The 72,089-nt window shown below is 34.9% G+C and overlaps 3 protein-coding genes and 2 long non-coding RNA genes across 6 annotated transcripts in view; 2 read left to right on the forward strand and 3 right to left on the reverse strand.

Annotated features, from left to right (window-relative positions):
- The first annotated feature begins 41,681 nt into the window (after positions 1 to 41,681).
- Positions 41,682 to 44,946, forward strand: LOC113335010 (protein S-acyltransferase 18-like). 2 transcript variants are annotated; one of them, XM_026581233.1, is made up of 8 exons: positions 41,682 to 41,965; positions 42,685 to 42,798; positions 42,898 to 43,224; positions 43,369 to 43,437; positions 43,521 to 43,592; positions 43,677 to 43,805; positions 43,988 to 44,020; positions 44,203 to 44,946. In XM_026581233.1, the coding sequence occupies exons 1-8, from the start codon at positions 41,882 to 41,884 to the stop codon at positions 44,890 to 44,892; spliced, it is 1,518 nt and encodes a 505-aa protein (XP_026437018.1). In that variant the 5' UTR covers positions 41,682 to 41,881; the 3' UTR covers positions 44,893 to 44,946. The 2 variants fall into 2 exon arrangements, with proteins under 2 accessions (XP_026437018.1, XP_026437019.1); XM_026581234.1 differs by having other exon boundaries at positions 43,677 to 43,803; positions 43,938 to 44,020.
- Positions 44,947 to 45,417: 471 nt separating this feature from the next.
- LOC113335039 (60S ribosomal protein L7a-like) lies at positions 45,418 to 46,796 on the forward strand. Its single transcript, XM_026581255.1, has 5 exons — positions 45,418 to 45,612; positions 45,727 to 45,780; positions 45,873 to 46,065; positions 46,171 to 46,338; positions 46,420 to 46,796. The coding sequence occupies exons 1-5, from the start codon at positions 45,527 to 45,529 to the stop codon at positions 46,507 to 46,509; spliced, it is 591 nt and encodes a 196-aa protein (XP_026437040.1). The 5' UTR covers positions 45,418 to 45,526; the 3' UTR covers positions 46,510 to 46,796.
- A 2,494-nt stretch (positions 46,797 to 49,290) lies between these two features.
- Positions 49,291 to 51,012, reverse strand: LOC113335019. Its single transcript, XR_003353120.1, has 2 exons — positions 50,677 to 51,012; positions 49,291 to 49,881 (listed from the first exon to the last, which is right to left on the reverse strand). It is a non-coding gene; the product is annotated as an uncharacterized LOC113335019 (long non-coding RNA).
- Positions 51,013 to 65,271: 14,259 nt separating this feature from the next.
- LOC113334733 (proline--tRNA ligase, cytoplasmic-like) lies at positions 65,272 to 69,377 on the reverse strand. Its single transcript, XM_026580945.1, has 14 exons — positions 69,223 to 69,377; positions 69,032 to 69,090; positions 68,851 to 68,921; positions 68,652 to 68,767; positions 68,467 to 68,559; positions 68,206 to 68,322; positions 67,686 to 67,873; positions 67,395 to 67,461; positions 67,069 to 67,191; positions 66,813 to 66,965; positions 66,292 to 66,576; positions 65,992 to 66,210; positions 65,723 to 65,816; positions 65,272 to 65,577 (listed from the first exon to the last, which is right to left on the reverse strand). The coding sequence occupies exons 2-14, from the start codon at positions 69,049 to 69,051 to the stop codon at positions 65,513 to 65,515; spliced, it is 1,611 nt and encodes a 536-aa protein (XP_026436730.1). The 5' UTR covers positions 69,052 to 69,090; positions 69,223 to 69,377; the 3' UTR covers positions 65,272 to 65,512.
- Positions 69,378 to 70,943: 1,566 nt separating this feature from the next.
- LOC113334734 overlaps positions 70,944 to 72,089 on the reverse strand; it is a 14,206-nt gene continuing 13,060 nt past the window's right edge. The window contains exon 2 of the long non-coding RNA XR_003352921.1: positions 70,944 to 72,089. This exon is cut by the window's right edge and continues 42 nt beyond it. This is a non-coding gene — a long non-coding RNA (uncharacterized LOC113334734).

Consider the following 72,089-nt stretch of genomic DNA (forward strand, 5'->3'; position numbering starts at 1 on the left):
TTGTCAAGTTTAGTTGCCAAAACTATAAGTCTTGATTTCTAGTCTACTTATAGATAAGTCTCGGATTAGGATAGAAAGAGTAGTTGAGCATTATACTTCACGGCATTCATCAATTGAAGACAATGAACTACTAAGGGGAGCTTGTGGAACTTCATCAACAAAAGGTATGTGGAGACTTGAACTCATCTATCACTCAAAAGTCTATCTAATATATCTCCTATTTGAGACAAAAGTCGTATAGCTATATAGACCTCGATTATATACATTTGGTATTTCGAGCTGAGTTTAACTCGCTTACATATTTCTCTAAATATGTGTTGGTAATCTTTCGCTTTAACCAAGTTCATATTATATTCTTGACGAAAGTCAAAAGATGATCATGTGAAAATCGCTTTGTAACATCTTACATGATTTCTGTGAGACAGTCATTTGATGTAGACTCGGAATGTTTCGTATTGATCATTCGATCACTTGAAAATTGCTTTGAAGCTAGTAGTTTGTGTGAGACAGCTATTGTCGTCTTCTAAGAATGTTTCAATGATTGAAATGGGAGTTTAGAACACTTAACCATAATTGGATTATGAGCACTGTATGCGTAGTTGCATATGTGTTGATCCAAGACCGGAATGTAGTATGCATACTCGTATGCGTACTGGCGAAGTCAGTTGAAGTCCGGGTACTATAGTATGCGTACCAGTGCACGTACTGGCGAAGTCAGGTAAAGTCCGGGAGCTAGAGTATGCGTACATGTATGGGTACTGGCGAAGTTAATTGAAGTCCGGGTACTATAGTATGCGTACCAGTACATGTACTGGATTCAACTGAAACTTGGAAGTGTACGACAGTATACGTACCATTTGCATACTGGTGTTGATGGTGGTTTTTAGCTTAGGGTCAAAATCGTAAAACTGTACATCTGACATAACATCACTATGACCATTAGCACATTTATTGAATCAATCAGCATGCCTACGTAAGAATTACCGGGGTACCCTTTTTTTTTTACATGGGTCATGTTCCACGGCAGAACCCTTAACACTGACTGACATCATCTATGCCAAACCCTAATTCTCATGCTACCGCGCCATGGCATGCCAACCATGCCAGCCGCACCACTACGCCAATGGCATGCCATGCCAGCCGCACCTCCGAGCCAAGGCATGCCAACCATGCCAGCCGCACCAATGCGCCAATGGCATGCCATGCAAGCCGCACCTCCGCGCCAAGGCATGCCAACCACCTTGATGCGTCATACCATGTCGGTCTTCCCTATGCGGCTACCAAAACGAAGGCGTGCGATGATCAACGACCACCCTTCCATCTTATATGCAAATCTTAGCCGTCCAAGATCGCCAAATAACGCATGGTAACCTTTGGCCCAAACCCTAGTTTTGGCCACGCCAAACCACGCCAAGGCATGCCATGCCACATGTGCCAATGGCATGCCAACCACCTTTCCGCGCCATACCATGTCGTCCTTCCTTATGATGCTACCAAAACGAAGGCGTGCGATGATCAACGGCCACCCTTCCATCTTAGATGCAAATCTTAGCCGTCCAAGGTCGCCAAACAACGCATGGTAACCTTTGGCCCAACGTCAAAACCCTAATTTGGTCGCGCCTAAATCACGCCAAGGCATGCCGACCATGCCACATGTGCCAATGGCATGCCGCGCCATCCACCTTGCCGCGCCTAAGCCATGCCATGCCGACCTTCCCTTCACGGCTGCCAAAACGAAGGCGTGCGACAATCAACAGCCACCCTTCCATCTTAGATGCAAATCTCAGCCGTCCAAGGTCACCAACCAACGCATGGTAACCTTTGGCCCAACGCCAAAAACCTAGTTTGGCCGCGCCTAAACTACGCCAAGGGCATGCCGACCATGCCACATGTGCCAATGGCATGTCGCGCCATCCACCTTGCCGCGCCTAAGCCATGCAATGCCGGCCTTCCATTCACGGCGGCCAAAATGAAGGCGTGCGACAATCAACGGCCATCCTTCCATCTTAGATGCAAATCTCATCCGTCTAAGGTCACCAACCAACGCATGGTAACCTTTGGCACAATGCCAAAACCCTAGTTTGGTCGCACCTAAACCACGACAGGGTATGCCGACCATGCCACTGGCTACCAAACGAAGGGTTGCAATAATCAACGGCTACCCTTCCTCTCAAGATGCAAAATCTCGACCGTCGAAGGTCACCACCGAGCCGGAAAGTCTCCCAATCTCAACTTGCCGAACAACAACATGCTACATGTTTTCCACGAAAACACTCGAGATATCAACACATGTCACAAACTAGGGGATGCTCATTGGGTATTGGTTTGCGGTTTACAGCGTGCGACGTACACTACGCCCGTTATAAGACAGTGTCATAAGGATGAGGCGGTTAGTAAATACAGAGAGTAATGGTGAAATGCTTTCTTTTATGGAACATCAATTTCAGGCGTTACCGGTTACCACCTCCTCCCATTTACTCATCCGTTTTCCATTTTTTACGAGACCAGAGTACGTTTCACTTCGACTTGTATAAATAGGTCTTACCTATTTCCACCGAATAACAAGTTCATGTCAAGAGGATACAACACTCAGAAAATATTTTCTAGCTTTCCATCTGTTAGCTTCCCACTTTCTGATACAAGTTGTGAAACAACTACTCTTCCAGAATCAACTATTCTGGTCTCAACACTCTCTTCGCTTCCATCCCCAGATCCAACCCTTCTCCTTCACTTTGTGACCGAAGCAAGTCTGTAAAGGCCATTTCTTGGTTTAGGCCGGATTTGTACAGATTGATCTCTCGGATCTAAAGTACTCCCTTGCAGTACATTGTTTACGGTTTAAACTCGTTTCTCACCCACACTCCCGAAATTACCAAAATTAGCAGAAATCGTTTTCACCCTCAAACAACTGGAAAACACAGTTCAAGTCCGGCTACTTAGGTATGTGTACTCGTTTGCATACTTGAGTGGGTTATGTTCTAAAATCGGTTTGTTCATGAAATAATACATTTATATATTAAGGAATACAATCTTTTGCAAACCGTGGCTATAATGCTCATGAATTGATTCGAGTGAATCAAAATCGATTTTGCTTCAATTGTGTCTTGTATACTTCTATGAGAATATAAAAAATTTAACAACTCTAGAACTAGTTTCATTTGAGTCATTTGAACTAGTTATGGTTAAGATGAATAAGGTTGATATGAAAGTGTTCATATGCTAACTTCGGTTAACCATTGTTGATCCAACAAAGATGCAAACGTTTAGGTACGGTTACTCATATCTATATGAAGTCACTTTTCATTTGTGTGTGACAAGCTAAGTTCGATCTAACGATTGAAAGATATTATCTTGAGTCTAATCAGGTTTTCATCTAACGGTGAATATTGAATGCTTTGTTAACAAGGTAACATTGATTGCAAACCCTGATTTGAAGACTATATAAGGGAGAACTCTAGTAACTGAGAAACCTAATCCACACCTCCTGTGTGATACTAGTTGCGACTAGAGTCGATTCTCCTTTAACTTTAGGTTTTTCTAAAACCCAGTAGGTTAACACTTGAAGACTTCATTCGGAATTGTGAAACCAGACCCAACTATTTTCTCTGTAGTTGCGTGTTCTGATCTTGTTGTCTTCTATCGTGATTGAGTATTATCTTCTCTAAGATTTGCTTGAGATTTAATCTCTGATAGGCAAGATAAAAAGTAGTCATAAACATCTTCATGTCATCGTCTGTGATTCCACAATATCTTGTTTCGCTACCATACGATTAATACTATTGTGAGGTGATTGATATTACTAGGCTGTTCTTCGGGAATATAAGTCCGGTATATCAATTGGTTCCTGTTCACCTTGATTTATCAAAAGATGGAACAAAACTCATAGGTATATCTGTGTGAGACATATTTATCTATTCAATAGACTTTTCTATGTGAGACAGATTGGTTTATCAAGTCTTCGACTTTGGGTCGTAGCAACTCTTTGTTGTGGGTGAGATCAGCTAAGGGAATCAAGTGCGCAAAATCTGGCATGGTTCTAAAGGCGTAAGGAACGCAACTGTATCTTGATCAGTGTGAGATTTGTTAGGGCTCAACTACATTTCAGTCCGAAGTTAACTTGGAGTAGGCTAGTGTCGGTGGCGTCTTAATAAAGTGTGGTGTTCAAATATGGACTAGGTCCCGGGGTTTTCTGTATTTGTTGTTTCCTCGTTAACAAAATTTCTGGTGTTTGTGTTTTTTATTTTCCGTATTATATTTTCTATATAATTGAAATATCACAGGTTGTGCATAAGTTCAATCAATTGTAAATCCAACCTTTGGTTGTTGATTGAATTGATTGACACTTGGATATTGGTTTTTGATACCGTCCAGGTTGTTTCTTATATTAATCAGGCTCACGAATTTCTATCTGTTTGATTTGCTGATTACATTAAGAAACTGAGATATAACTCTTGGATATATTTTTCTTAAGATTGAGTTTGACTGTCTAGTTGATTCTCTTGAAAGTATATTGGAGTTAGTCCATACAGATTGCTAAGAAAAATATTGGTTGAGGTTGTTAGACCCCCGCTTTTTCAATTGGTATCAGAGCAGACAAACACGTTTAAGACCTGATAAGTCTGTGTTTGTAGCAATCTGAATCTGTGGACTGAAGTTTATCTTTTGTTTTTATGCATACTAAAATGTCTTCCAAAGATTTTAATTATGCCAAATGTCTTGGGCTTACCTCAAAGGATAACTCCTTAAATGATTCTTCCGAATCCCGAGGTAGAAATTTTGTTATATCAAATGTTGGTAACATTCCCTCAAATGAGACAACTGACACTATATCAGACGCTGAAATGGAAATCACCAGAACTTCAAAAAAATCTACTGAGACTATTTATTTTCAAAATCATGCTCAACTCTTTGATGAACTTGAAAAGTCTCTTGGTCGAGAACGGGAACTCTATAGTATCATTGAGTCCTTCTCTAACAATATCGAAAAAATAATTCAAGAAACTACCCTACAGCTTGAAAAGATTAGTGTTCTTGAGGATATTTTTAAAGAAGATTCAATTAGAGAAAAACTTTTGATTGGGACACATTCATATGATTTGAACAACCTTCATATTGAAAAAAAAAAGAAACTGGTTGCATCCCTTCTTCTAGCCCAGGTACAATGCAAATCCTTGAACATGAAACTCTGTTTTAATGAGAAAATCTTCTGTGTCAATCACTAATTCTCAGACAGAATTACAGTACATGAAGAAAAGTTCTCCAAAAAGGGTTCCTACTAAGAAGTGTTTACATAACTTGCAGTCTTTTAATTGGGATATGAACTTAAAACAGGTTCCTTCCAATGTTTGTCTTCCACGAACCCGTTCTTTTCATGGGAAAAAGAATCACTATATTCAACATTGTTTTGCTAGAAAGAAACAGATTTCTGCTCTTCAAAATCTTCTTATTTTTACTGTCAACGGAGTAAAGTGTCTGATAACATCTACAATGGATTTTATTCCTGCAGAAAGCCAGATCTCTCATAAAAGAGACTTCAATGGTCACTCGTCTCGAAATCTCTGCATGGATCGTGTTTCTTCTCATGATGCAAACCCTTACAACACAAATATATACATTTCCAGTGTTTATGAGAATAAGTCTGGTAGATCTAAGTCTAGAAGGTGGAGACCTCTCTCTTCTAATCCTCTGGAACCAGTTTCTAGAGGTCCTAGACTTAATCCTCAGAAAAGTTCCTCTGATGGATTTTCTAAAACGGCTATGTCAAATTCTTCTGGAATAAGAAATAGCCGAAGGAAGGTAGGAAATACTCAGTTTAAACTCTCAAATGGTATTCACCACTCATCTCTCAATACTCTTTGTGGGATTATATCTCACTTTGCTACCTAGTTCTAGGTAATTTCTGTTAGAGCACTACTCGGTCAAACTCGCAAGCATTGTTATCTCAAGATTGTTTGGAAAGTTCAGTTGTCAAAACTATAATTCTTGGTTTCTAGTCTACTTGTAGCTAAGTCTCGGATTAGGATATAAAGTGTAGTTGAGCATTATACTTCAAGGCGTTCATCGATTGAAAACGATGAACTATTAAGAGGAGCTTGTGGAACTTCATCAGCAAAAGGTATGTGGAGACCTGAACTCATCTATCACTCAAAATTATATCTACTCTATCTCCTATTTGAGACAAAAATCGTATAGCTATATAGACTTCAATTATGCACATTTGATATTTCGACCTGAGTTTAACTCGCTTACATATTTCTCAAAATATGTGTTGGTAAGCTTTCGCTTTAACCAAGTTCATCTTATCTTCTTGATGAAAGACAAAAGAAGATCATGTGAAAATCGCCTGATAACATCTTACATAATTTGTGTGAGACAATCATTTGATGTAGACTCGGAATGTTTCGTATTGATCACTCGATCACTTGAAAATTGCTTTGAAGCTAATAATTTCTGTGAGACAGCTATTGTCGTCTTCCAAGAATGTTTTAATGATTGAAATAAGAGTTTAGAACACTTAACCATGATTGGATTATAAGAACAGTATGCGTACTTGCATATGTGTAATCCAAGTCCGGGAACCATAGTATGCATACCCGTATACGTACTCGTTGGTTAATGAAAGTCTGGAACTATAGTATGCATGCCGGTATATGTACTGGCGTAAGGTCAAGTTCCGGAATTTTCTGTTGAGTTTGGATTATATTTAGTGGTATGCGTACATGTTCACATACTGGCGAACCCAAACTTAGTCCGACTACTTAGGTATGCGTACCCGTATGTATATTTGAGTAAGTTAAGTTCTAAAATCGGTTTGTTTGTGAAATAATACATTTATATAATAAGGAATGCAATCTTTTTCAAACAGTGGCTATAATGTTCATGACTTGATTCGAGTGAATCAAAAACGATTTTGCTTCAATTGTGTCTTGTGTACTTCTACGAGAATATAAACAATTGAACAACTTTAGAACTAGTTTCATTTGAGTCATTTGAACTAGTTATGGTTAAGATGAATGAGGTTGATATGAAAGTGTTCATATGGCTAACTTCGTTTAACTATTGTTGAGCCAACAAAAGTGTACACGTTTAGGTACGGTTACTCATATCTAAATGAAGTCACTTTTCAGTTGTGTGTAACAAGCTAAGTTCGATCTAACGGTTGAAAGATATTAGCTTGAGTCTAATCAGGTTTTCATTTAACGATGAATATTGCAAGCTTTGTTACCAAGGTAACATTGATTGTAAACCCTGATTTGAAGACTATATAAAAGAGAGCTCTAGCAACTGGGAAACCTAATCCCCACACATCTTGTGTGATACTAGTTGCGACTAGAGTTGATTCTCCTTTAACCTTAGGTTTTTCCAAAACTCTGTAGGTTAACGACTTGAAGACTTCATTAGGATTGTGAAGCCAGACCCAACTATTTTCTCTGTAGTTGCATGTTTTGATCTTGTTGTTTTCTATCGTGATAGAGTACTATCTTCTCTAAGATTTGCTCGAGATGTAATCTCCGATAGGCAAGATAAAAAGTAGTCACAAACATATTCATCTCATCGTTTGTGATTCCACAATATCTTGTTTCGCTACCATATGATTAATATTATTGTGACTGATTGATATTTCTAAGCAGTTCTTCTGGAATATAAGTCTTGTAAATCAATTGGTTCCTGTTCACTTTGATTTATCAAAAGACGGAACAAAACTCAAAGGTTTATCTGTAGGAGACAAATTTATCTATTCAATAGACTTTTATGTGTGAGACAGATTGGTTTAACAAGTCTTCGAATTTGGGTCGTAGCAACTCATAGTTGTGGGTGAGATTAGGGAATCAAGTGCATAGAATCCTGCTGGGATTCAGAGAAATAAAGAGCGCAATTGTACCTTGATCAATGTGAGATTGGTTAGGTCTCAACTACATTCCAGTCCGAAGTTAACTTGGAGTAGGCTAGTGTCTGCAGCGACTTAATACAGTGTAGTGTTCAAATCTGGATTATTCCCGGGGTTTTTCTACATTTGCGGTTTCCTTGTTAACAAAACTTCTGGTGTCCGTGTTATTTCTTTTTCGCATTATATTTGTTTATATAATTGAAATATCATAGGTTGTGCGCAAGTTCAATAAATTGTGAATCCAACCTTTGGTTGTTGATTAAATTGATTGACACTTGGATATTGGCTTTTGATACCATCCAAGTTATTTCTTGTATTTAATCGGGTTCGCAAATTCCTATTTGTTTGATTGCAGATTGAATTGAGAAATTGAGATATAACTCTTTGATATACTTTTCTTAAGATTGAGTCTGACTGTCTAGTTGATTCTCTTGAAAGTATATTGGAGTTAGTTGAAAATGCGGGGGTCTAACAACCACACCCTACAATTCGTTTGGCAATATGAGAGGACTTACTCCAATACACTTTCTAGAGAATTAACTAGACAATTAAACTCAATCTAGAATAAAGTATATCAAATAGTTTAATATCTCCAACTCTTAATTCAATTCGCAATCAGCAAATAGAAATCTGCGAGCCCGATTTAATATAAGAAGAATTACTTGAATGGTACCAAAGACCAAATGTAAATCAATAACCAAAGATTGGATATTCTAATCGATTGATCTTAACGCACAACCTGTGATATTTCAATTATATAACAAAATATAATGCGGAAAAGAAATAATACAGACACCAAAATTTTGTTAATGAGGAAAACGCAAATGCAGAAAAACCCCGGGACCTAGTCCAGATTGAATACCACACTGTAGTAAGCCGCTACAGACACTAGCCTACTACCAATTAACTTCAGACTAGACTGTAGTTGAACCATAATCAATCTCACATTGATTCAAGGTACAGTTGTACTCCTTACGTCACTGATCCCAGCAGGATACTACTCACTTGATTCCCTTAGTTGATCTCACCCATAACTAAGAGTTGCTAAGACCCAAAGTCGAAGACTTGATAAACAAATCTGTATCACACAGAAAGTCTGTAGGATTGACTAAATCTGTCTCCCACAGAAATACGCAAGAGTTTTTGTTCCTTCTTTTGATAAATCAAGGTGAACATGAACCAATTGGTAAACCAGACTTATATTCCCGAAGAACAACCTAGTATTATCAATCACCTCACAATAAACTTAATCGACTATGGAAACAAGTTATTGTGGAATCACAAACGATGAGACGAAGGTGTTTGTGATTACTTTTCTATCTTTCCTATCGGAGATATAAATCTCAAGCCAATTTTACAATTGCACTTAATCACGATATAAACAGCAAGATCAGATCACACAACTACAAAGAGAATAGTTGGGTCTGGCTTCATAATACCAATGAAGTCTTCAACTCGTTAACCTATAGGGTCTCGAGAAGAAACCTAAGGTTAAAGGAGAATCGACTCTAGTTATGCAACTAGTAACATACATGAGACGTGGGGATTAGGTTTCCCAGTTGCTAGAGTTCTCCTTTATATAGTTTTCAAATCAGGGTTTGCAATCCAAGTTACCTTGGAAACAAAGCATTCAATAATCACCGTTAGATGAAAAACCTAATTCAACCAAGCTAATATCTTTCAACCGTTAGATCGAACTTAGCTTATTACTCTCATATCAACCTTATTCATCTGAACCATAACTAGTTCAAATGACCCAAATGAAACTAGTTAAAGAGTTGTTCAATTGTTATATTCTCATGGATTTATACAAGAACACAATTGAAGAAAAATTTGTTTGATTCACTCGAATCGATACATGAAAATTATAGCCACGGTTTGCGAATTGCATTCCTTATTGATAAATGTTTTAGGTTCATGTACAACCGATCTTAGAAAGTAACCACTTAAGTATGCGTATGGGTATGCGTACTTAAGTAACCGTATTTGAGTTTGTTTTAGTTTTCAAACTCAGCAGAAATTCACGGACGTGAACTTTCCTCCAGTATGCGTATGGGTACGCGTACTTTAGGTAACCGGATGAGTTTGGTTTTGGTTTTCAAACTCAGCAGAAATTCACGGACGTGAACTTCCGCCAGTATGCGTACGGGTATGCATACTTACTCAGTCTCCTACAACCTTTTTGTATACACACAAGTATGCATACTTTAGGCTCCCGGTTTTGGACTTGTACACTAATGTGCAAACACACTATGCTTATATCCAAAGATGGTTACAAGATTCTAAACTCTTTATTTCAATCATTGAAACATTCTTCTATAATGACAATAATCGTTTTCACACACTATTAGCATCAAAGCAATTTTCAAGATATTGAAATAATCATTATCGAAACATTCCAAGTCTTACACCAAATGATTGTATCACACAAACCATGTAAGATGTTACTCGGAAATTTTCTCATGATATAAGATGAACTTGGTCGAAGCGAAAGCTTACTAACACATATTTCGAGAAATATGTAAGCGAGATATACTCAGCTCGAAATCTCAAATGTGTATAGAGAAAAACTATATCGTAACACGACTTATGTCTCAATATAGGAGATAGAGCAGAAATATACTTTCCAAGTGATAGATGAGTTTAAGTCTCCACATACCTTTTGTTGATGAAGTTCCACAAGATCTCCTTAGTAGTTCTTCGTCTTCAAGTGATAAGCGCCGTGAAGTCTAAGCTCAACTACACAAACTATGTCCTAGTCCGAGACATCTATAAATAGGCTAGAAATCAAGACTTATAGTTTTGATCACTAACATTGAGAAACATGCTTGATATAGCAACGCATGCGAGTTCGACCGAGCAGTGCTCTAACATTAGTCCATACAGATTGCTAAGTGAAATATTGGGTGTGGTTGTTAGACCCCCGCTTTTTCAATTGGTATCAGAGCAGGCAAACACGTTTAAGACCTTATAAGTCTGTGTTTGTAACGATCTGACTCTATGGACAGTAGTGTTATCTCAATAAATGCACCACCAGATTTCTGGGATTTCAGAATTCTCTTCCATGACTGATTTAGTAAAATATGTAGAAGAAATTCTATCTAAACCTCCACCAGGTATAATATCTCTAGAAGTGTTTTCAGGGATTCAAAAAATACTTGAGAGCTTGTCTCTTGATGTTGAGTAATATCTCCAGAAAGAGCAAGAATATCTTGATAAGCTGAATCAAGTTATGATGAATAATCTCCATGTTGAGGTTGATATTGATCTTCTTGTCAGTAAGGGTATTCCCTCTGTCGCCTGTGTCTCTGACAATTTGGATATCATAAAAGAAGTATCTAAACCTCATCTATCATTACGGGTGTTCATGGTCGGTTTCGGATCGGTTTCTAACCAAACCAAAACCGAAACCATTAGTGTCGGTTTCTAATTTTTGGAACCAAAAAACCGTGCCATTAACCAACGGTTTCGGTTTTAATTTTACCATCCGGTTTCGGTTTTATCCACTTGGTTCCGAATAACAGATAAATGTGTCAGTTTTAGGTAACTGACTGTTCAAAAAAATAATTTACACAGAAACGTAGGGCCGGGAGCCTGCAATAAATCCCTCCGGCCGGATATGACACTAGGAAAAAACTCACAAAGAATTTTTCCTAATCCAGCAATAACATCAAAAACGAATTTACATATATGATTCTCTTATCTATGAAATTGGATTGAAAAGTTGGTTATGTTACACAACCCAATGACTGGATCCAAATTTAAATACACAAACACCAAAATTACAGAATAAGTATGAAACCAATTAAACATCAAACAAAAACACTAATCGATGTTGAAACTAACATACAAACATTCAATTAAAAGATGTAATTTCAGATAATTGAAAAGGGAAACACAAATGTAAAACATCCACCACAATCTCCACCACCACTGCATACAAATAACCACCAAATTCAGTAACCATCACCACCACCTCTTCTCCGTCTGAAAACAAGAAAAAAAAAACAAAAAACCCAATTAAAACTAATAGTCAGTATACTAGATCTACAATCATAGACTTAAAATAAACAATTTAAAAAACCCAAAATCAAATCATATTACACAAAGCTCTATCCGTATGGTATGTGTGATTCTTTTGTTTTTCTGAAGCTTTACCATGTTCTTCTTAGGATTTACTTTATTCTTCTTCTTGCAACAACATGAGAAACATATGAGAAAGAAAAAAGAAACAGGAAAAAGAAGATGAGGCTGCTGCGGAGGAGAAGAAAGAAAATGGGAGAAAAAAAGTGAGATTTAGTTTTTAGGGTTTTTATTTTTATAATTTATTCAATGGTTAGGATTTAATATCTAAATCTATGGTGAAAAGCATATAACCAGTTAACCATTGGTTATCCGTTCGGTTTCTCTATCATACCAAAACCAAACCATTAGTCTCGGTTTTTATCTTTTCTAAACCAAAACCAAACATTAGTAAATGGTTTGGTTCGGTTTTCCCCTAATCGGTTTGGTTTGGTTCGGTTTCTCGGTTTACCAATTACCATGAACAGCCCTATCTATCATTTAGTTCCATCTCTGAACTTAACTATGTTCATCAGTCAAACCCTGATGCACCTTCTCAAGATAATGATATTGCCTTCTCTTATGAGAAATTCAGGATGTCTCTTTTTATCAAAAGAGTTTCCCTGTTCAGTACCGAACATTATCTGCAGAGACCGTGTGTTATAAGTTGGAAACGAAGAAATCAGGAACACAAATTATCTTGTGCAATTTTTAAATTCTTTGAAAAACTTGTAAAAACAGTTCCTTGGGTTTCTCTCAATACTGGAAGTTGTAAGGGTTGTTGGAAAGAAACTCTCTCTTAGTGTCATGACGTGCAAGACATATTTTGTACTGGGTCATCTTGACCATACAAAAATTGCTCAAGAAAAATAATTGTTTAGCTGCTGCTCCATTTTTTTGTGTGTGTGTTTACTTGTTTAAACCAAACGATCCCTTACTTGCACACGTATGGTTCACATACCTTGAACCCGGAACCTTGACATAGACGAATCTCGTTCCAAAACGTGTTCAACTGGTTCTTATTCCACCGATTGACACATAAAAAGAGGGAGAATCACTTTGTTATATTCACCCTATCTTTCTATTCTCCCCAATTCGTGTACGAAAGAGAATCCCAACAATTCATGTACCAATTCCTCTTCCCTCTCTCGTTTCTTAACCAATTCTTGTTTGGATTACACCATTGAATTCAGGAGAAGTTTGTGCATATTGGGTCAAGAACTTTTTTTGTTCTGATCATCGTTTTGGAATTCCACCATTAACGTCAGTTCGTGTACCAAGTAATTTTTTCAACTCTTCTTTGTGTATTAGTTCTCCACTATGAGTTCTAGGAAGAGGCTTTCGTGGTGAAATTTCGGGTAAATTGATACAATAGATACCTCTGAGAAAATTCCCTTGCATAAAAGAAGTTATACGACCGATGTTAGTTTGGAGTTTACGAGCGTTAGCAAATATCTTGGAAAGACTAGATTAGTGTAGATCGTTGTTTTTCCGGGTACTTAAAATCGTGAAGATACATTTCATGACCCAAGCCTGAGAATTAGGTTCGTTGACACTAAGGATCGTGATTACTATGTGGAATATAGTACAAAGAAACCTATTATTGAAAGGATTTATAAACCCTCTGAACTTAGAGTAGATGGTCTTCTTATGTTCTTTGAGAATCATGAATGGGGAATTTTTCACCGTCCCATGGGAACAACATATATTGAGTTGACAACCCAATTTTATGCAAACCTGCATGAGCCTGATACTGTGAAGTGCACCTTCAAAACTATTGTTGGAGGAAGAATTCTTCTTGTAAATCGACAAGTCATTGCTGAACTGCTGAACTTGTCTCGTGATGGTGATTTTCTAATACCACCCCCTGAGCATTTGAGACCTTCTCCAAATATGCTCTCAAACTTCCTTCTTGCAAAGGACGTATGTTGGTATTAAGGTAAGATTGATGCTCTATTGTTCCTCAAAGTTGTTGGAAAGCTACTGGTGTCCAACTTGATTCCCAGCACAATTGACAGAAAATTATGGACCAAACCTCTCGCATAACTGGTTTATTACGTTGTTGAATGGAGGAAGATTGACTTTTGTGGCCTTATTATTCATCAGATGATAAGTGTCAGACAGATTTCAAAGCAGACTCCTGGCTTTCCTTGTCTCATCTCAAGGATTTGTAGTCAATTTGGTATTGTTGCTGTTGGAACAAATCTTGGAGGACCAAAGGTCATGACCATGAAAAGCATTGGAAAAATGTCCAGAACTCCTGCAGCATCCAACTCTGAACTCATTTGTCTCCAGCAATAAGTTGAGGTTTTGAAAGAGCAGGTGGATTATGCCGAGACGGCTCATCCTGAACTGAGAGAGAAGTTTTATTAAATTGCTAGGGATTATTATGAGATGAGTGATTAATCTCTGTACTTGCAATACTTATTCTTGATTTGTCTGTTGAACTTCTTATGTTGATGTATTAAAACTGTTATGGTTGTAATAACTTTTATGGTATTTTAGCTTTGAGTGATTTCATCCTTCAATTAAGTTGCTAAATGTGATAAATCCATAAGAAGTACAGATGAAGATGTCAAAACTTAAGTCTATCATATGTCCTTATGCAAATACTGATAAAAGATAGAATGAACTTTTGACAACAAAAGTTAAGCCTATTTTGTCATTATGCAAATATTGATGGAAGATATGATGAACTTTTGTCTAAAAAGATTAAGTCTATTACATGTCTCTATGCAAATATTGATTCAAAATATAATGAATGTTTGAATATTCCACAGTATTGGTCTTTCCCTGATCCACATCTTTGTGCAAATACTGTGCGGTTCCGTAAGTTCTCTTATGTGAGCATTTCCGATTAAATTAATCACGGGTTCTCTTGTGGTTAATTTAATTGAGTATTTTGGATACAAATTCATGTTTCATGTGATTTTTAATGTCCAAAGAAATCCTTCTTTTCTTGTGAAAGTAAGGTCGCTCTTGTTGTTCTTTCGGGAATGACATTTTATTGGGGGGGGGGGGGAGGGAGTTGCTTAATTGAACTTGTGCTTAATTGCCAAATTTTTGTGGGGAGTGTGGCTATGGAATATTGTATGAGTTTACTTGTATCTGTATAAACTCCTTGATGAATATACTAGTTTCGGCTATGTGAAATCATCGAAACAAAGTTGATATGTTCTCTTTTGGTCATGAAGTATCTCTATGGAAATTTCATTAGGATCCCATTAGTTTCCATATCTTTGCCAATTTATATTGATAAAAAGGGGGAGAATTAATTTGAAGTTCAGACTACAAATACATATGGTTTACAGATCATTATCTAAGGGGGAGTAGTTTTCATATGAGATGAAGTATTGACTAAGGGGGAGTGATACATATCACCATAGTATTGTTGTCAAAGTTGTGATACAGTTGGACTTCGATGCTGTGTAATAATACTATGACACTGTATAACAATGATTGAGAGATATTTTTTTCTCATTTTCATAGCTAAGGATCTTCAAGAACTATGCTGCTGAGTTGAACACAATCAGAATCACTGGAGTACTTGGAAGTGACGAAGATTTCGAGTAATATTGAAGAACCAAGGAAATCAAGCATTTAGATGAGAAGCTACAAAGTTTATTTATTTTGTAATCTATATGTATTGATAGTTTTATCCCTAAAATTGACAAAGGGGGAGATTGTTAGAGCACTGCTCGGTCGAACTCGCAAGCGTTGCTATATCAAGCTTGTTTGTCAAGTTTAGTTGCCAAAACTATAAGTCTTGATTTCTAGTCTACTTATAGCTAAGTCTCGGATTAGGATGGAAAGTTTAGTTGAGCATTAGACTTCACGGCATTCATCAATTGAAAACGAAGAACTACTAGGGGGAGCTTGTAGAACTTCATCAACAAAAGGTATGTGGAGACTTGAACTCATCTATCATTCAAAAGTAAATCTACTCTATCTTCTATTTGAGACAAAACTCGTATAGCTATATAGACTTCAATTATGCACATTTGATATTTCGAACTGAGTTTAACTCGCTTACATATTTCTCGAAATATGTGTTGGTAAGCTTTCGCTTTAACCAAGTTCATCTTATATTCTTGACGACAGTCAAAAGATGATCATGTAAAAATCGCCTAGTAACGTATTACATGATTTGTGTGAGACAGTCATTTGATGTAGACTCGGAATGTTTCATATTGATCATTCAATCACTTGAAAATTGCTTTGAATCTAATAGTTTGTGTGAGACAGCTATTATCGTCTTCCAAGAATGTTTCAATAATTGAAATAAGAGTTTAGAACACTTAACCATGATTGGATTATAAACACAGTATGTGTACTTGCATATGTGTAATCCAAGTCCGGGAACCATAATATGCATACTGGTGGGTTAATTAAAGTCCGAGAACTATAGTATGCATACCGGTATGCGTACTGGCGTAAGTTCAAGTTCCAGAATTTTCTGCTGAGTTTGGTTTATATTTAGTGGTATGCGTACCCGTACGCATACTGGTGAATCCAAACTTAGTTTGACTACTTAGGTATGCATACACGTATGCATACTTGAGTAAGTTAAGTTCTAAAATCGGTTTGTTCATGAACTAATACATTTATATAATAAGGAATGCAATCTTTTGCAAACCGTGGCTATAATCTTCATGACATGATTCGAGTGAATCAAAATCGATTTTTCTTGTATACTTTTATGAGAATATAAACATTTGAACAACTCTAGAAATAGTTTCATTTGAGTCATTTGAATTAGTTATGGTTAAGATGAATGAGGTTGATATGAAAGTGTTCATATGGCCGACTTTGGTTAACAATTGTTGAGCCAACAAAGATGTACACGTTTAGGTACGGTTACTCATATCCATTGTAGTTAGAATCGCTCTCCAAGGCCGAGTACCCGCCGAGTAATCGCTACAGGGTGTATGACCGATGCGATTTCCGATTCCAAGCCATTTCTGATTTTTAGCGATTAAGGCGGCCGATTTCGCCGGTTTGGACCGATTTTTGAGCAAAATGAGTTATCGATTTTTCCGAGTTGGACTTGCACGAGATTTATAAAATAGAAAAACATTTAAATACATGATAAATACGTTGAATATAACAATATTATACACTTAATTACACGATAGTGTTGAAGTTTTAATTTTAATTAGGTAGAAATCATGACTTATGAGCAGAGATATATAAGTTATTAATAAATAGATTCCGATTATTAGACCGAGTTTTGGCGATTTCCAAGTCCGATCTTATTGCTCCTCGCTCCAAGCTCTTCAACCGATTAGGACCAATGAACGATTTCAATTAGTTTGCTCATATATAAATGAAGTCACTTTTAAATTGTGTGTAACAAGCTAATTTCGATCTAACAGTTGAAAGATATTAGCTTGAGTCTAATCAGGTTTTCATCTAACGGTGAATATTGAATGCTTTGTTACCAAGGTAACATTGATTGCAAACCCTGATTTGAACACTATATAAAGGAGAACTCTAGCAACTGGGAAACCTAATCCCGCACCTCCTGTGTGATACTAGTTGCGACTAGAGTCGATTCTCCTTTAACCTTAGGTTTTTCCAAAACCTTGTTGGTTAACGACTTGAAGACTTCAGTGGGATTGTGAAGCCATACCCAGCGATTTTCTATGTAGTTGCGTGTTCTGATTTTGCTGTTTTGTATCGTGATTGCATACTATCTTATCTAAAATTTTCTCGAGATTTAATTTCCGATAGGCAAGATAAAAAGTAGTCTCAAACATCTTCGTCTCATCGTTTGTGATTCCACAAAAAATCTTGTTTCGCTACCATAAAATTAAGATTATTATGAGGTGATTGATATTTGTAGGCTGTTATATCAATTTTATATCAATTGGTTCCTGTTCACCTTGATCTATCAAAATACGAACATAACTCATAGGTGTATTTGTGGGAGACAAATTTATCTATCTTTAGACTTTTCTGTGTGAGACAGATTGGTTTATCAAGTCTTCGACTTTGGGTCGTAGCAACTCTTAGTTATGGGTGAGATCAGCTAAGGGAATCAAGTGCGTAGAGACCTGCTGCGATTTAGAGACGTAAGGAGAGTAACTGTACCTTTATCAGTGTGAGATTGGTTAGGGATTAACTACGTTCCAGTCCGAAGTTAACTTGGAGTAGGCTAGTATCTGTAGCGGCTTAATACAGTATGGTGTTCAAATCTGGACTAGGTCCCGGGGTTTTTCTATATATGTGGTTTCCTCGTTAACAAAACTTCTGGTGTCTGTGTTATTTCTTTTTCGCATTATATTTGTTTATATAATTGAAATATCACAGGTTGTGCGTAAGTTCAATCAATTGTTAATCCAACCTTTGGTTGTTGATTAAATTGATTGACATTTGGATATTGGTTTTTGATACCGTCCAAGTTATTTCTTATATTCAATCGGGCTCACAAATTCCTGTTTGTTTGATTGCAGATTGAATTGAGAAATTTAGATATAACTCTTTGATGTACTTTTCTTAAGATTGATTCTGACTGTCTATTTGATTCTCTTGAAAGTATATTGGAGTTAGTCCATACAGATTACTAAGCGAGATATTGGGTGTGGTTATTATACCCCCACTTTTTCAATTTCATTCTTGTATCTAGCTTGAGAGTTGCAAGGATGATATTTGTGAATGCTCAAGTCTACTGTTGGTTACCATTTGTCTTGTGTTTGATTTTGGTGTTTTCCCCTTATGTGAAGGATGAGTCATTTCTTGTCTCCCTGTAACTAATGTATCTCTTTCACATGCTCTGATTAAATCTTTTAGTTATTAAGCTATGTTGATAAGAGACATTTGAAAACTGAGAGTATTTCTGTTATTGTCTTTTCTGATCCATTAGCTTTCCATGTCTAGTCCATGAACATCCGTGTCCTTCTTGTGAGTTTTAGGGTTTCCACAACAAGAGTGTCCTTCTCTTGTTTATAAACACACACACACATATATATATATATTGTTTTTCCTTCCCTGATAAAAAATATATATGGAGATCCCCTCAAGACCTCAAGAAGTGGTGAATCTTAAGATGGAAGAAGACTTTAAAGAATGCGATTCAGTTCAAGAACTTGTCTTGAAAAAGATGATTGAAAGGAAAGAGTAGAACTCCTGGATTGGAGAATCTGTCAAGGATTTAATTCTTTTTCAGAATGACTCTACGGTCGAATTTGCAGATCTTCAACTACAAATAAATCAGCTTATTAATGGTCAGACCAAATTCCTTGAAAATCAAAAGATCTTGATCAGGAATCAGAAGAAACTCATCATGGATTGTGTAAAAGCTATGCATCTTGCCCGCCTTGTTGATCGGAAAGTTAATGTTCTAACTCATGAACATGGAGTCTCTACCGTCAAAAGAATCAAGGATATCAGTGATATATTTTATGTTGTACCCTTTCAAAGGTATGATGTTATCAAAGAAACTTAATTTTTGTCTAGGAAAATTCTTATGAGAATTCATTCTTGTGTTTTAAGAAGGATAACTAGGGTTTGGAATAACAATTATTGTGAGTACACATGGCTATTGCCAACGATTTTCATCTTGCAATGTTTTTAGATTTATTTATTTAAATTCTAAAGTTTATTTGTAAGATGATTTTGTAGTATTAATCTTTATGGTTTTGTATATTGCAACCTGTTATGGGATATGTGTGTTTGCGTCCGTGAACTATGATTGTCCCATATATGTCAAAAGTTAAGCCTATTATATCATTATGCAAATATTGATGGAAGATAGGATGAACTTTTGATTACAAAGGTTAAGTCTATTATATGTCTTTATGCAAATATTGATGAAAAATAGAATGAATGTTTGAATATTCCGCAATATTGGTCTTTCCCTGATCCACTTATATGTGAAAGTACTGTGTGGCTCCGTAAGTTCTCTTATGTTGAGCATTTCCGATTAAATTAATCACGAGTTCTCTTATGGTTAATTTAATTAAGTATTTTGGATACAAATTCATATTTCATGTGATTTGTTAATGTCCAAAGAAATCTTTCTTTTTATTTTTATAAAAGTAAGGCCGCTCTTGTTGTTCTTTCGGGAATGACATTTTGTGAGGAGCGTTCTTAATTGAACTTGTGCTTAATTGCCAAATCTTTGTGGGGAGTGCGGCTGTGGAATATAGTAGGAGTTTTCTTGTATCTTTATAAACTCCTTGATGAATACACTAAGTTTCGACTATGTGAAATCATCGAAACAAAGTTGATATATTCTCTTTTAGTCATGAAGCATATCTATGAGAATTTCATTAGGATCCAACTAGTTTTCGTATCTTTGCCAATTTATATTGACAAAAAAGGGGAGAATTAATATGTAGTTCACACTACAAATACATATGGTTTACGGATCATTATGTAAGGGGGAGCGGTTTTCATGTGAGATGAAGTATTGACTAAGGGGGAGTGATATATATCACCATAGTATTGTTGTCAAAGTTGTGATACAATTGAACTTTGATACTGTGTAATAATACTATGACACTGTATAAAAATGATTGAGATCTACTGTTTTCTCATTTTTATAGCTACGGATCTTCAACAACTATGATGCTGAGTTGAACACATTCAGAATCACTGGAGTACTTGGAAGTGATGAAGATTTCGAGTAATGTTGAAGAACCAAGGAAATCAAGCATTTGGATGAGAAGCTACAAAGTTGATTTATTTTTTAATCCATATGTATTGATAGTTTTATCACTAAAATTGACAAAGGTGGAGATTGTTAGAGCACTGCTCGGTCGAACTCGCAAGCGTTGTTATCTCAAGCTTGTTTTCAAGTTTAGTTGCCAAAACTATAAATCTTGATTTCTAGTTTATTTATAGTTAATTCTCGGATTAGGATAGAAAGTGTAGTTGAGCATTATACTTCGTGGCATTCATCGATTAAAGACGAAGAACTACTAACGGGAGCTTGCGGAACTTCATCAAAAAAAATGTATGTGGATACTTGAACTCATCTATCACTCAAAAGTCTATCTACTCTATCTCCTATTTGAGAAAAAAGTCGTATAGCTATATTAACTTTTATTATACACATTTGAATTTCGAATATGTGTTGGTAATTATCTTTCACTTTAACCAAGTTCATTTTATATTCTTGACGAAAGTCAAAACATGATCATGTAAATATCGCCTTGTAACATGTTACATGATTTCTGTGAGACAGTCATTTGATGTAGACTCGGAATCTTTCGTATTGATCATTCGATCACTTGAAAATTTCTTTGAAGCTAATATTTTGTGTGAGACAACTATTGTCGTCTTCTAAGAATGTTTCAATGATTGAAATGGGAGTTTAGAACACTTAACCATAATTGGATTATGAGTACAGTATGCGTACTTGCATATGTGTTGATCCAAGACTGGAATGTAGTATGCATACCCGTATGTGTACTTGCGAGGTCAGGTAAAGTTCGAGAGCTATAGTATGCGTACATGTACGCATACTGGCGAAGTCAGTTGAAGTCCGGGTACTATAGTATGCATACAAATACACGTACTGGGTTCAACTGAAACTTGAAAGTGTATGACAGTATGTGTACCTGTTTGCACACTGACAAACACAATTCAAGTCCGTCTACTTAGGTATGTGTTCCTGTTTGCATACTTGAGTGGGTTGTGTTCTAAAATCGGTTTGTTCATAAACTAATACATTGATATATTAAGGAATGCAATCTTTTGCAAACTGTGGCTATAATGTTCATTAATTGATTCGAGTGAATCAAAATCAATTTTGCTTCAATTGTGTCTTGTATACTTCTATTAGAATATAAACAATTGAACAACTCGAGAACTAGTTTCATTCGAGTATTTGAACTAGTTATGGTTAAGATGAATAAGGTTGATATGAAAGTGTTCATATGGATAACTTCGGTTAACTATTGTTGACCCAACAAAGGTGCACACGTTTAGGTATGATTATTCATATCTAAATGAAGTCACTTTTCATTTGTGTAACAAGATAAGTTCGATCTAACGGTTGAAAGATATTAGCTTGAGTCTAATCAGGTTTTTATCTCACGGTGAATATTGAATGTTTTGTTACCAAGGTAACATTGATTGCAAACCCTGATTTGAAGACTATATAAGGGAGAACTCTAGCAACTGGGAAACCTAATCCCCACACCTCCTGTGTGATACTAGTTGCGACTAGAGTCGATTCTCCTTTAACCTTAGGTTTTTCAAAAACCCAGTAGGTTAACGACTTGAAGATTTCATTGGGATTGTGAAGCCAGACCCAACTATTTTCTCTGTAATTGCATGTTCTGATCTTGTTATTTTTTATCGTGATTGAGTACTATCTTCTCTAAGATTTACTCGAGATTTAATCTCCGATAGGCAAGATAAAAAGTAGTCAAAAACATCTTCATGTCATCGTTTGTGATTCCACAATATTTTGTTTCGCCACCATACAATTAAGATTATGGTGAGGTGATTGATATTACTAGCCTATTCTTCGGGAATATAAGTACTGTATATCTTCATGTTCACCTTGATTTATCAAAATACGGAACAAAACTCATAGGTATATCTGTGGGAGATAGATTTATCTATTCAATATACTTTTCTGTGTGAGATAGATTGGTTTATCAAGTCTTCGACTTTGGGTCATAGCAACTCTTAGTTGTGGATGAGATCAGCTAAGGGAATCAAGTGTGCGGAATCCGGCATGGTTCTAGAGGCTTAAGGAACGCGACTGTACCTTGATCAGTGTGAGATTAGTTAGCTCTCAATTACATTCCAGTCCGAAGTTAACTTGGAGTAGGCTAGTGTCTGTAGAGATTTAATACAGTGTGGTGTTTAAATTTAGACTAGGTCCCGGGTATTTCTGCATTTGCGGTTTCCTGGTTAACAAAATTTCTGGTGTCTGTGTTATTTATTTTCTGCATCATGTTTTCTATATAATTGAAATATCATAGGTTGTGCGTAAGTTCAATCAATTGTAAATCCATCCTTTGTTTGTTGATTGAATTGATTGAAACTTGGATATTGGTTTTTGATACCGTCCAAGTTGTTTCTTATATTAATCAGGCTCACGAATTTCTATCTGTTTGATTTGCTGATTACATTAAGAAACTGAGATATAACTCTTGGATACACTTTTCTTAAGATTGAGTCTGACTGTCTATCCGATTCTCTTGAAAGTATATTGGAGTTAGCCCATACAAACTGTTAAGCGAAATATTGGGTGTGGTTGTTAGACCCCCGCTTTTTCAGAGGGGTTCACAACCACCATTATTTGTTATTCAGTAGCTACTGTAAATGAATATATCATTAAATTACAATGATCCCACACAATTATCTAGTATATGCATATTTTGAAAATTTTAAAATTTAATGGTACCAGTGATCACATGCGTTATAACATCCTCATCTGCAAACAACGAGATATTAGTTTTGAGAATATGAGTTGTAATATGATAGAATCTATAAGATCACTATCTTTGGCATGTATTAAAACATTACATGCTTGCTAAGTGTGATCATATTTGCTTTTTCAAAGGCATAAGCTTATGGAGAAGCTAAATGAGATATTTTCACACCTATCTGATGGCAGCCTCTTTCAATTTGCTCATAATAGGAGAGTAATTTATATAACTTTCTAAAGTTAATTAACACTAATTATTAGTGTATAGTCTCCCCTTAAATATGGCGGAAATATTTTCATCTCATACCCGATAATGAGTTTCGTAAGTATTATCAGATTAATTCGAGGATATATACTTATACAATTCTGGACTTTAATAACACCAGGTTGGACAATAGTTCTGATTTCAAAAGCCATAAAAAAATGTCCTAAAATTATAGTCTACTCGACATACAATTTGAAGATCAACCACAGATTTTATTGGTTACAGCCAAAAACATTCCAATAATTTTGTGACCTTGAGGTCCAACGAAATAATGATTTGGAAGGAAATTATATATGGTCATATTCTTTATCAAAATAAAATTATACTTAGATCAATATAGTCTCCAAAAAAGACTAATAATATAAGCTAACTAGACGGGTACGCACCCTTTGATCTTTTATGTCCAACCATATTCCATCTACAAGTGGAATGATTTCAGTATTGGAGATTATAACCAAGAGGAAAAATCAAAAATTGCTACATATCCCTCAAGAATACAACGATTCCTCATTTTATTGGTATTTGAAACTGTTTATCTACCATAATAACGATATATCATTCGGGAATCGATAAGGAAAACCAATTTTGTTTCGCTTAAACTTTTTTTTTTTAAATAAAGAAATCATTGTCGTTATATTCTTCAGAATAAAAATCCATTATGTGGTCGGGAATAAAAAACACTCCTTATTGGCAAACATTTATAAAATACGACAATTTATTTTCTCATCTTATAGAAACGATAGATAAAATTATCACCAATTGGTTTATACGATTTATCAAGCTCTCGTATCGGAAAAAAAAATTGTCGTTTTATTTATCACAAAGGGAAAATCATCTTTGTGGTTAGACGAATGGTTTCTTGTAGGTGAATAGAAACCGGTCACATGATCTTCCTCCGATAAACGAAGATACTAAAAAAAATATTAATAATAATTGGTCGTAGGTTTTTCAACCATGCACGTGATTAGTTACCGGATAGGTAATTAAATTACGATAACACCAATTTTTGGTGATTACGGTTTTATTAAAGGAATAAAAACTGTAAACCATCTTTCGATGGCTTTTTCCTTTCTTTCTCTTTATAATAAAAATAGAGAAGAAAGGGATTCAATTATTTATTTTTTTAAATATTGATCACCAACACCCATAGATATCGACATGTCTTTTTAAAATTAATTCAATTGCACCCAAGAATTTAAACTTGGTGCAGTGAAGGTATGAAATCATCGCAGGAAAAAAATCATTCTAATGAGATCATACTTATGGACTCAAAGACATGGGTTTTGTTATCGTCAATAAGACTGAACATAATATGACAAATAAGGCTCATTAAACTGATTCAATGATCAATTATGTAGTTATCATCTAAGAAAATATTGAAAATATATTACAAAAATACCTTAACAAAATTGGTATAAAAATGGGTTAGCGATGAAACCAACAATACCATCGATCATCTATGTTTGCTTATGCATCAATGTTGTATTAGTCCAGCCAAGTAGAGTACATATAAAAAATCAAACCAAAAGTTAGCATAAGATTTTAAATTATACCGTGCAAGCATATTTAGAAGTTCATAAAACAATTACTTAAATAAATTGTTAGAAAGAAAATTTCCTTATAACACTAATTCTCATTTGCTGATTTTCTTCCTAGAAATTTTGAAGCTCGATGTATAGCGTGTTGATAACGTATTATAAACTAAAATGAGACATCCAAAATAGAGAGAAAAGAAGAAGAGATTCTCACTATATGTGTACATTACAAAGGAAGTGAGCCTCAATTTATAGGCATAAGAGAATGTAGTAAAGATAGCATTAACACAAGAGGAGTAATGGAGTGCACGCCCATTACTAAAGGTATTAAACCTAAGTTATCACACTAGTTGTGAGAGTTACAAAATAGTGGAGGATGCAACAGGACAAAGAATGAGACATGAGAGGGAGGAGTAAGTGTGGTGTAAATCCACCACATATTTATTGACAACAAAAATATCTTTAAATAAGTGTTCAAATCCATCCTAGTTTTACATTTTGTTAAGTGACAACATTTAATTAAAAAAACACAATTGCAGTACATAATACAGTTGCTTATCCTTTATATTTACTAGCAAATGACACAATCCACTCAACTCCGGTTAATACTTGGAGGGTCTACACCTATCAAACGCAATACTGCAGAGCATATGAAATATAAAATAAACAAGACACATATAGTTATGAATCGGAAGGTTGAACATATAAAACCAAATGACACTATCAATTAATCTTGTTGTACCCATGAAAAACATGCAATTTATATGACATCTGCTTGACAACACATGTAATCAGAAGAATAGAGTATTTCTACCAATCGAAGTAGAGTTCCAACACAAACTTCGGTACTGGAACTTCAACTGAAGTGGTGTTAGAAAATGGATACTTATGTCATGCAACTTTTCCCCCCGAACTGGCGTATATGACATGTTATTCCATTTTTTTTCTCATTTTTTTGTTCTTTTGTCCTAAAAATGTTTAAAAATAAGAATCTATACAACGATTAGTTTGTCGTACATGGTTTTTATTAATCCTCAATTTATATAGTGCTCAAACCTATTTTCATCTTTCTATTACTTCAATTTAAATAAAAAATTGTATTCCATACTTCTTGTTCGGGGCATTTTAGACTTGTCTGTTTTGCATAATATTTAGCGGCTTGGTGAAGCAAAATAATATCTATGCATGACTTCTATAAATCAGGTATTAATTTTCGTGTTTAATTTAATATATATCGAAATAAAAAATATATGGTTAAATTAGAAACCCAAGTGTAACTACCTTATAATTATAAAGTTTTAAACTTATGACTGCAAAACATATTATTTTTAAATGTAAGTTGTTGTCTTTATAAAAATAATAAAAACATAGATAAAGTTGGTGATGATTATGTGCTGTACCCATGTTGCAAAGAGTCTTGAGTGTGCCTATTGTCCATTTGGAATACTTATGATTGGTGAAGACCACCTGGTCAGTGTTGTACCTTTTCTCTATTTTGAATCGGAAAACTGATATAAATATACTTGAGGCTCGCCTCTTTTTTCGGGGAAAAGCACATACTAGAAATACAAATAAGAGACCAGGGATTTTTTATCCCCGTATCATTCACCACTAGTCGTAAATCGTGATTTATTTCCCGCTTCGGTCGTCTCTCTAGGGTTTCGTCTGGTTTTTATACTTTTAGGTCTTGTTTTATATCAAATAGGATGAATTTTCGATATAAGTATAAGAGATATGATGGTGATCGTGATTCTGATTCCAATTTCGAATCTTCTGGATCAGAATCGGAAATTCAGTGCAACTGTTACTCTACTTTGGGTCCTAAACCGAAACATTGGCTCGTTGACTATTATTATGGAGGAAAGGAGAATTCTCATCTTACTAGGGCTATTGATGTATTGTATCTGTGTATCCCTTATTTGAAGGATAATCACCCTTACAAGGTATGTAGCTTTTATATATGATTTTATTATTTTCTTACTCAATATCCTGTTAAGTAAGTAGCCTTGTTAAAACATTACATATATTTGTTGCAAAAAGATGAACCCATTCAAGTTAATTACAACTTTAAAGTTGGAGATAAGCATCATAAAGGTGTTCGAGTTTTCACTTCTATGTATGAGAAGAATATAGTTGTTGCATTTAATTTTCTCGAGAGAGGGAAGACTAGGTGGGTTAAATCATGGCAGGGTGCTGATGCTAAAGGTATTACAAATCAAATTAACCAAGTTAATGAATATGGTATTGAGTTTTTTTATACATGTTAGTGGTTTTGTTGGAACAAGTAACCGGGGAGGGTTTGCAGTTATTGTCAGCGATTATGTCGGCATACCTATACTTTCATTTCATTGTAGCGCTTTTGAGGATGATGCGCCTAAAGCCTCTTCTCTAGAGATTGAGGGTGTGTACAAGGCTTTTGAGATATCAAAGAAGTATTATCTCAACAACATCAGAATTTATTGCACTAGAGAGAGGGTTGCCGACAAAATTGACGAGAGTCTTGAAAAGGGGAGTGAACCAACCGGCACTTTAACAAATTCCAACTCGCTAGCCATAATTTTTTTTATATAATATAATAAGAAAAAGTTTTTTGGCTCAAGAAATTCTTGACATGCGGATTGACACTCTTTGGAAGCTTTATCGTACATATATTAGTAGATGGAGCATATAAGTCATCATTGAGTGAGAAATGTGTGCGATCTGGAGTTAGAGGAATTATGTTTGAGAACTCCAAAATGTGTACGGTTTTTTTTACTGGTTTACCGTTGAAGAATCCCGGCAATGACTATGAATAATTTGGAAGAGTAATTCATGGACTTCGATGGATTGATATGAAAAAAGTTTCAATCGGCGATATGTATGGTGCAATCGAGGATGCCCTTTGGAACACGTCGGTAACAACACACCAACATCCAATTTGAACAAAGGTGTTGTTGCTAAAACCCAAAAAGAAAAAAAAAATCCCATGCATGTGAAATATCTAACTGAAAAAATAGTGAAGATGAGATACAAGAATCATATGCATCAATATATATTAGCTTAATCATAAAAATGAGTCTTATATGTTAACAACACGATAGTCTTAAAAATGTGGTACTTCCTTGCAAGAATTTCAAAGACATTATAAAACCAAATTTGGGTACTTAGATACCTTGTTTCTCTAACTTGGTTCCTCGGTACTTGGGAAACAAATGTTGTTGACCTATAAATTTAAACTTAACATTTTGTAATTTTACGCAAATATGATGAATAAGAACGCTCATTTTTTCTCCTAAATTTTTATTTTCTTCTGCTTTATCAGTTTCATAATATATTAGTAGCATGTTATGATCATTAAAAAATTGCGGTTTATGCGCCTTTTTTTCCTTCTAATTTAAACTTACTCAATTGTGTTCCCTTGTACGTAGTTTTGAATAAACTAAACCTTATTCATTTTTAAAAAGGAGTTTAACTTTATTCTTTACATCTATGTTCATATAAGATAAACTAGCAAGATAACTTATTTATCTTGTTTGTTTGAATTGTTATCAAATATTTCCACTGGCACATCTATTGAATTTATTTTCCAAATATAATCGGTTGATTTATCACCGTCGTTGTGGAAATCAAACTTTATTCCTTTATTAGTCTAATTTCCTAATATACTGCAGGGGTTTGTACTGTAACATATATACTCTTATCTAAATATTGCTAGTTCGAGGTTATAAATCATCATAATATCATTAGTTATAATTGCTTTGACAATGTGTTTTTTTTTCACGTGTAAAAAAATAATTGACTTTTTGATATAGTTACATGATCATAGTATTGGGTTGCTAGATGGTCACATTATTGACTACACATGCGTTTCTGTTTTGTTATACGAAAAAATTAAGTGGTACTACAATAGATAATTTTTTTCGGATCAATTTTTCTTTAGTATCTTCTGATATTATTTAAGCAATCCGGTTCTAACTTATTAAGTTAATTTTTTCTTCATGTCATATATATACATGTATATCTATTGATTTTAGTATCTCTGCATGTTTCACAAACCACAATATATATTTTCAGAGTTTCGTCCTCTATTTCTACATAAGAGAATATAATTTTTATCAATCTTTATATTACATGACGATAGTATACATTTTTATTTCTCTAATAAAAAAACTTGAGTTTGGTGATTCTTATCCATTTTTAAAAATATGGGAAATTTTGAGGTACTAATTTATATTTTCTTAGTATAAAAAATCATTCATCAACCTTACAATGGATTTTTCTTATACGATCACCATAATAATAAAAAAAATTAAATTTGATTGTCGAGACGATTTATCCGCAATTAATATTGATTATCTCCGTTGTTTACTAAAGATGAGATGAGAAGTGGAGATTAACATCTAAAATAAATTAAAATCAAGACAATATAATTTGATCTTTTTTCGTTAATCCAAATGGAATGATGCACATACACAAGTTACAAGAAACCTTTATCGTCGATTTCTATTTTGTAGGAGATACCATCCATCAACAACGGCGTGTATTTTTCTCTAAAAAGAATAACAATGTTAAATATTTTGTTGTATTAAAAAATATATAAGCCAATTGTAATTAGTTTTTCTATTGATCTTACAGTGATGATATTCCATCACTATTTTATTTCCAAATATCAATGAAACAAGGAATTTCCTCACTCTTGAAGGATATTGAGAAATTTTGATTTTACTCGTGGTAATAGTCTCTAAAATTTGGAACCACTCTACTTGAAATTAGAATACAGCATGATGCAAAGGATCAATAGGTACGCATCCGACTTCTTAGCCTATATCGTTAGTCTTTAAAGTGACTGAATTGATCTTAATATAGATTTCCTTTGATGAAAAAAATTGTATTTCATCAATGTGGTTTCAAATTAAGTTTAATGCTGGGCCTATTGAGGCATTTTGAATTTTTCAAATTAACATTGAAAATATCACTTGCATCATTTTTCAAACTATTTTCTAGAATACCGAATATGTTCCAAGTTTTAGTATAAATAAGAGTCAACTTATAATCTAAGGGACATAGTTTAGTGTGGTCTTGGATATTGTAGAAGAATGAGTTTTATCTTATTTGAATCTTAATTGTGTTCTCTAGGTATAAATGGAATCAGCTAGTTCTAGAGATTCAACTAAATGCCTCTTATAGTCTCGTAATTTCCATGTCGAAGGGTAGCGAAAAAAATTAAATTGCTTGATTATTTATCTATTTTGATTTGTTCCATTTTTTTTTGTTTTTTCGACAGTCGATGTATATCAATTCTTTCAATTCAAAATAGTGATTATATGTTAGCTTACAAGAATAACAAAAACATCAAAATACAAAAAAAATAAAAGCCCTAATACAACTTAATATATAAATTACAAGTAAACCGTGAAGAGAAAGAGCGTTAAACCGCAAAGATACCCAATTTTTATATATGTACAAGGGATGAAGGATTGGTGTAAACGGGAATTAACTCCTGCCATTTAATTGGATTGTGTTCTTTGATAAGAGATGCTCCTAAAAGAAATGAGTATTTTGCCTATACTCTTGAAAACCCAATCGAACTTGAATGACAAAATCGCTTGGATATAGATTCAAAGCGTTGTGGTGTTGAATTATCGATGTTTTGAATCGAGATTAAAAAGCCAAAAACCAACAACTATCATAGTTTGAAGAGATCGTCCCATAACAAAGAATAAAAATTGCCCCAAAACGACAAAGAAATATATTGAAAACAAAATAAAACATCTTATTCAATTAACTGTTAACTAAATTCAAAAAATAAAAGAAATTCTTGCTAAGATTTGGTGGAAAATGACCAAATCTAGGCAAGAAAGATATAACGACTTTTCTTAACAGTAATACTGCTTCAAAAAAAAAAACAGTTTTAAATTAAGCTTCCGCATCTCATCGCCTTTGCAAATTTATTAAATTGAACAATGCTTTCAATTCTAAACTCCGATGTTTTCTAAACTCCAAATACTTTAAAAATTTGTAGAAAAACTTTATGATCGATTATTCAAACCTACTTATGTCTCTGTTTCATCATAAGCTCAGTTATTTAGATGGAGATTTTTTTTATTTCATTGTAACTGATCAATGTAAATTGATTACTATAATGGTTCATGTGACACGCCAATTATAGTGAGGGACTAACTCCAGTAGCTCAAAAAAAATTCAAGTGATGTGTGATTAACCTCAACATACCGTTTTACATGTAATCTTTTTTTTGTCTAACAAAGACTATGCAAGGGATAATAATATAAATATCAAGACTTAAATGATTAAAGAATTTTAGTACACCATAATTTTTTCGATATCAACCCATACAGAAACACCTTGTATAACCTTACCGGAACAATAACGATCGAAAAATATTTTAACAAGGTGTAATTGGTAAATAGTCAGAGTTCGAATCTAAAACGAACTATATATGGGATTGTTACCAAGTTGATTAACGCACAAGTATACTTACTTCAAGTATACAAATAAATAATATAATACGAAATTAAAGTAAATCACACAGACACACCAAAAAAAATTGACGAGAATAACTGGCTGGCAGAAAAACCACGGGACCTAGTACAGTTTTGATATTATAAGAATTAATTTGTTATACAAATTTTCTACCACAACTTCATATGTTGAGTCAAGTAAACGCTCTTTCGTTACTCAGTTCCTTTAGTACGTGGCTTCAACCAATCGTGTATGTGCATGTGAATCCCAAGACAGAGTCCACTATCTTGAGTTGCTTCACCGTTGTGAAGAATTCCGCTCTCAAATCCGTTGGATCATAACTTCAAACATCAATGACTAAATTTCTTTTAGCAACCAACTTAGTTATTAACCTCCCAAATTAATCTTTAAATCAGAGTAAAGTAAAAGATCTTCCGTATGATTAATATAAGTTCATTTGGTCAAAGATTAAACCAAGATAATGATTATGGAAATTATCAATCTAAGTGAATCATCTCTATCCAATCAACTTAATGCAACTAAACAACTAGTTCGATCTTTCCACAAGTCTTATGCTTATCAAAATAAACAACTTTTTTGATCCCAAAGAATCAAGTGTGCAAGAAGAATCACAAGCATTAGAGCTTTGCTTGGTTGAACGCACAAAGTGTTGGTATGTCAAGTTTGGTCATCAGGTTTAGTTTCAAAATTCAGAGTCGCTCAATTTGATTACTAAAGTTAACTTCATTAGGTTAGACTAGGAACATAGAAATGTTGAGACTTAATCTGGTTACTGACAAAGACCTGAACACGTACAGAAGACAAAAAAGACATTAGACTTCGGTTCGACGTTAGTATATTCAAACTTGACTTGTTCCATTTCTATATTTTGTTCTTTCAAATCTATATTCATTGAAACACAATATACGAAGTCCAAGTTTTTTTACAATTACTTTAGTAATAGTGACTTAGTCCTTATATTAAGACCAAAGTATCATTAAGGAATGATATACTAGTTGTTTCTACAACTTGAGTATATGGAGTTACGAAGTATAGTTTATATATGAACTTCGCGTTCTCAACATTGCACTAATTGGTAATGCATTATAATTTAGTGTGTTGATTTCAGAAGTGAATTCATACCTTGGAATTATGTTTCCAAGCAATTTCATACACAATATACGAAGTCAAGTTTTTTTAAAATTACTTTAGTAATAGTGACTTAGTCCTTATATTAAGACCAAAGTATCATTAAGGAATGATATACCAATTGTTTCTACAACTTGAGTATATGGAGTTACGAAGTATAGTTTATATATGAACTTTGTCTTCTCAACATTGCACTAATTGATAATGCATTATAATTTAGTGTGTTGATTTCAGAAGTGAATTCATACCTTGGAATTATGTTTCCAAGCAATTTCATAATCATAGTTAAGGTAATAGACTTGCAAAACTTATTTCATATTCAAAATTGAATTTAGGACCGATCCGTTGTGGCGAGGATAGATCATAGGACCGATCCTGACAATGTTTAACTTCTTATATTTACCTTTTTGACATGTTTGTTGTCATCGGGTTTCTACAAACATTGAGATGTACACAAGTTAACTTGAGAATGTTCATAAGTATCGTCATATTGATTTGAACATGTGCTAAACTCATATCTTAATGTTCAAGTATATTCTTTTGATATTCAAGGAAATATCATATTACAAGTAAAACCTATTTATCCCAGATCCTATACTTTCTTATAAATTCCATTTTTTGTTATGGAAAACCTCACAAATTTAAAACAACATCTAACCTAACTTATCTGAAGTAAACGTGGTTGACAACTTCTTAGTCTTAAATCTATAAGCTCATTCGCAACTAATTCACCATCCAAAACCTGTATTTATTTTTTCTGTGAAAGAAGTTTGCTGATGTGAAGTAATATTATGTAATATGGCTTTGAATATTTCAGGTAATACTTTTGATATTATCTTAAAAAGTCCATGAATATGATTAGTATCCTCTATTATTAAAAAAAAATAAGAATATAAAAAGTATTTATTAACCACAAATCCAAATATATATATATATTCTTTTGCGACTCTTAAATCACCATCATTACATCATCTTAATAATGTCCTGAGAGATCATAAAAACTAATTGAGAACTCATCTGGCCCTGGTGTCTTAGCTTGTCCAAATATTATTCATAGAAACTAAGAACCTTAAAATCTCACACTCTAACCATTTGCTCGCATCTTGAGAAATTTTAAGAAAATTGTTCGTGCAACTTGTGTTTTGGGAAAATATTCACCTATGCGGCTATGCCTTCCTTAATCTCTTTGTCATCGACTGCCATTTCTCTTCTCACCTGATATCTCTAGTTTGAATTTGAAAAGACGAGGGTACCCAAATATACCTCAATCTAAAACTTTTCCACCTAGAAGTCCTTTCTCCGAAAGTGATTGTCCATGGACTGAGTCGAGACAATACAACAAATCGGTTCACACTTCATGTGATCATCTATGGATACGAGATTGAGACAATACAACAACGAAGTATGTTTACTTGATAAAAGGTTCGGACTTAACCAAACACAATAGGATTACTTATCAAGTAAATAGGAATTAACGTTTGTGTAATTTACTTTAAATTATAATAACAACAATTATAATTGCGGAAAATAAAAGTAAATGATACAGCAAGATTTTGTTAACGGGGAAACCGAAAATGCATAAAAACCCCTGGGCCTTGTCCAGAATTGAATACTCTCAGGATTAAGCCGCTATACAAAATCAAACCAACTTCGTATAGTTGAGACCAAGCAACTAAACCTATAGTTCACCTAGTTCCGTCTGTATTCCCACGCCTCCGACCTGTAATAAGTCACGTACTTGGAACAATTCATTTGGTTCGTATTCTAAACAGTAAAGGAACAACAAATCTGTTTGGTACCAACTCTTTTCAACCAAGTGACGTGAGTTGACAAAAGGTTCTTCTGTTTATCTCAATAAACTCTTTTCTCAGGTTCTTAGATCTATCTTATGATCAACTAGCAAAGTAATTGTAAAGATTTTGAAATCAATACTTTTAATCACAAAGAATTGTATTAATGCTGATCTACACAACTAATCAATCTAATCTACCACAAGGATAAACAGATTATAGTTGGATCCTCTTTTATCGAAACAAGTATTGTGCACACCAAAGATTATAAACCCAAATCAGAAATCTTCAAAGTCATCTTTGTCTTCAAATCTTCCTAGATATTCAATAAACACCTGCACACAATCAACTTGAATCTCTTGTGATCAATCACGCACAAAACGGAGTTTGTTAACAATGGATTATCACAAGACGTCTTTAGTTCTATAAACAGTCTAAAGATCCCCGTCGAAACTTCGATCTAGTTTGAGTGAATCTTATATCAGAAGAGAAGATTCTCAAGCATAAACAAACTAGGTGCAATCAAAGTTCAACCGCCGTTAGTCAATCAAATCAATCGAAAACAAAAGATAAACCGCAATTATTTAGTTTCCCACCAACGGTACTAATAGAGCTTCTCAATCCCAAATAAGTCTTTAAACTGAACGTCCATAAGAGATTTCGCATAATTAGGTTACTCTCCTCTCTGAATAGGTGGCTTCACCAGTAGAAGCAAAACTTAGAGAGTTTTGCTGTCTTTGAGGATTAGTTTGCTCGAAATGCAAACTTTCATATTTATAGACCAAGGAAGTTTGGACACCAAGGAATTTCCAAAATCGAAAATATTCTCAAGATATGCAATATATTCCATATTCGGTTTCCATAATTCTTGGAAATGCTTTATCCAAATATTGACCGGATCTCTTGGAAAATCTCCGACTAGTAAATGTGCATTACTAATTTTCATTTTCCTAAAATAAAATTAAATACCTTAAATAAAAGATTCTCAATTTATTTTATTCGATCTGGGATTTTCTTCTTTTATATATTAAGGAATAACTTTGAACAATTAAAGATTAGCGTTACTGCACATGTTCAAAGTATGTCGACATCCTTACTTTGTAAGTCCTCTTTCATACTTACAATCTTGAAACCGATTTTCCATACTTCCAAACAAGTTTAGAATTGGTTCATATGACTTTCAAGAACTATGTGATTGATCAAGAACACTCAATCACGAAACATGGGTTTCACGGTTCTACCAAAAAAAGTTTCGGTTCTACCTAAATATGTGAGTACTTTGCATAGTCACGCTAGTTACTAAAATTCAGTTGACTAGGTACTAGGATCGGTTCCCCACATATATATGGTATCTAACTTGTACTTGCTGCAATGTCCATAGGATCGGTTCCCCTTTGCCTAAAAACGCGTTGCACATGTCCATAGGACCGGTTACCCTTTCTACTAAAAACTTGTTGCACCTCATACAAGGATCGATTCCCCTTTGTGATAGGTTGCACCTCTTACTAGGATCGGTTCCCCTTTACCCAGAGTCGGTCATACCAATAACATAAAATCGATCATACCATCTCAGGTGATTACTTAAGATCGGTTTCACTAATAAAAGTCATACCAATACAAAAGTCAGGCCTTTGTGAATAGTTTTACCAAGAACATAAACAAGTCACGAGCGGTTATACTAATCACACATATTGGTAGTTCAAAAGATATGCAATGAATAACAATACCAATAATGCCTGGCGATTTCTCTTTCGATTCACAAAACAAGTTCATGAATTTACTTCCTTAAAACAAATGTAAAACATTGTTTTCTCGGATGAAATCTTCACCTTATACCCATACATATTCACAATAGCATTCAAACAATTATGTCGATGTCTTATATACGAAGTTTAATGGTTAAGCAATAAACCTCGTATTGTATTCCTTAATACTATGTCTAATTAGAGTATAATCATTTATGCTTCGCAGTTTTGTTTTCAATATGCACGACTTAAAACATACGTTAGAGAATGAAACAGTTCAAGTCAAATATCACTAACCTTAAGTGGAAGGATGATGTTGTCGTTGTAGCTCCTTGCTTCTTCACTTCTTCAAGTCTTCGCAATACTTGTAATGTCTCATATCCTAATACTTTCAAGCTAACCTAAACGAAGTTGACTCTAGTACATAATCAAGCGACTCTTTAAATGAGTTTTGGCTCACTAAAATATGACAACCAAACTTGACATACCAACACTTGGTGGGTTCAACCGAGCTATATATGCTCTAACAGACTTCTTCTTCTCTGTCTAGCCAATTCATGCAAATATCTTGTATTGTCATCTTGTTGTTACATATGTGTAACTTTAAATCTATCGATTTCTCTGCTTTGACAATGATCAAACTGCAGAATTCTTGCCTTGCTTGTAATCTGGCATGCCACTGCTCCTCTTATTGTCCAATATTAGCATTCTCTTCTCCATCCAAAGAAATACACAAAATCCTCTTATTTCTCCATTCTTCCATCAAGATCTCCATATACTTACTCGCTCCAAAGTCTCTATTTTGGTTAAGTAATTGTAATCCGTGTCAATTAAAAATCTTACTCCACGACTCATTTTCTCTCTCTCCTCTCTAGTTCCTTCTCGAAACCCAAAAAATCATGTTTCTTTACTTTTTCTTGTTTTCTTAGATAAACAATAGTTTAGGTTAGATTTGTTTTAGTTTTTGCTTTAGTCTCCATTGCTTTTAGAAAATTTATGGTGTTCTTACGAGTTTTTTGCCCTTTTTTGTTTATGTCTTCTCTTTTGTGGAGATTCCCTATGCACTCTCATGGCGTTTCTTTGTGATTTTAATAGAGATTTTGGATGGAAGTTTCAAGTGTGGTGATCAAGATTCAAGACTTTGGGCATATTAGTCTCATAATTTTATGAATATATCACTTTTTCAAGAAGAAAAAACCTTATCAAAATGGTTGAATTATAATCCAAAAACAATTCTTTCAATCTTCATATTGTTTGGTACTCTTGTTGGTGTAGAATTCAGTAGAGAGTTTACCCTTAACAGGGAAACGCTACTACTTGTTCGTCTCGAGTAAGATGTTCTAACGGTTAAACATAATATATATAACTAAGAAGAAACTAGAAATAATTCAACAAACAAAAGATTTCACTAATTCTTTGAAAACCTCTTACAAAAGTGTTTACCTCACAAGAACTAGTCACTCAAAGTTCTCTCACAATAAGAACCCTAGTTGCTTTTTTCTTCTCTCACGAACAGACGCTTATTAGATCTATAAGAAGAAGATGTCTATAACTATAACCCTACGGGTCCTTTTATAGATCACACAAACTTGTCCCCCAAGAACTTCCTAAGTTAGTTTTATACCTAAATTAGATAAACAACTCAACTATAAAACCACATAACTCGGGAAACACCCCAAGTAATGTTTCTGACCCGTTCCAAAAAATTATGGAACTTAACGGGAATAAAAACTAACAGTTGGTAGTTCGTTACTTCTCTTCACGGATTACTTTTTGTTAGTACATTTTAGTTGTATTTCGATCTTTAATTTTGATGCTCTTGAAGTTCATATAATCTCTATTTTATTATGAATGAAATTTCTGAGATTGATAAAAAAAAAAAAAAAAAAACTTACTCTTTTTTTTATACTAAAAAGAATTTATTCATTAAGCTGCAATGCAACAAAAATCATCTTTCACAAGTTTGGAGATGAATTCTGGAAAGTCTAACATATAATGAAAATTTGCTTCCTCTTCTCTTGCCTTACGAGCTAAAGAGTGAGCTACATTATTACCTAGTCTATGAATAGATTTGAAAAACCAAAGTTTACTACTACTAATTTTAGATTTTGCTCTCTCTATTATACTTGAATTGAACCAATGCACTTGAGAAGTCTGCTCCATCACTGACTTTATTACATTATCACAATCCATTTCAATAACTGCTTTGTCAATATGCATCTCTTCTATCCAATCAACAGCCAATTCCAATGTTTTGCACTCAAAGTACGCAGCCCCATAGTCCTCATCCACCTTCTCTGCAAAGCATTTATCTTTAGCTCCTATGCAGTTCCCCACAAAATCACGAATCCAACACTTCCTTTTTTTGTTTCCGGTATATAAGAACCATCAACATTAATCTTCACAAAATGTTTTTCAGGAGGAGTCCACACTTTTAACTGCAAATTGTTTATAGAATTAGTATTTGACACAGAAAATTCACCACATTGTTTGACAAGATTATAAATTCTAGTAAAACCATATAGCCACCCTTTTGAATTGAGCGCTTAATTAGTGTAGTTCAAAGTTGACCTACTTTGAAAAGATGTGGGCCTACAAGACCATGATCATCTCTAATTTTCAATGTAAAAACTACCGTGAGACCCATTTTGTCAGACTTTTACACCGTGAAACCCACGGCAAAAAAACTTCACAGTCGCACCCATTTTAGCTGATAAAATTATCCACAGGCCCATATTTTAATATTTTGTGTTTGTATTTCTTTTTTGGTATCTCTTTCTATAAACCCACGGCAAAATCAAGAGGAAAACACCATTAACAACATCTTTCATGTGATATCTTTCTATCTAATTCACTCAAAACCCTATAAGACATAGTCTGATATGAATTATGAGTTAGGTTCTTGCTGATTCTAGTGTCCAGCGAGTTATGAGAAGATTGAGTTAAGATTTGATCAAGAGAAAACAGTCAACAAAGAGTTAGCTGCTGCCATTGATGTTTGGTGTTGATTGAGATCATTTTTAGTGTCCTAGATGAGTAAGAATTGATGGGTTCTTACCCATTTCGATATTGTAGGAAGGAGAATTATCAGGGAAGAAGTAAAATACTGATAGAGCGTTATCCAGTGTCAGTTTGCTATATGCACAAGAAATGTTCGGAAAAACGCCTGAACAACCAGCTTAATTCCACCAGCTCTACGATGAAATGATGGGTTTGAGTAATGGGTTATAAACAGGTCTGGAACGGTATAAATTGAGAAGAATGAAGAAGAAGATTGCTCGAGATTGCTGGAAGTATTTGGTTAAGTTCTGGCAGTGATTGACATGGCTGAAATATAAGAGTGAAGAGAAAGTAAATTATCGACAAAATAGTAGGAATGCAGCTAGGTGTAGTAATTTATTAGTAGTGAAGTGTTGTTCTCCAACATCAAATTAAGGGGTATATATTAATAATAAGAAGACAGTACATAAAATAGGGAAAGGCGTCGTGGGATAGGGAAGCGTACGACCAATGTAAATGAGGTTGAAGATCACCACACCACCAAGGCTTAATTAAATCTAACAATGATCACTGCACGAGGTAGATAGTAGAGAGAATAATTGAAAGAAGAAGAGAGAGATAAAGAGAAGGGGAGGAGGAGTCAAGAGTCGGTAATCTTTTCTGCATTTATAAGACATTAAGACGGACGGAAGTACCTTCTCATTGGATCTATGTAGCCCCCACTGGTAGCTTTATATAGAATATGATTATCTTTGATCAACTTTTAAACAGCTGTGTTACACTAGCTAGCCTTGATATGATTAACAGTAATCTAGTAGCCTACAACTTTATAGCACATTGTTGAATTGGAGATAGTGGGATCTGTCCAAACAGATATAGTCTCACAACACACGTTAATTGACAGTGTCCTAAAGATTGTTGCAGGTGTTGGTGGTGCGGTGGATGAGCTGGTCGACAGTGGCTAGGTGGGAGGAGGTGGCGCTGATTAAAGATTGTTCACCTTGTATCCATCACTAAGGCTGAATGTTGGATTGGTTATGTGATCTAATTTGCTTTATTCCGTGGTGATTCGTTGATTCCGTTTGCAATACAATACTTGCTGAACCTGTGTCATAGCATTTCAGTTTTCACTAATGCACTACATCCACTGAGTATTTATTTATTACCATACGTATATGGCTATTCTTAGTCATCCAAAATCCACTAAGGATCTATACATGTTTGTCTACTTTTTCCAGGCTTGCAATTTATCGCAATTCTTATCTGGTGTACTGGGTGTTATGGGTGCAAGGCTAGGTTGTAATGGGTATTGTAGGTGCAAGGATGGTGTTAAGACACTGTGTGATACAGGGAAGGCTATGGTGGTGTTGGAATTGGTCAAGAAGATACAGAAGAATGCATAACCTGTTATGCATCTACAAAAGTTGTTGCATAACTTGTTATGCAATTGAAACCAACAAAAACAAAGATTATATAACTTGTCATGCACCTAAAATAATATCTGCATAACATGTTTTGCATCGTGAAAATGGATGCATAACCTGTTATGCATCTACAAAATTTGTTGCATAACTTGTTATGCAGTCCAGAAAACCTGCATAACCTGTTATGCGTCCGAAAATATGGCTACATAATGCATTATGCATCGAGAAAATGGATGCATAACCTGATATGCATCCGTAAATATGGATGCATACTGCATTATGCATCAATTTTTTATATGTACGGCTAAAATCAACCAAAACAATGGTTACATAACTTGTTATAGATGCATAACTTTGTTATGCAGATACATAACTTGTTATGCAGTCGAAAAAATGGTTGCATAATTCGTTATTCGTCTGCAGAATGTGTTATGCATCGTTTTTGGTGACTGCATAATGGTTAAGTATCAAGTTTTCAAAAAAATTCCCTAAAATGAGGATCACCTCCGATTTTTTCGTTAAAAACAAAAATTTGATATTCTTGTTTGTACTCGTTGCGTAGCTCTTTTAAAAAGATTTCCAACGATATAAAATTTGTAAAATTTTAAGGCGCGGATTTTTAGATATGTTATGTCCAAGTTGCGCTGCCAATTATACCCCTGAAAAAGATAGTATACATAACGAGTTATGCCTGAAAAGATAGTATGCATAACCAGTTATATATTGATTCATATAATAATTTCATATAATTATGGGTGTCACGGTATACAAAATTAATTGTGGGTCTGAGAACGAGAATATTTTTTTTTTTGGGTCTCCCCCTGATTTCCCCATTTTCAATTTCAACTTAGATTGTAGACTACACTTTCCTACACAGCTGCGCGCGGCACTAGATCCAACCCTTCCGCCCCTCTCTCTCTTTTAATTTCAAATTTCGAAATTAGAATCCTAAGAAATGAGACCGTTAAAAATTCCTCTTCTCCTTCCTGAGCAGCAAAAACAGTGTGTCTTATCTTATTCTTGCTGAAACACCATTCTTACTGAAACACCAAATGAACCCAAAAACCCTACCGGGAACCACTTTCATATTAATTTAATTTGATGGATCTGCATTAATAGAGAAGAAATCAACTAAAAACCAGCTTAAAAAGGAAGAAAATAAAACGGAAGAAATGTATGATCAAAGCTGTAGTTTTGCTGCAAAAATTAGAAACATGAGACGACATGGATGGCAACGTCCTCTTCATCCATTACAGGTAAAACCCATCAACCCCAGATCCTATAATTTCTTTATAGATCCAGTCTTTTTAATAACATTATTTGATGAGATCTGTCTGGTCTCTATATGTGGAAATAAATGTGATTTATTAGCTGAAATACATTGAATTTGTAAAACCATTTTGTTGAATCTATGTTCTGTATTTGGAATATGAAAACTTTATTCACTTAATTATTTGTAATTGAGATTGAGACCCCCATTAGCTGATACCTAATGAACGTTGAAAGGGGTTTTAAACAGAGGGCAGTTGCCCCAATAACTTTGAAATCACACTTGCATATCCAAGGTTTAGGATCACCACTGATCATCACTATGTGCGTGTGTGTGGGGTGGGGCTCCACACCCCAGAATGGTCTTAACTCCCCTGTCTGCAACCTAACTCTATGTGAAAATGGAATGGAAATGGAAGTTGTGGTTGTGTTGTTGGTGGCGGTTGTGTTTGAGGTGCTTGCTGTAGTGGTGTCTCTGAGGTGTTTGTGCTGTTGCTGGAGGTGGTTGTGGTAGTGGTGATGCTGGAGGTAGTTGTTGCTGTGGTGTACGCCTCGTAGCATTGCATCACTTTTTTAAAGTGAAATGAAACGCAATACCATAACTTTATATCATATGCAACAGTATCTCAAATTCTCTAACCCATTTATCTTTCGCCTTATGTTGGAACTAATCACAAATTTTGTTTTATTGTTGGAAATATTGTAGATTGTGGGGATTGCAATTTTCAGTTTTTTGGTTGTTGCATTTTACGCGTTCTTGGGGCTTTTTCTTGGAAATAAGACTCTTGAGATCACGATAACTAGTGTTTTCTCCGTTGTGGTATGTATCCTAATTGCAGACCCTTTATATTGTTCTCCCACATTTTGTTTTCTCCATTTAGCTAACTTGATATACCATCAAATTGTGTTGTATTTTCAGGTGGTTTCCGTTATTTATTTCTTTGTAAGGTGTACTGCAATCGACCCAACTGATAAAACTAGTTTTAAGAAGAAAAGAAAAGTGAAAAGAAGAGGGTTCGCAAAACTTAATTATGGTTACTTATTTAGTCAGATTTTAATGAGGTTTTTTCGGAGACTGGAGAGAAAGATACTGAAGCATTGTATAAGAAGGAAATATCTGGATCCCTTGAGTATCAATGTTCAGATTGAACCCTTACTGCCATTCCTACTTGTTATTAAAGATGATGCATTGACACCTGATCTGAAAGACGATGACATCACGTTTTGCTCTTACTGTGATTTTGAGGTTAGTTATGCAAACTTATCTTGCAGTGTATTGCCAATTTGAAAGCAGGATTGTAGTTGGTATTAGGAAGAAATGAGAAATAGTGAAAATTCATGGGTTGTCGTGAAACTTAATGGGCGAGGTTGAACTATTTTTTATTCACAGGTTAAGAAAACCAGCAAGCATTGCAGGACTTGCAACCGCTGTGTTGAAGGATTTGATCACCATTGCAGAGTGAGAATCTTAGGCTTTTCTCTTTTATAGGGATTAAATATAACCACTTGAATTTCGCCTATGATTGTCTTTGATAATTGTAGTGGTTGAACAATTGTGTTGGAAAGAAGAACTACACCACATTCTTTCTTCTAATGGTTTTCGTCTTGTTGATGGTTAGTGGCTATATCATTATCTCACATCTTCCAGTTCAAGAGAGATTTTCAGTTCCTAATGTTGTTCTTTTCTACTAAACGCAGCTTGTTATAGAAGGGGGAACTGCCATTGCAATTTTTGTAAGGTGTTTCACAGATAAAAAAGGCATAGAGGCGGAGCTAGAGAAGAGACTGTACCTAGAGTTCCCAAGAGGAGTTCTTGCAGCAATATCGGTAATGGTTTCTGATTATTCCTTTGTTATACAATTAAAGTTCCTTTACATCACTTAGGATGTGAAAGTATTCTGAATAAGAAATTTCAGTTATTAGTCTTACTGCTAATTAGTGAATGACACTATACCCACACGGTGTTTTTGGTTTTGTTGACTGCATATGGTTCTGCCGCTTTGGGACAGCTTTTCTTCTTTCACGTGGTTCTCATTCGAAAGGTAGATACACTTCCCTGGCTAGCTGGTTTCTTATCAATGTCCATGAGTATTCGTGTTGCATATGTAGCATCAGGGAACCTCTATTTGTCAGTAACTTTTGAATTTTTATTTCTCTATCACTCTTTTTCATGAGGTACTCCTACAGTTTTATCTCAAGATTTAGCTCCAATTATGTACTGCAGGGAATGAGAACGTATGATTACATATTGGCAATGAAGGAAGCGAACGAATCTTTAGAAATAGACCCATTCAGCGATTCGGGATTTTCTTCTGATGATAGTTCCGACTTTGATTCTCCAGAAAAACCCACATTTATATCCCGATTTGTATGCGATGGACACAAAACTACCATTCAAACCCCTGCAAGATTATCCATCAGAATTGACGGGGAACCCAATCCATCAGCACTAAACAAGAAGCCTGGCTTCCGGGCAAACATTGACCCATGGAAACTGATAAAGATGAGCAGTGAAAAAGCACTATTAGCAGCAGAGAAGACCAGAGAAAGGATCATGAAACAGACGTCTACGAAAGAACTCGAGTCATTAAAGCCACTACCACTGGAAATGAAAAGTGGACCCTTAATGCTGAACCCAGAGAAGAAGAACATGGACAGTACAGATTCAGGAATAACACCTCTTGTTACTAAAGGGTGGTTCCCAGGATCTCCAGGGTTGTTTTCAAGTCCAAGAAGGCGGCATTCAGGTTCCCCAACAATATTTTCTGGTGTAGTTCCTTCACCAAAACAAAAGTATCGAAGCAACTTTGATCTGAAACTAACGGGGGTGTCACAGGAACTCGATACATACATCTCAAGGCAGGTTCTTAATTCTGTTTTGAAGAAAGACGGAGACGAGGCATCTCCTGGGTAGAACGCAGTAGCAATAAACTCGAATTGATTAGAGTACTTGTTTTTTGTTTCTCAGCCTCTGAGAAAGAATTATGTATAATTTATTTATATTTAATCTTTACCTTCAGCTCTTTGTTTTGTCTTTGTAGAAAGCAAAATTTGGAAATACATTTGTGATTCCTTCATTTCTATGATTCTAGATAGGGTCATCCTTAGCATCCCCAGCAAAACGAAATTTGGTGCATTATCATAGTATAGCGCACATTCATGTAATTGGCATTAATAAGTCGTGCATTCATTAGCAGGCCAGAGTCATATACTGGCGACAGCACTTGCAAGTTGCAAGTGTCAGTCAACAAGCAGTATATACGTTTAGTACCGGCAAGGCCCATCTGAATAGGTAAGTACAGCCAAGAAGAAGAGTGACCTGAGCAATAGCGGAGCCAACATAAGCAGTCGACCCAAGTGTCCCAAGTGTGACTGCCGTCCGGCCCGTCCCATAAAGTCTGGTTATGTCATTATATTTGGAGCCACTGCGCCATTGTGCACCCAGCACGTTGTCTCCACGCTGAAATAACTAAAATTTAGCCCCTCGGCCTTTGCTTCCCTCTTGTCCCTCGATTTGAGCTCTGAGGTTTTCAAGCTACTTAGACGATATGAGGAAAAGAAATAAGAAACCGAAAAGTAATGATGGAACCCCCGTGGCTATCTCCACTCAACAGCAGCAGCAACAACAACAACAGTAAGTTTCGTTGAACCAAAATAAAGCTTGGGTTTTGATTTAGATTTTTTTAGTGTTTAATTTTGTCTTTCAATATCTGATAATTTGATGTCTGGGTTTTTTCTGGGGTTTAAGGCTGAATTGCTATGAAGGAGAATGTCTCATTCCTCTGCTCAAATCTCTCAATAGGTAACCAAAATCTCCATTGTAGAGTTGTCATTTTAATTTATGCGTATTACGTGTTTGATGCGGGGACTCACAGAAACTGTTATATGTAACAGGGAGATAGAGGCAGCAAAGCTTTCTGCAGGAGTGTTGCCAGAAAAAATATGGATTAAGCAACAATTTTCTATTGGAGTCAATGATGTTACCCGGACACTGGAACGGATGAAGCCAGTCTCTGAGTCGGGAAGTACTTCTCCACAGCCTGCTCTGGACAGTTGTGAAAAGAAAGGCTCCTCGGTTCGGCTTCAGGTAAACGCAATTGCATTACTCACCTCAAGTAGCATATTAAGAATGTTTGCAAGATTTACTTGAGACACACACACATTTTGAGCAAGAAAATACATTTCTATGTAGGCTGTAATTCTAGCTGCTGATTGCAATCCTCGGTGGTTAACAAAGCATATCCCAAGCTTGGCATATTCAAGGAAGGTTCCTCTTATCTTCGTCAGAGATAAGAAAGGTGGTTCTTTAAGATTGGGTGAACTTGTGAAAATGAAGACAGCCATTGCGATCGGAGTGAAGGTATACCTTCAATTTTGTATTGTTTTTCTCGTGTATCATTTTATCTAATTATGGCTTGCATTTAATTTTGTATCCATGTAGGTTAATGACAGTGGGATCAATAAACTTGTAGAGCAAATTCTGATGGATAATGGGAATGTCAATACAGTGGGGATGTCTGAAGCTGAATGACCTTTCCTAGAAGATGCACCTCAACTTAATTTTACAGTTCATGTGTTAAGCTTTTTTCATGTATAATTTATGCTTAAGTTATACTAAAAACAGGTCTATTAGCTGGAAGAGAAATTTAGAGTACAGGTTCTGAATTTTTCAAATCACACAGTACCAAGATAAAGATTCAGAACAATGTAGAGGTTAAACATTTTTCAGATCGGACAGTACCAAGATAAAATTTCAGACCAATGTAGAGGTTAAATATTAAGTCACGTGGCATATTTTGGATGATAAACGTTGAACCACACTGTAGATTTTAAAAGTTTTGCGTGACATTACATGCAGATTTTGGGTCGTGAGTCAGAGTTTGGAACCGTTAGTCAGATTTTAAGTCACATGACAAAAAATTTTAGAAAAATCTGGATTCAACTTTCAACCTCACATGCTGAATTTTAGAACACTGGACAATTTTAGGGTCACATCTCACGAGGCAGAATCGTCCAGGCTAAAGGACAAAGCCTACAAAATGTAGCAGCAGTCCTTTGAAGAGGTTTCTCTAAATCCACCCTAATCTTTTTTATTTATTTTTTTTTGTAGGAAAGGCTTAGGCTTGGAAAGGCACTAACATGCAGTACATATAAGTTGCGTTGCAGCAGTTGTGGATGTACCACTCAGTCTGCCAACGTTGTTCTTGCAAAGAAGGACTAAGTTAAATGTCTCCATTTTTTGACTACGAGTAATAATACTAAGATTTAATAAAACAAAAGATATGGGATTTATGGTCATATTTGTACTAGTGTCTTCTTGACTTTGTCCCGCTTCATAGTATTGAGATGAAATCTTCCTTGAGCAGCTTCATTGTAGAGTAGTTTGAAACGATCTAGAATGTCCATTGATTCAGCATATATTGCATGTTTGTGTGCTGCATCTCTTTGGCCCACTGGAAAGCTAGGTCAGCGCCTCCTGTGACTCCCCCTTCTCCATAGTGTCCTGGATGTCCTCTAGAGCCAATGATGTTTCCTGCAAAATCTGTCATAGTTAAGGCAGTGTAACAAACAAAGTTCTCAGGATCTTGAATAGTACAGATACTGATATGTTTCCCAAATCCTGTTTCTGCATTCCAGGTGTAATGCGCATGAGTATTGTCAGCTTCCTCTGGTAAGAGAGGGAAGTTGTTCAAGATATGATTTGGCATTGCATGAATTCTATTATGGTTGCACAAATGTTGCCTTATTCTGAGGGTGATTACTCCCACATTAGGATGAATTTGTTCAAATATAAAATCACATCTAGCTTTCCAAATATACCAACATGTGGTGGCATAGATGCTGCAATCAGTGTTTCCTAGTTGAAACCAGGAGTTCATCTACTCAATGAAGATAATATTGTTATCAAAGAGAGTATGCTACCTTAATCCCACCTTAATCAAATCATCATATTCGGTTATGCCATAAGTCACATTGGTCCCATAACAGGCAGCAAAATCACCATCTTTGCTTTTGGGATTCTGTAGAAGGCACATAATATCAACTGCAGTGTCCCAAAACCAGGGGCGGAGCTATGTTAGATGTAGGTGGGTCTCCGGACCCACCTAAATTTTCCACACTAAGCTGTGAGTAGTCAGCGTTTTGTTAGAAGTCAGAGAGGAAATTTCCTATCCGTGGATATAGGGAGACGAAAAGGCTAAAAAAGATAAAGTTTTTAGGGTTTTTCAAATAACTTGGGAATGGATCGCAACAAAAGTAAAAGGGATGCAGGAGGTATATAATTTTTACTCTTCTTCCACCGGTATTTAAGAAGACATTAGATGATCTGATGATGTAATATGTATAGTCTTCATATATTTAGTTGTTTCCTTTAGTTTACATAAGCGGACAAAGTTAATATGATTTGAATTTAGTGGTCATATGAATATTGCAATATGCCATATGCTACCAATTAATCAAGTATAAAGTTATCAATCAAAGTCATCGTACTGTCAAAGAACTCCTAGTATCATAAACACGGTGTCCCAGTTGGGTTTATCTTAAGTATGGTGGTGATTTTTTATTTGGTAAGATTTTCATTTTTGTCTTTTGAATAGATATCAAAAGATATTTCAAAAAAGTTAGGCGAGAGGATTTGACTCCTGTATTGATTAATGATAATCAAATGGCTTCTCCACCTGAATCAGGACCTGATAGTCAAGATATGAACGATTAATTTTTTTAGGTAAAAATTCATTTATTCTTTATATTAATTTTTGTTTTACTGTGTGTATGATGCGAACCGGTATGTCTTGCTTGCCAATAAAAATAGATTAGTTAAGGTGAAAAGTCTTTTTTTTCTTAATATTGCCCCATCCAACCAGAATTCCTGGCTCCGCCACTGCCCAAGACCACATCCAAAACCATTTGGAACCTGTGAGCACATAAACACAACAACCAACATTATTTTCATCTTCCCAAAAATTACGTAAATGATATGAGCATGAGTGCTGGTCAGATTTGGACCCGAGGCAGACCACAAGAAATTCAGAGTATGATTCGTCAAAGATTTAGCAGAATTGTCAAGGAATCCAGAAAACTGATCGAGTTTATTCAAACGCCTGGACATAAAAGTTCATTGTATAAATATAGACAAACACACTGACAGCAGCAAAAGGATCTCTCGACCAAGAAGGCCAAAAGCAAACCAGAAATAGCATCCCGGTGGCAGCAAGGCCACAGAATAGACCACATATTATGTGGGGAAACAAATGAAAAGAGCGGCCAAAGAACAGCAGGATCTTCAGATTATTCTTTCTGAAACGACAAAGTGATAGAACAAATTCTTCCCACTTTTCTTATCTATAATCACATATCTGAAATACCCAACTCACCAAAATTTCAGTACAAGTATAAAAACAAAGGAATTTCCAAATGTAAAGGCAGACTATTCACCAACATAAAGCAGTGTATATATGGGAAAATCCCACTAAAACCTAGAAATTCTGTAATAAAAGCATCTTTTGGAAATAGAGAAGAGATGCACATTTAACAACGGACAGTTAGATGCTTGTGCTACTGCATAAGCTCAACACTCATTTATAAAAGCGAGGTCCGCAACACTATTAACACATTATAAGGCACAGAAGTTTACAACTTCACATACAGTCTACTGAAATGGAGAAACTTCCCTAAGACTGCTAGCTACACCATCACTATGAAGCTAGTCTGACATTCCTGAGTTCTGGGTATTTTAATCAACCTAGTCATTGGTCTGGTTGAGCCTAGCAGTAGCAATAACAGAGGCAGCCACACCACCAGGATGTGTTACAAGATTAGGGTTGTTTCTCATTTCTGCACCCACCACCCCTTCTGCATCTCTAGGCGTAGCTTCCTTATCTGCTGGCAACTTCAAAGCCGCATCCTAGCACAAAAGACAAAACCAGTATCAGATCTGTGAACAAAACCATTATTGAACCCTATAGTTTATCAGAGAGGGATCAATCTGAATAGCACATACTGATTTGAAATTGAAGATCAAAACTTTCTCTAGTGATAACCACACAGAATCATGAAATTAAGATGAAATACAACAAACCCATGCTGTCGAATCACTTGAATAGAAGATTGAACAAAGCAGTAGTCAATATATATCCATACCTACAGAAGTTGCTAACTGAGTTGACAGATAGCAAACTAATAACACGCATATATAAAGCTCATTAGTTGGAAATTCGCTTCGCTTACACGGCAGTCAGTCTAGCGAATAAATTGGGAATGACGTTTGCAAAATGTCTTACATAATTCGTAACTATTAAAGAACACAGTCTACTTTTTCTCTTCTACTAACAAGAATATCAAGAAAGTTGGTGGTGGAAAGAAAAAAATGAAGAAATTACTGAGAGTGCGAAAAACACAACATCAGCAACTTATACCACCAAAGTTCCAACTCCAAAACTGTGAGGTTATAAACAATCCTGTTATCAGAACATTTTCATGCTGAAACCAACTGAAACCATCAGAGAGACCAATAGTCAACAGAACCAGCCAAACAAGCAGCACATAAACAACTATCACCACTTCTACAACAAAAGTAAAATTCAATATGAACCATTGTACCAAGTACCTCGAAATTGGCTCAATAAACACTGTTCATCCTAAATTCACAATATCCCTACCCAACACACCAAATTGAGATAAGAATAAACCACCCACTTACACATAGTAGTTGCTTCCCCAAGTGATAACAGTTCCTGGAGAGATACCAAAACCTAAGAAACTCTCACATGAGCACCAAATAGGAATAGTACGCTGATCAAAACCCAATTACACCTTTGGTTTTTCTGATTAATAGTATTTAATACACCATAATAACTTCTCATTGAATGGTATTAAAAAAAAGTTTTGAGTACAAAATCAGAATTTGGTTGGAAGAAGAAAGAGAGTTTTTATTTTTTAAGAGTGAGTTTCTATTATGTCTCTTGATTTTAAAAATAAAAATGAAAATAGAAATGAAAAGATTTAGAGGAGTTGTTGAAGCCTTTTTTCTTATGGAGAGTTTTTCTTATATGTTTATTGAATTTTAAAAGCAAAATGAATTAGTGTGAGAAAGAAAAACAAGTGTGTAATCATCCTTGGTTTTTTAAAGAGTTTCTGAGCAAGAATGAAGTGTAAAAGTTTCACATCCTCTCACCGTGCAAGAGTGATTGTGTAAGAGATTGATCTCGGTTGTTTTATCCTGGGGACGACGCGACATTGAAGAACTGCTTGCACAATCTTGGGCAGAGCCGCGAAACGTCTTAAAGAAAGCGACCTAGTCCGCGACTCAGCCATAACGTTATTTGTTTCATGTTTGATTTTATTTGTTGTGCAGGCATAATTTGGCAATTGTTCCAACAATTTTAAGACGTTTTATTCTGCCATGGATATCAAATGAAAAACAATTGCTCAAACACGATAAGTATCATGGTTTAATTTGTTTTATAGAATTATATGAATGGTATAATTTTTCTTTAACGATTTAGCATGATGCTTGGAATTAGGTTACTTGGTACCTAAAGTAAATTTATGACTGATGTTAATGGACTAGGAATTTCATGGTTAAATATTTTTCTCCATTAATATTTAGCATAGATAAAAAAATAAACAAATGTTTTTAAGATGTTGTAGAGTTTTATTTTTATCTCCTAGACCAAAATGAATTGGGTCTAGAAATTTTTACTAGATATACTAGACATCATGAGGATAATGCACGTTAAATTTTAGAATATTTGGATACCAAAAAGTATTTTTAAGATATTTTATAAAACAGCATAACGTTGTTGAAATTTTTGATTGGCAGAAATTTATCCCTAATTGAATTCGTGTGTACCAATCTTTTTATAACTATTTTGAATTTGTGGGCATGAAACTTGTAGGTCCATTTTGAAATTTCCAATTTATATTTTTGGTTTGAGAGAAGTGATGATTTTAAAATCGTTGTGTATGTCTATCCAAAATAAGGGATTTGACACTTGAGATTAGAGATTAGAGATATAAGAAATTACATTAAAAAATCATGTTTTGATTCTAGTACTTCATAGTCTAGTTTTTGTAATGTAAAAGAAGATCATTGTTAGAAATCAAACTAATGCACCGTATGTGTTTGATAATATGCTTAGTAGAAAGTTATAAATATATGTACGATTTTATAACTATATAACTTTAAATCTTTGTTTGAAAGTTAAGAGAAACTTGAAGTGATATGTTTCATTTGATTTTTAAGTAATTATGTGAGTGCATGCCTTACTTATTTTTTTGGCTTCAAATGCTCACATGTAAATGATTGTGGCAGGTGATAATTCACTTACTTGAGCAAGTTTTTATTTTCCAATGAAATAAAAATTGCGGGAGATTAATCGAGGTGAGGAGCAATGAGGTTGTTGATTTCTTTGTTGGTGCGCAAAGAATGGAAAATGGTTTATAACCAATTGAGCTTTAAAAGCAATTGAGGTATGTTTGATGAACTATTTGTAGTAATTGTAGTGATCAAATAATGGCATTCTAAATTGAATAAATTGATTGTTCAATCTTAGAATAAATTTTAGGGAAACAAGATATTGAGAATTATTATGTATAATAATAAACATGTGACCCATATAAGTTTGGAACTTATGAGATGGAATTTTATACGAATCCAAAACCGAAATAATTAAAAACCTAGTCAAAACTAATGTGAATATCAACTCTCGCCAACAAATGAACATAATATATATTATGAATTTATTTGTTATTCTTGCACGACATTGCAAGGATATTAAATGTTATTAACAACGCTTTTCAAGCTAAGTTAATGTAAATTGTGGATACGGTGAGAGGTTGGTATATATTGGTGTTTTACACCATGTTTGTTTTGATAGGTTGTGGTTCAAAATTTGAACCAAATCCTTTGAAAGAAAGTGGTGTTGAGATATACTCACATCACTAGGATTTTCGGTATTGGTATGGACTCAAAGTTTACTTCGGGTAGAACAATTTTATTAAAAATGTTCATACTTCCGAAATGAGAAAGAATCTAGTTTCCTCCTAGATTGAGATTATAAATTTGTTGAATTTGACTATTGCAATACTACAAATGATATGTTATAGATAAAATGTTTGAGCATAATATTGCAATTTTATCATAACATAAATTGAATTTTCAATATTTGAAATATCAGATTTTGTCATGCTTTTTAAGAAATCAATGAGTTAGTGATGAATATGAGCATGTTATATTTTCTTATAAACTTGGTGAATTTTTTGAGTAATATGTATGTAATGTTACCTAACTCATAAAAGCATGTACACTTTCAAATCTTACGCAACTTGATATTGGATGATAAAATATTTGAGAATTTTATAAAGATGCTTCGAGTAACTTGTCTTGATATCAAATATGATCTTTTGAGTAGTGAATTAGGCGATGTTGTTTTCACAAAAATTGTTTGAATTTTTATTCATTATATTGTCCAAAACGCTTTGGGCTTAAATTATTGGTTCATTAGTTTTTCACAATTTTTGGAGTCTTTTAATATTGTTTTGAAATTCTTGTTTGAGTCAAAAAATAGTGGGGGTTCCATATCCTATGTTTTAACATATTTGATTTAAATTAGAGGAACTAGAAAAATGAAAGTGACAAGTAATTCACTAAGAATGAACCTAGAAAAGCATATATAGTGAGATTAAATTGTGGTCATCAATATTTTGTTGATTATAATTTTGAAGATAACTTCTCATAGAAAGTAACTTCGTTCTTAAAAATTTAATCTTTGGAGAAAGAAATTCGTGAGCCTATTGTTTTTAGACAGGCAAACAGAAAATCATTGACACTTGTATTCATGTCGCTAAATTAACTCACATGCTTGTTTTGTTGATGTTGTTTCTACGATGTATGATTTGTTATAGTCATAAGTAGAAATATATACTTTTCTGTAAGTCAAAGATGAGAATATATGTAAACCAAGCGTGGAAAACTATGTAGTTTCTACCATAAAAGAAAGCATATAAGTTATATAATTTATCATTTATATTCTGAAAACAACTTTAAAACAATTTAAAAGAAATAAATTGTTTACTTGATTCATTCGGATGATTTCAGAATTGATGAAAGTGAAATGCACAATACTCTTTGTTTTGTATGCATATGTGATGTGTTGAATTTTTATTCTAAGTTATAGGATGAAAATGAAATTAAGAACATGCTTAGTTTACTATTTGACATGAAAGACTTGAATGAAGATGGTGCATGATGTTAATAATAAATTTTTCTTTGGATCTGTTTCATTTTAATGAAAAAATATTTTTAAAAGAGATAGAAATTTATATAGTCTGACTGTAAACTAGTTTTCACTCATTTGGTTTAGTGCTAATGCTTTTGAGATTGTGTGTGATTGCACTAGACATGAGTATGGTAGCTCAGTATGTTTCTTTGCTACGTGATTGACTATATATAAGTATTTTTTGTAGTAGGAGTATATTACCTCCATAGTGGGGGTTTTATATTCAGATTTACCAATCTTAGTATGGAAAATTGGTAAAATTTTGAGAAGGTTATGAGGTGTTTCAAACACACCTTACACCTAGAAATACACTATCTAAATGGTTACCGCAATCCTTTAAGGATGTTGTGAAGCTGATTGGACATCCTTTCAGTTGAATCCTTTAAGGGATGGGGGTGATTCGATCCTCTATAGTGGATAGAGGAAAAGACATATTAATCCAATGTGATAGTACTGCGGCTATTGCAAGAATTGAGAACGTTATGACAACTACAAGAGTTGATGTTATGAGAATGGATTATATAGTGTCTGGAAAGAGCTTTCATTAGTCCTTTGACGAAAGGATTGATAAGAAGATGTGAATACATCTTAAGGATGAGGTTGATGCCCATTGAGGTTGATTCATCTATGATGGATACCCAACCTAGAAATAGGTTCAAAGAGACTAGACGAAGTTATAAATGATATAGAGATGCGAGAATCATGCTTTGAAGAATTCATCCCACGGCATGATATCCTGAAGCGAGTAGAGATTGAGTTTAATTTTTAATTTTTAGTTTTAAACTCTTAATAGTGTTTATATCTCTATTTAGAGTGGGGCACTTTCAGGAGTACTCTTGATAAACTTACCTATGTGAATGTGAAAGTGTGGCCTCTTTCTATAAGAATATGGGCAGTTCTCTCGATCATTCATTAAACTGGGATTCAAGCGCAGGGCCGTAATGCGTTGGCTTTAGACTTTACACTAGTGTAGTCGTGTGTGTTAAGAAATCTTATTATCTCATAGAGTTCAAGACTTGTGTTCACTCTATGGTCGGATTTTAAGGGAGCCTATTAACACTACATAAAGGTTCAAGTCGCAGACACATTTGCTTATGCACAACTCTATACGCTCTTGCTCAATGTTTTAAAAATATAAGTGGGGGATTGTTGGGAATATATATTTAAAACATAAATTTATTTCCCAATAAATATAAAGAAAGTTTTTAATAGCATTTAAGTTTCTGAAATGCAAACTAATTTTGGTTATAATTGATTTTGACCGTTTCATATTTTGCTTTATTAATAGTATTTAATACACCATAATAACTTCTCATTGAATGACATTAAAAAAAAAAGTTTTGAGTACAAAATCAGAATTTGGTTGGAAGAAGAAAGAGAGTTTTTATCTTTTAAGAGTGAGTTTCTATTATGTCTCTTGAATTTAAAAATAAAAATGAAAATAGAAATGAAAAGATTTAGAGGAGTTGTTGAAGCCTTTTTTTCTTATGGAGAGTTTTTCTTATATGTTTATTGAATTTAAAAGCAAAATGAATTATTGTAAGAAAGAAAAACAAGTGTGTAATCATCCTTGGTTTTTTAAAGAGTTTCTGAGCAAGAATGAAGTGTAAAAGTTTCACACCCTCTCACCGTGCAAGAGTGATTGTGTAAGAGATTGATCTCGGTTGTTTTATCCTGGGGACGACGCGACATTGAAGAACTGCTTGCACAATCTTGGACAGAGCCGCGATACGTCTTAAAGAAAGCGACCTAATCCGCGACTCAGCCATAACGTTATTTGTTTCGTGTTTGATTTTATTTATCGTGCAGGCATAATTTGGCAATTATTCCTACAGGAACCATGGCCTTGATAGCTTTAAACACGGCAAATAACATAGTTACCGCTACTTTGTACTTCAAATTTATATAAAACCTGATCTTCCGGAAGTGTGTAATACAGACAACCACTTGTGAGTCCCAATTTGGACGTTGAGCAACAAGCTCTAGTGTTTTTTCCGATAAGCAGAACATGATCTCCCAAACAAGTCACCACCTTCAACTCCTTTGAAGCGAAATCCAACCTCCACACAACAACTGAGTTGAATACCTTCATGTTTTGTCTCATATTGAAATTTATTTCAACCTTGAAGAGTTCAACAGAAGATTCCACAAAAAAATCTATGCTATCAATGTGGTCACTCCCTCTCCAAGGATAATATCCAGTGTTGTTGGTTATCACGAATGCCCTTAAAGTGAGGGAATCATCATCATTGTCCCAAAGCTTTCCCTTATCAATCTCTAGGTGTTGATCACGTCCACACATAAGATACAACTTATCTTTAAAACAACAAAGAGAAGTAATGAGGAATTCGTCTGTCCTAGTATCTTGAGACAAGACCCATTTTGTTTCCCATTGTTTGGCTCTAGGGTGAGAAAATACCAAAAGCATATCACTGTCGCAATCATCTCTTTCGCGAAGAAGAAAAAGCAATAAAACCATTGGCTCATCATCAGCATTATCAGAATAAGCAAATTGTACTAGTACTAGTTCTAGGAGGGGATGACAAAACACAGTCTATCAGAGAATATTCATTCATTTTATGATACACAGGTAATAAACTAGGTAACTAATGGTCTCTAATGATGCAGGATTCCACAGGAAACAATCACCAAAATCCCAGTTCGGGGCATGGTTGTATGTTGGATCATCACAAATAACAATTATCCAGCCTTGATGAGAATGCTTTTGCCAATAAGATTTTCCACTCAATTCAGGTATGTGTTTTCTGCAACTTCTGTTATTGGGTTCACAAATATTATAGAAAGCTTGATTTTGTTTGTTACCTTTTACTTTGTAAGGAAAGACGAGCCAAGGTGCTGCGTTCGGTAATGGTGGACGATTGCGTTCACTTCTTTTCTCAGTTGATGATGATACTAATTTGCCACCTTCTTCACCCATAACCTCGATTAATTGATTGAACGATCGATTGATAAAAAAAGTGTTACAGACTATACATTTCAATCAAAGTTTAAACCTGTATGATGAAGTGTTGGAACAATTGCCGATTTCAAACCTGTAAAACAAAAGTTAAACACAAAAACAAGATAACGGCTGAGTCACGACCAGGTCGCTCTCTTTAAGACGTTTCGTGGCCCTGCCTTGAATTTTGTGCAAGCAGTTCGTTCTTCGTCACAACGCCCCCAGGATAAAACAGCCGAGATAAAAACTTTCTTCAATCCCTCACGCACACAATGAGAGATTGATCACTTTCACTCTTTCTTATCTTGCTCAGAAAAACTAGTTTCTTGATTCTCAAAAAAAAAGAAGTGGTATTGAAAACTTTTTTTGCTTCTGCTTCCAAAACTGATTTTTATAGCCCAAGCAATGAATACGAATTAATGCAAAATAAATTTAATTTATTGCAAACATTATAAATTTCATAACAGTATAAAACGGGCAAATTAATCGTTCCATAATTAGCACAATTATCAACGTAATTAAGGGAAGTAAAACTGGGTTGAAAATTCTTTTCAAATCAGCAAAAATAACTTTCCAAATTCAAGAGACCTCCCAAGACCCTCAAGGCTCCGCTCCCGGAATAATTAAATATATACATATTATTTATATATATATATATATATATACCCAATCAGTAGGGGGATTTGATCCTGAGACCTCACCCTCAAGGCCCAAAATGCTTAACCACTGGGCCAAGCTCGAATTGTTGATAAAATATACAAAAGAATTATTTAAAAGCATATATCCCAATATTAAGTGTTGAAGATATCCTTAAACCTTCATGATGAACTGTTTAAACCTGTACAGTTTGTTTTATGGACGGTCTAGATTTCTTCTTTGTGTTTTCATTCTGTTCCATAACCCTAATGGAACCCAAGACTAGAGCTTGTTTGTTTTATTTCTTCTGGATCTGAGTCGTTCAGGTCTGACTCGAGAGAAAATGTTTGTTAATCTGTTGTGTCAAATCAGATCTAAGTTATCTGACGGGAGCGCCCACAGCTGGGACAGCAGTGCTTGGTCCAAATCTGGGACATGAGGTGGCACAATCTTAATGGTTGAGAGGGAATGATTCTAACATCAGGATTAGTAGCGGGGTGAAGAGAGGAATGATTAAAGGTTCAGATTCATTGTCCCATATCTGGACAATAATAATTGTCCCGGTTCTAGAGTTTTCCTTATCTGACTGATTCTGTTTTACAATAGAACCTCTATATAAGAATATTCTGGGGACCACAAGAAATTATTCTTATACGGAGGTTATTCTTATATGGAGGTCTACCTTGAAACGACCAATAAAAATTTGTTATATATGTATCTAGAAGAAAACATAATTGCATACAACAAACATCACAATGTACCTAGGAAATACAAATATTAGTTAAATTTTATTTGGTTTCACATGTATGATACGCAAGTTTAAACGTAGGAAGTTTGCTATGCAATACAATGTACCTAGAAAATACTTAGGAAAACATAAATTTTGTTTAGTTTCACATGTGAATTTTGTTTAGTTTCACATATATTAGTCAAATATATGAAGCTTTCTATGTAACACAATCCATACAAAATTCAACAATGATATGGAAAATTGACAAATAAAATCATATGTTTAGAGAGATTTGAATGCGTCGTACAAAAAAAACACACCACACCCGCTGAAAAGTAAAAGGATTTTTCAAATTGGTTAACAAAATGTTTTCGTCTTAAACTTTGATGTACGATATGACTAATATTATTTATATAATATTGTGAATTATTTTTATATGGAGGTAAGTTCCTTAAGACGGGACCGGAAAAAATTATGACTTATTCCAATATGGAGTTTATTCTTAAATATAACTGGCCTAAATCAGGACCAGAATTTTTTTTTCTTATATGGAGATTATTCCTTTATGGAGTATTCTTATATAGAGATTATACTATATTTGGACAGAAAATCTCTTAACAGACCATACAATTCACGTCTACTGATTGATTCATATGGTTTTATTTTATGTTATGTCACTGCCATAACAAGCAAGGGTTTCCCATGATTCGGCCATTAGTTGCGGTTTGTTATGGACATAAACGACATTATCCGGTGTAACTACTAGACATATTAGCGTAGTCATAATTTTTGCATCCTAATTATCAAAAGTAAGAACAGGCGGCATTTTCATTCAATGAAACGGCATAAAAGGTGCAAAGTCCAAACACTTGAGACATCCGAAAATCCCAAAGATATAAAATTATGAAATGATGACCGACATGTTAACTTTGAATGACAGCTCTACAAGAGAGAAAATGCTCTGCGAATCGGGAAGAAAATAGTATCTCAACTCAGTGATTTTTTTTCTAAAATTTCTTCATCATCCTCTACTCTTATCTTCTTAATCACTTCTTAACCTTCTTTCCCTCTATGTTTGTTGTTGCTTTTCATTACTTTCTTTCAATCTCTTTTCTTTTTTTCTACTTTATATCATTCTATCTAGTTTTTTTATTTTAAAGTTCTTATTTTCTTGTCTTCTATATTTCCTTACTTATATATACTAGTGTTTAAATCTGATAGTTAAATGTCTTTCTAAAATTTTTTTGCGGAGCCTTTATGCTATCATGAAAAGCATCCAGTATTGGGCTTTTGTCCAATATTATCTTCTTCTGTCAATAGTTTCTTTGCAGTCTCATGAAGTTTTAACAGTATCTTATCCAACAGTTTTGCAAACTACCAATATGAAAGTCCTCAATAGTATGTTCCAGTATTATGATTTAGTTCATGTTTATGATCGCTATGATGTTGCTGAGTCACCTGTTTCGGAGTTACCGATTCAAAGCATTGTAGGAATTTTTTTGAATTTTAAAAATTCAATCTTTCCCCCTATTTTCAAGCGTAATTGGAGGCCATGCAGTTTTCTTTCTCCTTCTTCTCAGTTGACCTTAGCTGTAACAAATTTCAATAAATGTGCTCCTAATTCTCAGCATATTTTCTTACCAGATTTGACTAGTAAAATATCTATGAAAATAACTAATTATGGTTATCCGAGATATCCTTCACATATGTTTAAGAACCTGTTACTAACCTCTCTAAACAACATCTTCAACACAACTTTTTCTCTGTTTGCAAACCCTAATACCATGGATTCCTCGTCCAATAATCAAGTTATACCCATCACCTCCAAAATGAAGAATATTACAATTCGTGATATCGGTGCTCGTCAGATGCAGTTGGTACTTCTAAGGCTATTTCAGTTGCCACAGATGAATGGAAGAACACTCATTATTGGAAAACTCTTTTCTAAAGATCCAGTTGAAACTGACATGGTCAAAAAAGAAGTCACTCAGCTACGGAAACAATACAAAATCAAAGAAGTGAGAGCTTTAGACAAGAATATTTTCCTTTTCAAGCTAAACTTAATGAAAGTAGTGGAAGCTATCCTTAAGAAGAGTCCATGGAATGTTCAAAAGTGCCTTCTGAACCTTAAAAAGTATGATTCTTCTGTTGCAATGATAAACCAAATTTTTACCCATCAAGATTGGAATGTCCAGTTTAAGAATCTTCTTCTTGAACATCGATCTAAGCAGGTAGTTGAAGAAGCTTTAGTGGAATTGGGTCCTAAAATATGGACTGACCCGGAAAACTGTCGACCTACTATGAGTAGCATGATTACGGCAAGAGTCACGATTGATCTGAAGAAACCTCTCTTTAGAGGAGGTTGGTGGAATACTGCTGGTGGTGGTGTGACCTGGGTTCTTTATCACTGGGAGAGACAACCACATACTCTTTGTCATGAATGTTTTACTATTGATCACAATGATGAAGAGTGTGCGAATGTAGCTGAGGATTTGAAAGTTAGAAGATACACAAATGATGAATAAATTGCCTATATAAAAGAATTAACAGCTCAGTATGATGTTATTTAAAATGACATAGACCTTATGCTAAAGTTGATTTGTGAAGCTAGTATTAGACAAGCTAATGAAGAGGCTCGGGAGAAGGATGATAGACCAAAAGTTAAAATATCTAGAAATACTGAGGAAGATGTGGTGATCCCTCATGACAACATCATGAATCATAATACCGGTACTACTAATCATCAAGAAGATACCGAATAAATGGAGCATGATCTGACTGAAGAAGGAGAAAATAGTGCAAAGGAGTATTTTCATGAAAGTCTTAAGGCTGCTGCTGTTGAGGTAAACTCTGCAAAAACTTTCCTCTATTTCTATTACTGTCATCTCCTCTATTTACATCTTTCGAGTTCTCTAGTAGATTATTTTTCTAGCACTAGAACTTTAACCACCTCTTTTGATTCAAGAATGAAAATTCTCAGCTGGAATTGTCAAGGTTTTCTAAGAAAAGATACTAGAGATCACCTTCACCTTCATCATCTAAATATTTTTTATTCCCCTGACATCATCTTTCTCTCAGAAACTAAAACAAATGATAACAGGATTCTAAAACTCACTAGATTCCTTAACATGCCTAATAATTGTTTTGTACCTTCTATTGGTGCTGCTGGTGGTCTTATTCTCTTGTTGAAAGATGGCTTTTCTTTATATAATGTTAATCAATTTGATAAAATTATTCATGCTCTAGTCAAGAATGATGTTAGTAAAGGTGAATGGTTTCTCTCATTTATCTGTGGTACCCCTTATAAAACTGAACAAGCTGATCAATGGAAGTACATTCGAAGTTTAAGTAACTCTGTTAATATCCCTTGGGTTTTACTAGGTGACCTTAATATTACTTTATGAATGGATGATTGAAACTACTTCCTCCAGTCAATGCACTTCTTCTGAAATACTTTCTTTGATTAAAGATTCTGACATGTCTGACCTTGGATTTAGTGGGAATCCATTCACTTAGACTAGTAATAAACATGGTAATGGTGTTAGAAAATCTAGACTAGATAGATCTCTCACAAAAAGTGAAGGGTCACTAGCTTTCCTAGATTCTATGCTGACTCATTTACCTTAGAATGGTTCTGATCATTCCCCTATCTTATTAGATCTTTACAAGAGTTATAGATTGTATGGTAAGAACTGGAAATTTTTTGAGCATTGGTTATAAATGAGAATTGTAGTGAACAGATAAAGCATGCTTGGTCTGTTAATGTTTCAGGTTCTAATGTTGCTTTTGTGTTTGCTAATAATATCTCTAACACCAGACATATTCTTTCTAAATGGAGTAAGTATACTTATGGTAATATTCAAAACAGAATTCAGCAATTACAATCTGATATGTCACAGTTACAATATTTGGATGTTAATGGGAGTAATACAGGTGATGTTATTATTTTAGAAAAAGAAATCATTGCTCTTAATGATATCTTAGCAAGTTCTTACAGACAGAAAGGAAAAGATCATTTCTATAATGGATGGATAAAAACTCTAAGTATTTCACATTAGATCTAATAAGAGAAGAACTAGAAACAAAATTGATTCTTTGCTTCAGATGGGTCTTGACGTTCAGACAGAAAATCCTTAGAAAGTCTTTTGCAATCTCATTTTCAGAAAATCATGACTTCTGTTGCACCTTCAAACAACTATTATTTCTTAGAGCATGTTCCAAGATGTATTTCATATGACGATAATATCCAGCTTGAAGTTATTCCCACTGATGAAGAAATTCACAAAGCTTTATGTCAATGGATCCATGGACTTCACCAGGTCCAGATGGATTCCCTCCATGATTTTACCAATCTCAATGGTCTACGGTAAAAGAAGATGTTTGTAAGATGATCAAAGCCTTTTTTCGTTCAGGTTTCTTACTTAAGCAACTCAATCACACAAGAGTCTCCTTAATTCCCAAAACACAGACTCCTCACTAGCCAAAAGATTATAGACCTAATGATTTGTGCAATACAGTTTATAAAATTATCTCCAAAATTCTTGCTCGTAGAATGAATAAGAATATCAGCAGACTAATTTCTCCTCTTCAGTCTGCATATGTTCCCGGTAGAGTGATTTCTGAAAATATTTGTCTAGTTCAAGAGATTATTCAAGCTATGAAACACAAAAAAGAAAGAAAAGGAGGTCATTTAGCTCTAAAAATGGATATGTCTAAAGCCTTTGATGGGCTAGAATGGAGCTTCCCTCTTGATATTCTTGACAAATTTGGTTCCAGCCAAAAGTTTTGTCATTTGATTTCTCAATGCATCAGTACTACACAGATTGAAATTCAATTCAATGGCTCTCCTTCAAAACCATTTACTTCATCTAGAGGCATAAGGAAAGGTGATCCATTATCACCTTACCTATTCATTCTGGCTATGGAGTCTTTCTCAAGATATCTAGCTCAGTGTAAAGCCTCCAAACAACTTACTGGTATGAAAATATCTAAGTCTGCTCCAAAAATCAACCATCTACTCTTTGCAGATGATTGTATTCTTTTTTGTAAAGCTTATCTTACTCAGGTTAATAAGTTGCTTCAGGTTATTGAGGAATTTAGTGCTTGTTCAGGTCAGCTCATTAACTTCAGTATATCAACTGTGCTCTTTAGATCAAACCTGAGTCCTTCTCGTTGTCAAGATATCAGTGGTATAATGAGAGTTAGACAACTAAACATCAAGGAAGAAAAATATCTCGATCTTCCCTTTTTTGTTGGCAGAAATAAAAAGATTCCTTTCTCCATTTTAGTTGACAAAATAGATAACAAACTCTCAAGATGGAATGGAGGTAACATGTCTGAAGTTGGCAGGACTGTCATGGTTAAACATGTCTCTAGTACAATCCCGATTCATCATATGACCAACTTCAAATTACCAGATGCAACAATTAATAAAATGAACTCTACACAACAAGCTTTTTGGATAAACAAGAAATCTTGTAAAGGTAGACATTACATAACTTGGAAAAGAGTACAAAAGCCGAAAGAAGAAGGAGGTCTAGGTTTAAGAGATATGCATATTTTTAACAGGGCTCTTCTTGCAAAGTCTGCATGGAAGCTTTGTTCAGACAATGAATCGATCATGGCAAAGTCTCTGCAAGTCAAATATTTTCCAGATGGGGAGTTATTCAATCTTAAAAAGAAGAGTAATACCACATGGTCTTGGAGAAGCATCAATTCAGAATTGCGGTTTGTTCAACAGCATAGCTGCTGGAGTGTTGGTAATGATAAAAAAAAAGAAAATCATATATGGAAGCGTCGCTGGATTCCAAATCTCCCTTCACCACCAAGTTCAAAGCAAGGTTGTACCAGCTCTCGTCTTTTCCAGTTTGTTAATCATCTCTTCTCACCAGACTCGGCCTCTTGGGATATCTCCATCCTTGATAGACTCGTCTGGTTACTTGAAAGGAAAGGAAACTTCTCCGTCAAGTCTTCTTATCGGAAAATGTTCTCAGATGGTCTATGTGGGTCCAATGCAAAGGATCTTCAAAACTCTCTGGAAGTTACCAATGTTACCAAGAATCCGCCAATTCATATGGAAATGTCTTTCTGATCTTCTTCCTACGAGAGATATTCTAAATCCAGCTGTTATAGGTTTTGTAGACACTTGTCCATTCTGTGAGCAGCACCAGGAAACCTCTTCACATGTTATCATGAATTGCAGTTTATCTAGGACAGTCTGGTTTTCAACTCTAAGGTGGTCTTCTAGCAATCTGAACAACCTCTTGGAATGGGTTAGCAGCTGGTTCGATGATCTACACAATCAAAGGATTAGTGAACTTGATCTGATAAAAAGATGTATTGTTGCATGGTGTATATGGACTGAGAGATGTGAGAAGGTATTCCAGGACAGTAACTACCCCGGAGAAAATCTCTAGAAGATGTAATTTGTTCATTGAAGAACAGGTTAAGCATAAAGTTACTATCCAGGTTAATTCACCCAAAGTAAACAGGATAAACAGACACTGGATTTCCCACCTCTGCTAATATGCTTTCTATGAGTTGTGATGGCTCGTATTGTGATATCACTGAACTGGGTGGCATTGGACTAATTCTTCGAAATGGGCAGGTAACAGCCAGGCAGGCAGCAAGGAGCATCCACCTGAGCAATACATGCAGTGCAGAACAGGCAGAAGGGATAGGACTCTGGACTAGTTATGTAAGACTTAATTTGATTCAATAAAACCTTTTGTTGTTCCAAAAAAAAATTTATGAAATTTGGATTCATTAAATTCAATAAACAGAAAATTTCAAGACGAAATCCAGAACAGAAATTTCCAGGATAGCAAAAAAAAAAAGATCCTCTACTTTCAAAAATCTCACAACTGGTTTCCTACTCTTTTAACTGTTGCAGACGAACACTTATACCTGCTTTCAAATAACACCAGTAGAACTAGTAGCTTCTTCCCCAATAAGTCCACTTTTTAGCAGGTTTTCCGGAGGCAAAGCATAGCGTCCCTGAAAGCAAGAGTCTCGAATATTAGAAGGTAAAATACAAAACACAAATGGGATATATATAAACTACAAGCAGGTCCATAATGTTGAATGTTAAGGATGAAAACAAAATCTATTTTTCAACAGTATGGGTTATAGCAAAAATTACCCTCTGGGAGCTCTGGCTGATCAAAAGGGGTGCAAAGAGTCTTGCATGCTCCCATCTCACCCTTGGTACGTGCTTTAACATCTCTCTCAACTTCCTGAAAGAATAAATCAAAGAACAATAATGTACCCATCTCTAAAGGTAAGAAATTAACTCCATATGAATGTGATAATTGAAACAAAAAAAAAAAAAAAAACAGTAGCTGGAAATTCTTATTACAAGCAAAGGGAGAAAATGTTAAAAGCAACAAGAAACTAGATAATGGAACCTACCTCCTCATCGCACCAAGGAGCTAAGATCATCCTCTTCTCATTTAGGGCCTTGGTAAACTCTTCCCATGTCTTGGCTACGGTAACACAAGCATCGCGTTTTTGCTTTGCAGCATCAAATAGGCTTTGTTGGACATTTTCCAGCAAGTCCTTAATATGATCAACCAAGTTGGTTCTTGAGATATCCTCTTTTGCTCCATTGTCTCGGCGAACAACACGTACCTGTTAATGTGTCCAAATGGAGAACTCAATCGGACTGAACATCCTATGGACATAGCAGAAACAAAGTTAAATTTTACTGACCTGGTTTTTGGCCATATCCTTTGGACCTATCTCAATCCTCAAGGGAACTCCTTTCAATTCCCAGTTTGAATACTTCCAACCAGGTGAGTAGTTGTCTCTTAGATCTGTCTCAGCACGGAAACCAGCTTTATTTAACTCTTCTGCAGTTTCGGAACAAGCATCACAGATGGCTTGAGTGTCGGCATCTTTGTAAGGCACAGGAATCACTATGACTTGCACTGATGCAACTTTAGGTGGCAATACTAACCCCTTGTCATCTCCATGAACCATCACCATCACTCCAATCTGAAAAAAGTGTACATACAAAATGAATAAAGCTGCTTTTGATCTAACAAGAATGGACCATCCGATCAGAGATAACTTATTTTTTCCAAAATGAATCTTAAGCAATTTCCATAACTTGTTTCTTAGAAATGGCCTACTCACCTGCCTGCCACGCAGATATCATTTCAATTGACCCCTAAATTAAATAAAATACTTGTTTACAAGTGAAGAGGAAAAATTTAATTGGGGGGGATTACCGTTCGAGTGCTGTATGCCCAAGAATTTTGCCACACCATGCCCTTTTCTCCCTTCTCGTTCTCAAAGTTGATCTCAAACATTTTTGCAAAATTTTGGCCGAGGCAATGTGAGGTTGCACCTTGTACTCCACGACCAGTATTTGGAACAAAAGCCTGAGAACAAAAAAGGAATAATGTAATTGCAAAAAAGAAAATAAAGTTCACATATTATTCATATAAAATATAAAGATAAAGCAAAATGGAAGTTATGTCTCACCTCAACACTTGTTGTATACAAACCTCCAGCAAACTTTTCATTCTCACTTTTCTTCCCCTTCACCACTGGGATTGCCAAGAACTCTTCATAAATTCTCCGATACAGTTCCAAAACTTCAAGAACCTGATCATGTGTATATCTATTATAATATTGACCATTTGCATGGCATAAAAAATATTTCGCCCCTAAGTTTTTTGAGAATTCCATAAACAGTTTTATCCAAACAGACACGGAACAAGAGGAAGCATAAAACATAGAAACAAACATGATACTGAAAGGAGAGAACAAAGCGGTATCACAGAATTCAAGTTATGTTAAACATTTACCTCTTGATCTGCTTCATCCTTTGTTGCAAAAGCCGTATGCCCTTCTTGCCAAAGAAATTCACGACTCCTAGAAGCATGAAACAAGTGAGTAAATAATAGTTCAACACTTAGAGATGTATATGGGTAAGACATAACTACGACTTAAGCGCAGCTGCGCAAGAACTCTCATTGAGTAATCTACAAGGTGAATGTTCTCCAAGACATAACTGAGGCATAAGACTCTCATCTCTACCTATAGTACAGACATAAATCTATGTGTGAATTATCCTCACAAAAGGAAACAATGAGTACCTGATGAAGGGAGTAGGATTGCTGAATTCCCAGCGAACAACATTGCACCACTGGTTAAGCCTCAAGGGCAAGTCACGATGACCTCTTATCCATTTTGAAAAGTAGGGATACATAACTGTTTCACTCGTAGGACGAATTGCAATAGGAACCTCTAAGTCTGTATCTCCAGACTTCGTGACCCATGCAACCTGAATGTGTGAGTGTGAACGAGTGAGTAAGTTATTTATAGATCATGAAAAGTTAGATGACAAAGAGAGGTTAACAGTTAAGTCAAACAAAACTTCCTGGCTTAGTGTGAACAAAAACAGATATCGGTCTATCAGCAGGAATCATAAGAAACCTCTACTCGGTGGAGGTCCCAAAAGAGAGAACTCACCAATGGCTGTTTCTAGTTAATATACAAAAAAAAAGAAAAAAGAAAAAAAAAGACACTTTCTATGATTACACCAACTTCTTACAGTTTAAGATTATAAGATATTTCTACAAAAAGTAGCTAATGTATGGGCATTAAGATTCTCACCTCTGGGGCGAAGCCCTCAATGTGATCCTTTTCTTTCTGTAACACAGTAGAAGATACAAACACAGGGAAATAGCAATTCTTGATCTTCATTTTCTTAATTTCGGCATCGAAGAATGTCTGCATGTGGACAATGGTGTAAATCAGTAACATAATTATATTACCTCGATATGTTCGATCGAATGCCATAAATCAAACCAAATCCAGATTACTAGCTCATATAGGTATACAAGGATATCAAGTAACTTAAAAAGGTTGACATACTTGCATAATTTCCCAAATAGCCATAGACCATGGCCTGAGGATATAACACCCCGAGATATCATAGTATTCAATCATTTCACCACTGACAACAACCTGCACAAAACAAGAGAGCAGAATACACATTGATCACAGATCTAATCACTGCCACATTACAAAAGTAAGAACATAAGTGGTCAACTAGATACCTCAGAATACCAATCTCCGAAATTTTCATCTTTCTTATTAGATAAACCTAGACCAGTCTCCTTTTTGACCTCCTTCTTTTTTCCACCACCGGCGCCGCCACCGCTGCTTCCACCACCTGAATATATCATAACATTCAGCTTAAAAAAAAGATGAAACCAAAGCTACTCATAAATCAACAATTGGAAATTAAGAACATACCAGTAGTCTTAGGGGCTTTAACTTTGGGTGTTTTTTTCTCCTTTTTGTTAGTCACGTCCAAATTTGCCACTCTGATGATACATTAACACACACCAAATCCAAAAATAGAATCAAAATTATGAATAACCTAAAATAACAATAACAAAGAAATCAAATGAAGTAATTCACTAGGAAATCTTACTTTTCATTCACATCCTCCATGACAGACAGCTAGAGGTAGTAGTACTGTGAAATCAATTCCTGATACATAAATTCATCAGATGAAAAACCCTCAGTTGACAATGAAAACAACAATAATAGGTGATAATAAAGAGATTCTTATCTACAACAGTATCCATTACAGATGAGAAGAGGGATAGAGACCAAACTTACCAGAAATCTGTGCCCTAATAAGTTGTTGCAGCGACGACCAATGGAGATAGTGGGAGAGATAAAAAGAAGGGAGAAAGGCGGAAAACCTAAGAGTGAAGAGGTTTTTGTCTGAATTTCTTTTTATTTTGTTTCCCTTATTTTATTGGTCAAAACCTTTTAGCCCAGACCCGAGTCCAGCATAATAGGGCTCACTTCTCATATATGGTTAGACTTGGCATGGGCAGGTGAACCGAAAAGCTAGAGAGGGTCTTTCAAATTTTCACATATGGCTCCGCCCGGATAAAAGGGGTGGGTTGTGTCGAGGCTGGTAAGCCGGCATAAAATCTGTCATATTTTCATGAGATAAGACCTCACCTCTAGTACCCAATTTACTTGGGACAAAAAGGCTTTGTTTTCGTCTTCCGGTTGGCTTGTAATCATGATGACAAATTTGTGAATATCAAATTGGTTCCTATACTTTGGGCTACATGGAAAGAATACTATGCATCATTAGTTCATCGTATAGTAACAATTTGCACCAAAACCGTGTTTAATCCTAGTTACATATTTTATTTGGGTCAAACCCATTAGCACCCATTGTGGCCAAATCGTGGTGATCAGTTAAATTTAATATTTTCACTAATTAGTATAACTCACCGATGGATTTTCCATTATGTACGACGATTTTAGGATCACGCATTAAGTAGAAAGTGCTTGAACGGTGGTTGCTAATTTTTCCGGAAAATGGATCAATTGTCCAAGTATTTTTAAAACATGATTCAAATGGACGAGTAAAAAAAATTATGGATGAAATGGACACCAAAAAATAGCAAGGATGAAACTGGATTCATCCTGACTTAAATTTAAAAAATAGTAAGGATGAAACTGGATGCATCCTGATGTAAATTAAAAATAAGAAAAAGTATTTAAAAATAGGTAGGATGAAACTTTTTATATCCTGACTATTTTTACATTTTTGTCCATTTAAACAGTATCAAAATCTGAATGTTCTTTTCACTCAGGAATTGTTGATTTTGGTCTTTTTAACCAATTTTATGCAATTTTTATTGTGATAAATATCATAGTCCAAATAAATTTTGAACCCGGAATATCATTGATTACGAAACAACCCTCTCTGTGAGGCGGGCGACTATCTCAGTTGAAACTTTTGTTTCATTTTTCCATTGATTTTTATCATCACACGTAATATCTCATCATTTCACTTTATAATTTATTCAGTTTAGGCACTTAATTTTGTAAGCGTAATGTCCTGACCAACATTTTTACTTTTGATTCTCAAATTTGTTTAAGTTTTATTAGTTTTCACTTTTTTGTCCTTTTTTTTCTTTAACATGTGTAGCTAATTCTCTCTGTTCTCCTCTGAGATGTGTTTGCAGTTTGTGGTTTCTCTAATGACGTTTGCCACTTTAATTGTTGTGTTCATGGCGTTTGCCGAGCTTATTGTTATTATTAATAGTTTGAACTTGTAAACTTATTGAAGATTTGTGATCATCTTTATGGCTTTTGGTGGAAAAAGTTTCAGCTCCTTTTCAACTCGGTTGCCTGGTTAAGATGCCATGCCCGCTTTACCCAATTTTCAAAAAGATTCAAACAGTGGGATTTTCGCGTCAAGGTAGATTCAGGATCCTCATTATCGTCAATTTATCAATTTCCAGATGTACTTACCTTAAGTATACCTATTCAACATCCCCCAGTTTTAATACGAATAATCAGGAAAAAGGTAACAGAATATCTCTTTCTTCTATTCATAACCCTAGTGGAAAGATTACCTCTTATTATAACTTGTTTCACAACACTATTTCCTCAAATCACACAACTCTGAACTTACCCACTATGGATGGTGAAGGCACATCTCAAGTTGGAGATTTGGTTAACAAGTTCAAACAGGCTACTATTGATCTAGGTAATACCAGTGATGTGGTTATTGTTCAGCAAGATGATAGTAATGAAAAAGTTATTGAATAACCTACTTGGGAAGCATCTGCGATTGGAAAGGTGATAATAGAAGGAAGAATGAATCATGATACGGCTCAAAAATACATTCAATTCACTTGGCCTTTTATGTTTTTTGAAGAGCTTATAATTATGGACATTGACCTTAATCTCTTTATATTCAAGTTTAACAACTGGAATTTACTGAACAAGGTCATTGAAGAATGTCCATGGAGTATCAACAAAAAGTTGTTGGTGGTTCATGACTACATACCTGACATGATATACTCATAAAAGCACTGGGATTTCCACACTTTTGGATTCAGCTCAAATATCTTTTGCCTGAACACATGAATGTAGCAACAGTCACAAAGATAGGAGAAATCATGGGAGAAGTGGTGGCAATCGAACCCAAAGATGCAATTCCAGTAGGAAGTGATCCTGTGAAAGTTTGTTATTATTGATCTTACTGATCCTCTGCGAAGGGGAATCAAAGCCATAACTAATGTCGGTTTGTCCCGGTGAATCAAATTTTTCTATGAACGTCATCCAAGTGGCATCTGCACTGATAGTTATATCATCAAACACTATAAAGGTGCATGTAAAGATGCAGCCAGCTTTCAAGCAAAAGCACATGAGAAAACCTACTTCTTTGGCAAAGTTAGTAATTTAAGCAAAACAGTTTCATCCAGCTCTACAACTACCACTACTCCTGCTTCAAGGAAAAGTCAAAAGAATTTTTCTTAAACAATTGTTTTCATCCCTCCTAAGGATGGTGTCCCCGTAAATATGGATTTCTTTTCTCAACAAGAGTACTGACAATGATGAAGAAGTTATCAGATTAGGAAAAATTCTCAGGACCTCTCGTGATAATTCTCCCAGTCTCACTGAAACTGTCTATTCTTCTACCAATGTCAGAATTGATGGTCTCATGG

This window comes from Papaver somniferum, unplaced genomic scaffold, assembly GCF_003573695.1.
Source record: "Papaver somniferum cultivar HN1 unplaced genomic scaffold, ASM357369v1 unplaced-scaffold_137, whole genome shotgun sequence".
In the NCBI taxonomy this organism is placed as follows: Eukaryota; Viridiplantae; Streptophyta; class Magnoliopsida; order Ranunculales; family Papaveraceae; genus Papaver; species Papaver somniferum.

Excerpts from the sequence above, each read along its gene's own strand:
- LOC113335010 (XM_026581234.1), top strand. The coding sequence starts at position 41,882 with ATGTATGATCAAAGCTGTAGTTTTGCTGCAAAAATTAGAAACATGAGA. Across the intron at positions 41,966-42,684 it reads GTCCTCTTCATCCATTACAG|ATTGTGGGGATTGCAATTTT; the intron begins GTAAAACCCATC and ends GAAATATTGTAG. Across the intron at positions 43,438-43,520 it reads GATTTGATCACCATTGCAGA|TGGTTGAACAATTGTGTTGG; the intron begins GTGAGAATCTTA and ends TGATAATTGTAG.
- LOC113335039 (XM_026581255.1), top strand. The coding sequence starts at position 45,527 with ATGAGGAAAAGAAATAAGAAACCGAAAAGTAATGATGGAACCCCCGTG. Across the intron at positions 45,613-45,726 it reads CAGCAGCAACAACAACAACA|GCTGAATTGCTATGAAGGAG; the intron begins GTAAGTTTCGTT and ends CTGGGGTTTAAG. Across the intron at positions 46,066-46,170 it reads GCTCCTCGGTTCGGCTTCAG|GCTGTAATTCTAGCTGCTGA; the intron begins GTAAACGCAATT and ends ATTTCTATGTAG.
- LOC113334733 (XM_026580945.1), bottom strand. The coding sequence starts at position 69,051 with ATGGAGGATGTGAATGAAAA. Across the intron at positions 68,922-69,031 it reads ATGGAGGATGTGAATGAAAA|AGTGGCAAATTTGGACGTGA; the intron begins GTAAGATTTCCT and ends ATGTATCATCAG. Across the intron at positions 67,874-68,205 it reads TTGAGGGCTTCGCCCCAGAG|GTTGCATGGGTCACGAAGTC; the intron begins GTGAGAATCTTA and ends TCACACATTCAG.